At 36.1% G+C, this 72089-nt stretch overlaps 1 pseudogene; it reads right to left on the bottom strand.

Moving 5' to 3' along the window:
- Positions 1-32669: 32669 nt before the first annotated feature.
- Positions 32670-41028, bottom strand: LOC133048009 (heterogeneous nuclear ribonucleoprotein U-like protein 1; annotated as a pseudogene).
- Positions 41029-72089: the final 31061 nt, after the last annotated feature.

Raw genomic sequence — 72089 nt, 5'->3', positions numbered from 1 at the left:
CTGCTTTTTAATATGCTGTCTAGGTTGGTCATGGCTTTTCTTCCAAGGAGCAAGCATCTTTTAATTTCATGGCTGCATCACAATCTGCAATGATTTTGGAGCCCCCCTAAAATAAAGTCTGTCACTGTTTCCATTGTTTCTCCATCTATTTGCCATGAAGTGATGGGACCAGATGCCATGATGTTCGTTTTCTGAATGTTGAGCTTTAAGCCAACTTTTTCACTCTCCTCTTTCACCTTCATCAAGAGGCTCTTTTGTTCCTCTTTGTTTTCTGTCATAAGGGTGGTGTTATTTGCATATCTGAGTTTATTGATATTTCTCCCCACAATCTTGATTTCAAAGCGTGCTTCATCCTGCCCAGCTTTTTGCATTGGTGTACTCTGCATATAAGTTAAATAAGCAGGGAGACAATATACAGCCTTAACATACTCCTTTCCCAATTTGGAACCAGTCTGTTGTTCCATGTCCAGTTCTAATTGTTGCTTCCTGACCTGTATACTGATTTCTCAGGAGGCAGGTCAGGTGGTCTGGTATTCCCATCTCTTTCAGAATTTTCCATAGTTTGTTTTGATCCACACATTCAAAGACTTTAGCATATTCAATGAAACAGAAGTAGATGCTTTTCTGGAATTATCTTGCTTTTTCTATGATCCAATGGATGTCAGCAATATGATCTCTGGTTCTTCTGCCTTTTCTAAATCAAGCTTGAACATCTGGAAGTTCTCAGTTCACATACTGTTGAAGCCTAGATTGGAGAATTTTGAACATTACTTTGCTAGCATATGAGATGAGTGCAATTGTGTGGTGGCTTGAACATTCTTTGGCATTTCCTTTTTTTGGGACTGGAATGAAACCTGTCCTTTTCCAGTCTTCTGACCACTGCTGAGTTTTCCCAATTTACTGGCATATTGAGTGCAGCACTTTAGCAGCAGCATCTTTATAGTGTGAAATAGCTCAGCTGGAGTTCCATCACCTTCCACTAGCTTTGTTCATAGTGATGCTTCCTAAGGCCGACTTGACTTCACACTCCAGGATGTCTGGCTCTAGGTGAGGGATCATATCATCGTGGTTATCTGGGTCGTGAAGATCTTTTTTGTGTCATTCTTCCGTATGTTCTTGCCACCTCTTCTTAATATCTTCTGCTTCTGTTAGGCCCATACCATTTCTATCCTGTATCGTGCCCATCTTTGCGTGAAATGTTCCCTTGATATCTCTGATTTTCTTAAAGAGATCTCTAGTCTTTCCCATTTTATTGTTTTCCTCTATTTCTTTGCACTGATCATTTAAGAAGGCTTTCTTAAAAAATTATTACTAAAAGTAGAATAAGGCATCAATTATATTTATTATCTGTTGGATTATCTTATAATGAATATGGCAAACATGTAAACAAGATTTAGAACTAAAGAATGTTTTGTTTTTAAATCTTCATTTTGAAAGGATAATATATTATAAAGAAGGAAAAATATCTATGTAATTGGAATTTCAGGTGATTATTAATAGCCAGATAACCATTTCCCCACACCACAGAGGATGGTGTGGGTGGTGGTATGCACTGCTCTTGCATGCTCTAAAGCAGTGTTCTTTCTGTCAAAGACACAGAAAAGTTTCATGCCCTCTAGTAGCCTCCCCATTTTTAAGTACAGAGTTCTTTAAAGGATATTTTTCCATATTTTCAAAGTGTGTGCTCTCTACTCAGCACCCCCTCTTTGCTTTTTTAGTTTGTCTAGGAAAAATCATTGCTAGAGGGGAAATAATATATTTTTATTCTAAATATTGTCAACCTAAGAAAATTAAGTGCCTTAACAGAGAAAAATATCTATCACTTATTGAAGTAAGAATCCTATGTAAAAAGAATAGCTATCACTTTCGAGCTTTCCTGATTAAGAATATTTTTCAGAATTCTCAGAATTTTGATAATCAAAAATTGAATGATACTGTAACATAGAATGTAAAAAGATACTTAGTAGGACTTGATGAAAATGTAAAACCACCGAATGACTTTAAATGAGTAATAATTGGCTGCCTACACTGCTCACTGTGTCCTGACAGGGGCTCTGGATGTGTCAAATGAAGAAAGTACAGAGACCCTCCATCAAGATTTGGGAATGTTGCAGATGCTAGGGGCAGGTAAACAACTGCTACCTCAGCTGGTATGAAATGAAAGTCTTAGTAAAAGTAAAGTCAAAATAGTGTGTGAACATGTAATGTGATTAACTTCATTTGTAATATTTTAGTTAATTTGGATGAAATAATGTTTAATCCCAAAAAGAAACAGAACTTCTAACCTGGATAGTAAAGGTTTGTATAATGTTGAGAAATAATACAGGGTGAAGAGCATCTCATTCTGAGGAAAATAATCTTGAATTTCTACATAGTCATGAATTTTAATAGAAAATGGAAAACTAAATGGGGTGTGGGGTGCATGTGAATGTAACATAGAAAATGAGTTTGGATGGTAGTTGGATGGTCCAACTGAAATGTTTTTACATAAATTGTAGGTAATATAGTATAATAAAAACATTTTTCTCCATCAGAAAAGAATCAGCAATTTACACTGTGCTTTAAGAGTTAATTATTGATTTTGATGGAAAAGATGGCTGGAAAAACAAGAACTGTGCACACAGGAAAGCCTATTAACAAACATATTATGGTGGTCAGGCAAGACAATAGGACAGTCTGAACCTGTCTGCATCAGTAAGGTTGCAAAGGATATGTGTTCAAATGACAGTGCACAATTAGAAATTTGAGGAAACAAATGAGCAAAACTTGTTGTTTTGTTCACTTTGCTGAGTGGGGATGCACGATGCCCTCAACACAGCAACAACAGTGAAAATAAATGACAATCACTGAGCAGAAAGGCTATGAAAATGGAATAAATTCTACTTACTTTGCATCTTTTGGACTGTATTACGTATGATGTTAGGTTCTGGATAACATTTGCTTCTAATACATGAAAAAGCTTGATTGAGGTATGCTATATATACTCAGGGAGGGGATTCACATTGCTGCATGGCAGAAACCAATATGACATTGTAAAACAATTATCCTCCAATTAAAATAAATTTAAAAATAAAAAATAATAAAACATAAAATATTGTCTTGTCATACTTACAACATAATTAAAATTTCTTCTGGCTACCCTCTTTCTCAGTGAAAGTGTCAGTCCCTCAGTCATTTCCGACTCTTTGCGACCCCATGGACTGCTGGAGTGGGTTGCCATTCCCTCTGACTGGCTTCACAGAAGATAACTCAGGACTTAGAAAAGAGTGTTATATCAGCTGTTTATAACCTCAGTGAACTGTGGAGATATTTTTCCAGTATATTAAATATATCCCAGAAAATTAAACGTCACATAAAGTCATTGCCCTCCCCGGTCCTATCTGTTTACTATAATGACACGTTTTGTTCTCTGACTTTCTCTGTTGTTCTTTTTACAAGAGTGATATGGTAAAAGCTTCTCCATCACAGTCATGATTCCTGAGGTTGTGAATTGAGCAACTGGTTAAATAGCTGGTTCCATTTACCGAGTTATGATACACTTACACATGAGGTCATATGAGGACAGAAATCAATGCTTCTGTCTTGGAAATGTAAATTTTGAAACACCTTTTATATATTCAAGTGGAGAGGATCAGTAAGCAATTTGACATATCAATCTTGTTCATTTTTAAATGTAACAATTGTGTCCAATATATCCCAGATATCATTCTCATGGCAACATACAGTAGTCCAGACACACTTGATCTAAAGATATTAAAATGTAACAAAAAGCATTAAAATAATTCCATGTCCTCCAAATAATAATGTTTTTAAAAAGTTTATATAACATATAATACACATCTACTATGTGGAAATTTTGTTATATTCTTATTGAAAATTAGTCATGAATATTTCTTTATTAAATATTGGTTTATGGCTTATAGAACTTTTTCATTTCTCTGAAATATATGTAATAACATATAGATTCAATAGTAGTTTTTAATATGTGGTTAAGCCATTTTGAAAAATTTCCATGAAAAAATGTTACTATAACATCTGAAATCAGGATATATTTGGTTGTTCTGTTATACCTCCTTAGTATACCCTCTTTCACTCAACATAAAATATGGATCTGCAATGAAATTTAGTTACCTTATGCATATATTTATTTTCTGACATGGCATTACTTCAGAATGTTTACATTCCATACATGTTAGAAAGTGAATCTATTAAACAAATTCACATGCTTTTATTTTTTATCATGTAGTTACATATACTGGCTTCCCTGGGGCTCAGATGGTAAAAAATCTGCCTGCGATGCAAGAGACCTTGGTTTGATCCCTGGGTTGGGAAGATCCCCGGAGGAGGGAATGGCAACTCACTCCAGTATTCTTGCCTGGAGAATCCCCTTGGGCAGAGGTGCCTGGAGGGCTGCAGTCCATGGGGTGGCAAAGAGTCAGACACTACTGAGTGACTAAGCACACAGCAGAGTTACATATGAGTGAGTGAGTGAGTGAGTGAGTAAGTGAAGACGCTCAGTCGTGTCCGACTCTTTGCCACCCCGTGGACCTACCGGTTCCTCCGTCCATGGGATTCTCCAGGCAAGAATACTGGAGTGGGTTGCCATTTCCTTCTCCAGGGGATCGTCCCGACCCAGGGATCGAACCCAGGTCTCCCGCACTGCAGGCAGACGCTTTAACCTCTGAGCCACCAGGGAAGCCCAACACACTGCACTTTTTCTATGGAGAAGATCAGGGAGATAAAGTAAAAAGGGGAAATCCAAGTATTGCATTCTTATTTGCCCCCATTACCTCCTATAAAAATTCCAACTCTAAGGGACTTACTACTTTCATATGTATATATTTGTGAAAAATTCACCTAAGTTAAAATGTTAACAAATTATCATTTTTTACAAATTTTTAAGTGATATATTAAAGTTTTATAAGGGAAAAAAGACCACATTTAGATAGCTAGGACAAGGTATGACAAGTAGGGAGAATTAGAGTCTGACTGCCATTCTAATAAACATTAAAAGTAATTGAAAGTGGCACATATAATTTATATATAATTTTTATTAAGCCTTACTAGGGTTTTGTTATCCTATTTTCCATTAGTCTTAAATTTTAGGAAATAAATATTTTAAGAAAAATATATATTTTAAATATCTCAAAAACCCATTATCTCTTTTCCATTCACATTTCTAAAATTTCCACCACACTAGTATAATAGCTGCCCATATATATAACGTTTCTCTTCCAGTTGCTTCCTTCTTAACTCATCACTCATTTTATATCAGATATTATGATACAACTATAAGTGGTCATATAAATTAGCTACTTATTATATTATACATTATATATATATATGTGTATTATATGAAGCATGTATATAATTCACACAATAAAATACACATACACAAATTTCTGAGTGCCAGCAAGGCCAATTGAGAGCACCAAAGAGGGATTAAAGTGGCAGCTGTCAGAAGTTAAACTATGTAAGAATCTTCTGAAGAATTTCTTAAATTACAGATTGATGGATGTTACATTTAGTTTTTGATTTAATGCATCTGAAGTGCTTCCCAAGAAATTGTATTTCTAAAAACTTTTCAGGTGATTCTAGTGCTTTTGATCTATGGACTACACTCAAAAAACCAATGCTCTTGAATATGTGTCAAAATATATTTATTTTAAACCTGTCATGCATTCAATTTTCCCTTGGCTAGCTTTTTATTTCAAAGAAGTTAGCAAGAATCTGTTCTTGAATGTTATGCTATAATTTACAATGCTTTATTTGTTCACTTTAAAATAGAAACAACAGAATGATGAGATTACTTAAAAGCTGAAAATATTCAGTTTAATATTTTAACACTCTTCCACATGATGAAATGTGCTATTAATAGATTTTTTTTCTTCTAACTTTACTAGGAGAAGTAAAGATTGAGATAACAATAATGCACACTGAATATGGTGAACAATTTACTTTTCCTTTTTAAAAGAACTTATTTCTGAAACAATTTGAATTTTTGATGAAGTATTTTGTTTCTTTCCCTTTGAAATGTCAAGACAGCATAAACAATTTAAGGTTTGGGGGAGTTTGTTGAATGAAAGACAAATGTGTGTATATAACTTTAGGTTTATCATAAATATATGACCAATTCACCCAATTGGGTTGCCTCTGTATTTATTAGACATTATGGATAGAAAAAAATGCTCAATGTATTTTAACCTTTTTTTATGGATGTGATCCCATACCTACTTCAAAGAGAAAGAGCTAATAATTTTTAAAAAATATAAAGTGTTAAAAAGGCATATCTATTGGCCAATCTTCAGAAAAACTTTTTTATTTATTTACTTATTTTAATTGGAGGTTAATTACTTTACAATATTGTAGTGGTTTTGCTACAAATTCACATGAATCAGCCACAGGTGTACATATGTTCCCCATCCCGAACCCCCCTCCCACCTCCCTCCCCATTCCATCCCTCAGGGTCATCCCAGTGCACCAGCCCCGAGCCCCCTGTCTCATGCATTAAACCTGGACTGGCGATCCATTTCACGTATGATAATACACATGTTTCAATGCCATCCTCCCAAATCATCCCACCCTCTCCTTCTCCCACAGAGTCCAAAAGTCTGTTCTTTACATCTGTGTCTCTTTTCCTGTCTCACATATAGGGTTATCATTACCATCTTTCTAAATTCCATATATATGTGTTAATATACCGTATTGGTGTTTCTCTTTCTGGACTACTTCACTCTATATAATAGGCTCCAGTTTCATCTACCTCATTAGAACTGATTCAAATGTATTCTTTTTAATGGCTGAGTAATATTCCATGGTGTATATGTACCACAGCTTTCTTATCCATTCATCTGCTGATGGACGTCTAGGTTGCTTCCATGTCCTGGCTATTATAAACAGTGCTGCGATGAACACTGGGGTGCACGTGTCTCTTTCAGTTCTGGTTTCCTCGGTGTGTATGCCCAGGAGTGGGATTGCTGGGTCATATGGCAGCTCTATTTCCAGTTTTTTAAGGAATCTCCACACTGTTCTCCACAGTGGCTGTACTAGTTTGCATTCCCACCAACAGTGTAAGAGGGTTCCCTTTTCTCCACACCCTCTCCAGCATTTATTGTTTGTAGACTTTTGGATAGAAAAACTTTAATATCACTAGGATGACATATCATCATTACAAAAAGATAACACAATGAATACAAGAATATAAAGAAAAAAAATGAGTAAAAATGAGTAAAATTTATGGACATGGTAAGCAAAAGAAGGAATACACATAAATGGTCAATAAACATGTGAATATATATATTCCCACACATATTATTTGTGAAAGAGAAATAAAACAACTGACTTTCAATGTATAAAGTACAATGGGAGAACATTTTCCTGTCTTCAAGTGGTCAATAATTAGAAACAGACAAAAATCTTAATTATTTCAAGCTCTGATTATGATAGGAGAAATAATAGATTTTAAAAGAATAATCTGGCAAGATTGATTCAAATTACATTTCAAATGCCTCTGTGTCATTTTATTCCCAGTTTAAACTTTTACAGATCTTCTAACAGCAATGCAGACACCAGAAAAATCAATATCTTTGCAAGGACATTCAATAATAGGTTAATCTATAAAGGCATAAACAAAACAAAAACAACTGGAAACAACCAGAATGCCCATCAAATTGGAAAGATTGAATGCATTAAGCTATAGACACTATGCACCCACAGAAAATAACTCTGTATCCAATATATCTAATATATATATATATATATATATATATGTGTGTGTGTGTGTGTGTGTGTGTGTGTATATATATTACACATAGACACATATATGCATATGTGCACAAACATACGTAAATCATGCTAGAGGGTTGGAGACAGAAAGACTGAAAGACTATTAGTTCTAATATTTCAAACTCCAATATTCTATTATTGGTCAGAATATTATTGTATCTACTGTGTATGTCCTCTAAGACTCTACAAACTGAGAGCTGTTCTAGAGCTTGTGTTCAGGACATCATTTTTTTTTTTTTTTTGCAAGGATTATGTTCTTTCCCATGTTTATCTTATTCTGTCAGCTCATTTCTGGATGATTTATCTTATCATGTTATTAGTTTACATAAGATGAATTTCTCCTTATATTATAGATATCAAACCTGGATCTTCCTTTACATTTTTCAGCTTCTTAAAAGATCTAGTATTTTTGGTTGCTCTTTCATAATACAAATAAAACATATCCCAATGGACTTAAACAGCTGTAGAAGATTTTTTCCTCCATAGCATATGCCATGAGTGGGCCATGCCTCAGTGAGATGTGGATAAAGAGGACCAGGCTTGCCAATGAGCCACTTCAACAGAGTGTAGATGGAACACTGGAAAGTCTGTATTGTCAACAGAAATGTTCTCCAGAAATCATGAAATACAATGTATTTGCTGCTGAACACAGTTGTATTATTTTGTCTTATTTTTTTAACTCCATTTTTTTTTTTTTTTTGGAGAATCATGTTTTCATCAAATGAAATCCAGTTCCATGATGAGTTAATGTGATGATTCCTTAATGTCCAATCTTGTCTTTCTTTATAGTAAATTATCCTTCATTTAGTACATCTTTGGTGCTCCCTTTAAAAAAAAAAATCTTACTTATCTCTGGAAAACTTTCCCCTTACCTATTTTTCTTTATCGATGTGATCTCTCAAGATGTTGATATATGAAATTTCTTAAAACAGTACGTACACTTATGGCTGTCCTTCCAGTTTTTAGCATTTTGACTGGATATTCTGCGTGTTTGTCTGAAGCTGCCAGCGACACCCCAGGCCCACTTATCAGGCACTGCAGTTTGCTCTACAAGTCATGACCTTCATTCTGAAGAGCTCTTCTTTACCTGTTTATCATATAGTACTTAGGCTATTTCTCATATTCTAGCTCTGACTTTGCTCCTCTGCCTTGCCTCTATACTCCGATTTTATATTTTTATCACATTAACCTTAATTCAGTCTCTTTCTACAGTCTCCCTATGTCAAACATATTGATTGCTACTGACCACAGAATCTTAGTGCCAACCTTTTATGGCTGATGTTTTATTCAAGTTAATCGCTGCCCTGCAAGTTGGAATTGTTCAGTGGTGTTGACTGTACACTCTGGGGAGATCTGTCCTGTGTCAATACAATTAGTCTTTGTTTAGTAATGTCCTCAGATATGATATTTGCTAAAACAATTTTATCCAAGAGAACATTTTAGTGACAAGGTTGAGAAACATATTTTTCACACTATTTTCATAAGTGCTCATTTAACTTTGTAGACATTTAACTTTCAAGACATGATTTGATGTTTATTGGATTTTAGTTACCAGTACACAATTATAAACTTTGGTGGCAAGGTTGAAAGCCATTCCTGATCTTACATGGAAGTCAAAAGTCGTTGAGCACTTCAATTTCACTGGAGAAGGTAAAGATTTAGAAGAGCTTGCTGGTGGAGAAATGGTATCAGAGAAAACTCACAAAACAGTTCAGTTATTGACAGTTTCTGGAGCTCCTAAAGGAGAGCAGTATTTTAAAATGGGAAAGTTTGCTAGGGGAATTGACAAGACAAATGTTTGATTTATGAAATGAAGATAAATATCCCTACCAAAAGAAAATGTAGATAAGTGGGAATAAAGAACTGAACAGACTCAAGAACTACCAAGTTACTCAATATATAATGAATACAATTGACCTTATTGTATCCATGTACATTCAAAGACAGACTTAACCTAATTTTTCTATGATTTATATCTTGCAGTTTGAAATTTGTGCTACTTTTGAGGCATTTTTTTTAAATAATCAAATTAGATAGTAATTGTCTATGAGTCCAGTCAACTGGACTTCAGTATGTACTGCACTTACGGATAATTAACCTTCACCTCATAATTTCATTTCTTAACCTTTGCCAGTTAGTTCCCACACACGTACTAGAAACCAAGCCTATCTGATTCTAAATCCTTGTGCTTTAAATTTTTGCCTCCTTTTTGTGGTGTGCTTTCAGACACAAAGAGACAGGGGGTTATGTTCTGCAAGAATTTGCAAATATCTTACAGGTGGCCCTGAATCACAATGATCTACCCATGCAGGGAGTGATAGAATTATCTTTTTGGTGGTGATAAAAGTGCAGTGACTGTATATTCAACTATATGCATAACGGTTGGATCAATTCATAATGTATCTGAATTATCTTCCAAGATGAATGACTTTTTTTTTTTTCTTTCTGCAGAAAATGATGGCTTCAGGTAAAAAGCTTTAGCTTGGCAAAAAGTCACTTTGAAATACTTTGGACTGCTTCCCAGATCTGCTGTGCTTCTTCTTCTTTTTTTTTTTTTTCCCAATATAGTGACATCAGCACTTCACATTTCAATATTTATTCTAAGGAAAAAAGTAATTTTCCAATTTAAACAATGATATCATTAAATTGGCAACATTGAGGAAATAACAAAATTTCTGTATATACTTTATATTCTTTTTAAATTGTGGGCTGTAGAAACAAAAGAAGATGGCTTTGTTAATCAAAACTAGGTTATACAACTGATAACATAAGCAGCTTTTCTTAAGCTGGAAAATATGCACATTCTTGCCTCTCATGTTTCAAAAGTGACTTATCATGGAATATAACAAAATAAGTCTACTTCATATTTAAGGAAAAATGCTTCACACTTAGTATTTGAAGAAATGTCTTCTGTTGAGGGTTTATATAATAAATGTTGCTCAAGGGGACAGGAAATATCACACTGTTTAGTTCAAACATGTTGACATAGAAAATTACCAAGCTTTTTCATATGAGATGTTAGATTCATTACAAGTGACAGGACTTTTAAGTTACTTATTTATATGACTTAACTATGTAAATAAAGCTCAGAAATGTGAATGCATTTTTAAACTTTATATATTTTAAGCCCATTTCTCGGTGGTAAATCAAGCAAGCGAGAAAAATATTTATTGTATTCAATGTTGCTGTGGGCTCTAATAAGATACATAGAATTGATTCCTTAATAAGGAGTCAGTGATATTGATAGAAGAGAAAGAAATGTAAAAGTAAATTACAGTTTATGTGAATAATTCATGGGGATTTTTGTTACATGAGACGTACATATAGAGGCCTTATAGAGGAAAGTATGTATTTTAAAGACTCTGATCAGAACCTGAGTTTCATTCATCACATTGACTCAAAGCCAACCACTTCTAATTAATAAGATTTCAGCTTGAATCAGATCCCTTCAAATAGGTCTTCCCTGACCACAAATTATTGATGGTGGTGATTTTTTCACTTCTGATTTCCTGAAACACTTAATTATCTAATTATGTGTGTATAGATATATTGGTTTGGCCAAAAATTTGTTTGGCTTTTTGCATAATATCTTGCAGAAAAATCCAAGCAAACTCTTTGGCCAATCGAATACACACACACACACAAACATGAATATGAAATTTAAATTTAATATTTTATGCTGTTATCTATGACTTTATGAGTACAGTCAATTGATCTTCCCAATTTTACTATAATCTCACAGTAGAGATTTTTTTATATTATACCCCTTGTTAACCCATCTCTCAGCAGAGTGCTATATGTAATAGGCACTTAGTACATGCTTTCTGATCAAACAAAATGAAATTGTAAGAGATGTAGTTTTTGGCATGCACTCTGCCCAAAAAATCTTTAAGAGGAAGTCCTAATGTAACACGGGAACGCTCCAGACATAGATTATTAGATCTATGCATCTGGTAAACAGTCTTTAGATAGCCAAATAATTGATGACACATAAGATGGTAATCATCAGATTTTGTCTATTGATTATCTAAAACAAGAGACACAGAGAGACTTGCCTTCAATAGTAAGCTGTGCATGGGCTAACTCAGTCATAATGAAGAATCAGGGATGGGCTGTAACTGGGCCCAGAAGGAACTGGTGAAGAAAACCTTGCTTTTTAAAGAAAAGACAGATTTGAAAGAGCAAGAAGTCCCAGAGAAATGCTGTGTTAGGCCCTGAAGGATTTCTAGAGAACAGTTTTACTTTGCAAAGATTAACCTCTGTTTCATTTTCTACCTAAGGGAGAAGATAGGGCAGAATATTCTATGTATAATCTGAAGAAAAAAAAATTTTCTCAAGTTATTTTGATGAGTGCATCTCAGATAAGTCCTCCTATTATTTGATAATCACTGCTGAAATAGACAAAAACCAATGTGATTTCCTAGATCTCATTGCTTAATTCACCAGAGCAGATAAATAAGGTAAAATAGCTTCTTTCCTTATTGCAAGCATAGTACAAAAATTAAGGATAAATATCCAAATACTGTCTTTGCTTATCTGTTTAGGTTGATAAATGCTATTTTAAACCTAATTTATATACACCAAATCAAATTCTAAATATATATATATATATATGAATAAAATAAATCAAAATGTACAGAATCACATATTATGATGTTATTGCCATTGGCTAGCTTCTATCTGAATAAGCAAATCATCCCATATGCTTTATGTATCTCTTGAAGAGCAGTTTGAATTCTAAATATTTCATATTAAGAGCATAACATCCATTAACTTTCTAAATGTTGGGAATATGTTTGTTTGTTTGTTTTTTAAAGAAAGTGTTCATTTTATCTAGCTTGATAGCATTCTAGCAACTGCTCAATTATTCTGTGACAGAGTCTAATGCCAAACCAGGGTATGCCTGATTCAACAGCATTTAGAAAACGGATGTTAAAAGTCATTAAATGAATTGCTTATAAAAAGTTTAAATTCTAAAAAGAGTATCTGAATATGTTAAACTCTGTTTGTTTGAAATGTCATTTCCAACATTTATGTTGAAAGTAATGTTCAGTTTATTAAACTTACTCCTGGCCAGAATGTGTCAAAAGAGCTATTTAAAGTGATAAAATTTTCAATTTAATTCTGCAAATATTTATTGGGCAATTACAATGTGCAAACCATGGCACTAGACTCAGTGTAGAAGACAAGATGAAAAAGATAAGGTCTCTGCCTTACATTCTGTCAAGAAAATGTAAGCAACTATACAAGCATGTAGTTATTATCTGTGGAATTAGCTATATACATCTTTCCTGAATTGCTATTACAGTTTTCAAAGTGTAAGCCACATTTTCCCAAGCTGTGATTATCTATTGCTCCTTCAAAAAGCATATCATCGGAACTGATTCAATAAGCTCATTATATATTTTTTTGTTAAAGGAAACAAATCTGTGAGAGAGTTGTAATAAAGAACACCAACTCTTGAAGCCAGGGATTGTCATTAGAGTTTTTACATTGTCAACATCATAGTTTCCTTTTCTCTAAATCACTGGTTTGAGGAATGAAAAGTTATTGTCTTGGCAGAATGGAGACAATGTAAAGAATGACTGCCTGAAAAGAGGGTTCAAATTAGGGTGTAGGAAAACCCTATGGTCATCCCCTCCCTCAGACACAGCGAATAGAGAGCAGCATATAGGACAAATCACTCTAAAAGGACCCCAAGGACTAGCTAAACACTTGCTCTACAAAAAAAAAAAAAAAAAAAAAAAAAAGGATAAAAGAAACACATCTAAATAGTAGAACAGAAACATACTCTTGGCAAAAATCTCATCCCTGATGCGGCAGCCCACAAGCAGAAAGAATCTCAGAATTAACTAAATATATAACGTGAAAATAATTAGAGTTTCTCCCTGAGAAGCAAGGGGTTTGTGCCCCACACTAGGCACCACAGCCATTAGGTCTTGTACCATACAGGCAATATCCGAATTGTCTAGCTTTGAAAATCAATGATGTTTGTGTTCAAGGAAAACACTGGCATGTAAGGAAAAAAGATTTTGCTCCTAAAGGACTACTGAAGACCCACTTGGCCCAGGACTCAGTACAAAAAGCAACAATTTGTAAACAGCCTACACCATATATGAAGGAGATTTTGTGGCTAATCTTAAAGCATCTGCCAGAGGGGCAGAAGTCTGCTGGGGCTCTCTTCAGGACTGGAACCCTGCTAATTTTTACAGGTTTCCTCTATTTTGCTGGTGCTGGTGGGCAGCATGAGTGGAATCTTACTCTAACCTGCTAACAGTGGTGGTTTAGCAGACAGAGATTGAGTGCCCCTACAAACCTGCACTATTGGCAGAGCTAGTCATCCCACTAGAGTTAATTATATACAGTCCACAAAGGGAAGTGCTAGGTTCAGATCAGGGGAAGAAAGCAAAAATCTGATGCTTTTAGAAAATGTCAAATGTAAGTGATTATCTACTTAAATTAGATTGATGTAAATTGGTAACCAAAAGCCTATAATAGATACACCCAAAAAAGGATAAAGGAACAGAAATATACAACTGAAGTAGGCCATCAGACCATAAGGGAAGTGAATAAGTAAGTAGAGAGGAAGGAAAAAGCAGGGAAAAACAAACAAATAAAAATATGGAAAAGCAACCAAAGCAATCAGAAAATAATTAGCAAATGGTGATAAGTCCATAACTATCAATAATTACTTTATATATAAATATACTAAAATCTCCAATCAAAAGATAGGGTGAGTAGAGGACTATAAAAAAAGACCCATGTATATGCTGCCTGAAGTAAAGTGAAGTGAAAGTCGCTCAGTCATTTCCTACTCTTTGCAACCCCATGGACCATACAGTTCACGGAATTCTCCAGGCCAGAACACTGGAGTGAGTAACCTATCCCTTCTCCAGGGGATCTTCCCAACTCAGGAATCAAACTGGGGTCTCCTGCATTGCTGGCAAACATTTTACTAGCTGAGCTATCAGGGAAGTTACATATGCTACCTAGAAGAGACTGATTTCAGATCACACACAGGCTGAGAGTTAAAGAAAGGAAAAACGTTATTCCATGCCCACCCACCAAAAAATGTTGGGTAGCGAAACTTATATTAAACAAAGTAGACGTTAAAAGAAAAACTGTAACAAAAACAAAAAAAGGCATTACGTAATAACAAGGGGTCATTCCAACAAGAAAGTATAACATTGGTAAATATTTATGCACCCAAAAGAGAAGCGTCTTAAGCATAAAGCAAATATTAACTTTCATAAAACAAGAAATTTTATAGTAATACAATAATAGTAGGGACTCTTACACCCCTATTATATCAATAGAAAGATTATCCAAACGGAAAATCAGAGAACATCACCCTTAAATAACACACTAAATCGGATGGATTGCAGAATCTTTTATTCAAAAATAGCAGAATATACATTTTTTCTGAAGTGTAAATGGAGCATTCTCCAGGAGATATCATATATTGAGCAATAAAACAACTCCAATAAACTTAAGAAAATGGAAATTATATCAATAGTTTCTGACTTCAATGGTACAAAAGAATAAATCAGTAATAAAAGAAATGGAAAAAAATAAACATACACAGAGACTAAAAAATATGCTACTAAAAAACAATGGGTCAATAAATAAATCAAAAGTGCTTTTAAACAATGAAGATGGAAACACAATACATAATCTATGAGATAAAGCAAGAGCACTTCTAAGAGAGGATTTCATAGAGACACAAGCCATTCTCAGAAAAGAAGAAAAATCTCAAATAAAAAACCTAAACTTACATCTAAAGAAAGTAGAAAAGAAGAATTAAAAAAAAAAAAAATAGCAAAAGCTTTAAGGAAGGAACTAATAAATGTCAGAAGAGGTATAAATAAAATAAATACTAAAAAGTTGATAGAAAAGATCAATGAAACTAAAAACTGGTTCATTGATGTAATAGAGTAAATTAAGAAGTCTTTAGCAAGGCACATTAAGAAAAAAAAAAAAAAATAGTGGCCACAATAAAGAAAATTAATTATGGAGGAGGATAATGTTAAAAGTGAAACCACAGAAATACTAGTAATCATAGGAGACTACAAACAATTCAGTTCAGTTCAGTTCAGTCACTCAGTCATGTCTGACTCTTTGAGACCTCATGAATTGCAGCATGCCAGGCCTCCCTGTCCATCAACAACTACCAGAGTCCACCCAAACTCATGTCCATTGAGTCAGGGATGCCATCCAACCATCTCATCCTCTGTCGTCCCCTTCTCCTCCTTACCTCAATCTTTCCAGAATCAGGATCTTTTCAAATGAGTCAGCTCTTCACATCAGGTGGCCAAAGTGTTGGAGTTTCAGCTTCAACATCAGTCCATCTAATGAAAACTCAGGACTGATCTCCTTTACGATGGACTGGTTGGATGTCCTTGCAGTCCAAGGGATTCTCAAGAGTCTTCTCCAGCACCACAGTTCAAAGCATAAATTCTTCAGCACTCAGCTTTCTTTATAGTCCAACTCTCACATCCATATATGACTACTGGAAAAACCATAGCCTTGACTAGACAGACCTTTGTTGGCAAAGTAATGTCTGCTTTTTAATATGCTGTCTAGGTTGGTCATAAGTTTTCTTCCAAGGAGTAAGGGTCTTTTAATTTCATGCTGCAGTCACTGTCTTCAGTGATTTTGGAGCCCAAAAAAATAAAGTCAGCCACTGTTTCCATCATTTCCCCATCAATTTGCCATGAAGTGATGGGACCGGATGCCATGATCTTAGATTTCTGAATGTTGAGCTTTAAGCCAATTGTTTCACTCTCCTCTTTTACTTTCATCAAGAGACTCTTTAGTTCTTCCTCACTTTCTGCCACAAGTTTGGTGTTATCTGCATATCTGAGGTTATTGATATTAATGCCAGCAATCTTGATTACAGCATTTCACATGATGTACTGGAAAAGGTCAGTTTTCACTCCAATCCCAAAGAAAGGCAATGCCAAAGAATGCTCAAACTACTGCACAATTGCCCTCATCTCACACACTAGTAAAGTAATGCTCAAAATTCTCCAAGCCGGGCTTCAGCAATACATGAACTGTGAACTTCCAGATGTTCAAGCTGGTTCTAGAAGAGGCAGAGGAACCAGAGATCAAATTGCCAACATCCACTGGATCATTGAAAAAGCAAGAGAGTTCCAGAAAAACATCTATTTCTGCTTTATTGACTATGCCAAAGCCCTTGACTGTGTGGATCACAATAACTATGAAAAATTCTGAAATAGATGGGAATACCAGACCACATGACCCACCTCTTGAGAAATCTGTATGCAGGTCAGGAAGCAACAGTCAGAACTGGACATGGAACAATGGACTCGTTACAAATAGGAAAAGGAGTACGTCAAGGCTGTATATTGTCACCCTGCTTATTTAACTTATATGCAGAGGTACATCATGAGAAACGTTGGACTGGAAGAAGTACAAGCTGGAATCAAGATTGCCAGGAGAAATATCAATAACCTCAGATATGCAGATGACACCACCCTTATGGCAGAAAGTGAAGAGGAATCTCTTGAAGAATTTTCCATAGTTTGTTGTGATCTACAGTCAAAGGCTTTGGTGTGGTCAATAAAGCCGAAGTAGATGTTTTTCTGGAATTCTCTTGCTTTTTCTATGATCCAGTGGATGTTGGCAATTTGATCTCCAGTTCCTCTACCTTTTCCAAAGGGTTATATTGCTTCTGTAAGTAACTCTAAAGTGCCTAATATGAAGTGAAAAGTCAGTGTCATGAATCTCTGTCCATAGTTCTACAGGCTCTTTGTCTAACAGATCTAATCCCTTGAATCTCTTTGTCACTTCCAATGTATTATCATAAGATCATAAGGGATTCGATTCAGGTCATAACTGAATGATCCGGTGGTTTTCTCTACTTTCTTCAATTTAAGTCTGAATTTTGCAGTTAAGGAGTTAATGATCTGGGACACATTCACCTCCCAGTTTTGTGTTTGCTGACTGCATAGAGCTTTTCCATCTTTGACTACAAAGAATATACGCAATCTGATTCCGGTATTGACCATCTTGTGATCATATGTAGGGTTGTCTCTTGGGTTGCTGGAAGAGGGAGTTTGCTATGAAAAGTGTTTTCTCTTGGAAAAACTCTGTTAACTTTTGTGTTGCTTCATTTTGTAATTTCAGGCCAAATTTGCCTGTTACTCTAGGTATCTCTTGGCTTCTTACTTTTGCATTCCAGTCCCCTATAATGAAAAGGACATGTTTTTTGGGTGTTGGTTCTAGAAGTTCCTGTAGGTCTTCATATAACCATTCAACACCAGCTTCTTCAGCATTGCTGTTTGAGACATAGACTTGGATTACTGTGATAGTGAATGGTTTGCCTTTGAAACAAACAGAGATTATTCTGTTGTTTTTGAGACTGCATCCAAGTACTGCATTTCAGACTCTTCTGTTGAGTATGATGGCTACTCCATTTCTTCCAAGGGATTCTTGCCCACAATAGTGTTATTTCTCTACTGATCTCCAGTAGCATATTGGGTCCCCACTGACCTGGGGAATTCATCTTTCAGTGTCATATCTTTTCTCCTTTTCATACTGTTCATGTATGAATGAAGTGGTTTGCCATTCCCTTCTCCAGTGGACCACATTTTATCAGAACCCTCCACCATGACCCATCCGTCTTGGGTGGCCCTTTGGAGCATGGCTCGTAGTTTCATTGAGTTATACAGGTCTGTGGTCCACGTGATCAATTTGATTAGTTTTCTCTGATTGTGGTTTTCATTCCATCTGGCCTCTGAATGATAAAGATAAGAGGCTTGTGGAAGCTTCCTGATGGGAGAGACTGACTGTGGGGGAAGCCGGGTGTTGTTCTGATGGGAGGGCAGGCATGCTCAGTAAATCTTTAATCCAATTTTCTGTTGATGAGTGAGACTGTGTTCCCTCCCTGTTATTTGACCTGAGGCCAAACTATGGTGGAAGTAATGAAGATAGCGGTGAGGTCCTTCAAAAGGTGTCATGCAAGCACTGCCATACTCAGTGCCTCTGATCCTGTATCAGGCTACTGCTGACCCCCGCCTCCACTGGAGACTCCTGAACACTCACAGGCAAATCTGGATTAGTCTCTTGTGGGGTCACTGCTCCTTTCTCCTGGGTCCTGGTGTGCACACAAGGTTTTGTTTGTGCCCTCCAAGGGTCTGTTTTCCCAGTCCTGTGCAAGTTCTATAATCAAATCCCACTAGCCTCCAAAGTCAAATTCCCTGGGGGTCCTCAGTCTCTTTATCAGATTCTCAGGTTGGGAAATCTGTTGTGGGTCCTAGAATTTTTCTTTAACAATGTGAGAATTTCTTTGGTATAATTATTCTGCAGTTTGTGGGTCGTCTGCTTGGTGGCGCTACAATTGGGTTAATAGTGACCTCCACCAAGAAGGCTTATGCCACATGCTCTGTGACCCAGGTCTGCTGCACCCAGAGCCCCTATCCTTGCAGCAGACCACTGCTGACCTGTACCTCCACAGGAGATGCTCAAACACTCAAAGGCAGGTCTGGCTCAGTCTCAGTGGTGTCTCTGGGTCCTGGTGTGACAAGGTTTTGTTTGAGTCCTCCAATCATCTCTGGTGGGTATGGGATATGATTCTAAATACGATTTTGCTCCTCCTACCATCTTGTTGTGGCTTCTCCTTTACCCTTGGACACTGAGTATCTTATTTTGGTGAGATCCAATATTCTGTCAATTGGTGTTCAGCAGCAAGTTGTAATTTTGGAGTTCTCATAGGAGAAGATGAGCACACATCCTTCTACTCCACCATCTTGATACAGAATACTGATAAATCTATAGCCAACGTCATACCCAAGGGTGAAAATCTAAAAACATCATTTCCTCTAAGATAAAGAAAAAGACAAGATTGCTTATTGTCACCATAGTTATTCAGCCTAGTATTGGAAGTGTTACCCTTAGCAATCAGACAAGAAAAATAAATAAAAGTTATCCCAACTGGAAAAGGAAAAAAAAGAAAAGAAGATAGTCACCATTTTGCAGTTGAAATGATACTATACATAGAAAACCCTAAAATTTCAATCATAAAGACTGTAAGAACTAATAAATAAATATTTCAGGATACAAATTTAATATGTTTCAGGATACAAAATTAATACGGAGAAATCTGTTATGTTTTTATAGAATAATTAACTATCAGAAAACAAGTAAGAAAAGAATCTCATTAATAATTGAATTGAAAAGAAAAGAAAAAAAACTAGGGAAAAATTTAAAATGAAGCAACTGAAAAATCTGTTATCTGAAAACTATAAGATAACAATAAAAAAAATAAAGACTACACAAATAACTAAAAGGAGATAATGTGCTCATGGATTGGCATAATTAGTATTGTTAAAATGTCCATAATAACTAAAACAATACAGATTCAGGTCAATTCATCTCAATATACCTTTGGAAATTTCCATGGAATCAGAACAAATAGTCCACAATTTCTATGGAAGCACAGAAGACCTTGAATAGCCAAAACAAGCTTGAGAAAGAAGAATGAAGTTGAAGCTTTCACACGCTTTGGTTTAAAACTACACTACAAAGCTATAGTGATCAAAATGGCATAATACTGGCACAAAAACAGATACACAGATCAGTGGGACAGAATAGAGACCCCAGACATACATGGGCAATTAATCTACAGTAAAGGATTAAAGAATAAAGTATAAATGAATCTATTTACATAACAGACTCACAGACATAGACAATAAATAGACAACAAACTTATGGCTACCAGATGGGAGAAAGAGGGAAGGAAGAAAAGATTAGAGTATGGAAATAAGAGATAGAAAGCACTGTACATAAAATAGATAAACAGTAAATGTTTACTGTGTAACACAGAGAACAATATTAAATATCTTGTAGCAACCTATAATGAAAATAATCTGAGATATATATATATATATATTTATACATTGTTTTATTTTTATATTTACTTTATAAAATCAATGACATAAGAGAAAAGCAAATTGTTGTACACTTTAAACTATAAAAATCCTGTAATAAAACACAGACAGTGATCTCCTTGACATCATTCTTAGTGGTATTTTTTTTTTTAATGAATTTGACTCCACAAGCAAGGAAAATAAAAGCAAAAATAAGAAGCATGATTATAAAACACTAAAAATTTCTGCACACTGAGGAAACCATCATCTGTTTTGATTCAGCCTACTGAATGGGAGAAAATATTTGCAAAGCATATATCCAGTAAGAGTATAATACTACAAAATACATACCATATAGCTCAATATTTTTAAAAATCCAATTAAAATAGACATGAATATACATCCCACCTAAGAAGACATAAAGATGACAAATAGGCATATCACTATGAGCACTGAAAATAAGCTCATCATTAATCATTAAGTAGTTACAAATCAAAACCTCTGAGATATCACCTTACACATATCAGAATGGCTATTATCAAAAAGTTAAATACCAAATCTGGCAAGGCTATAGCAAAAAGATAACCTTCATTCACTATTGAAGCACTTGTATATTGGTGCAGTCACTATGGAAAATAGTGTGGATGTTTCCCAAAAAATCAAAAATGGAACCATATAACCCAGCATCACTTTGTTTTTATCCAAGGAAAGCACTTATTAAAATATATGCCCCTCTGTGTTCATTTCAGCAAGGTTTTAATAGCCCAGGAAAAAAGCAACCTATATGTCTATCATTACATGAGTGTATAAAGAAGTTGTGTATGTGTATACAATGGGATACTCCTCAGCCATTAGAAAAAGAATGAAATCTTGCCATTTGTGATAACATGAGTGGAACTTGAGGTCATTTTGCTAAGTGAAATAAGTCTGAAATAGAAAGAAAAATATTTTGTTAATTCATTTATATGTGAAATCTAAAATATGAAACAAATAAATAAAGCAACACCGGACTAATAGATAGGAAACAGACTGGTGTTTGACAGGGGAGTGGATTGGGGCAGTGGACAAAATTCATGGGGTAATTGAGAGATATAATTTACCATCAATACAGTGAACAAGTCTTGGGATAAAATGTACACCACAGGGATCAAATCAATAATATTGTCATAATTTTGTATCGTGATGGATGATAACTAGACTTACTGTGGTGGTCATTTGGGAATGTATGTAGACATTGAATCATTATGCTATATGCCTGAAGCTAATATGATATTATATTTCAATTATACTCCAGTAAAAAGATATGAAAAATGGCTACTTAAGGGGTAATTGAAAAGTATCAGTTCAGCATGTAAAGTCCTTTCTGAGAGTAAAAAGGGTTGTTGTCACTTTAAATGAAAAAGAGAAAAAGTGGTAGATGGTAGGATAAATCCCCTAAAGAACAGAGACACCCTTTTGCTTTTTTGATTTTAAAATTGTGAGATAAAGACATGGAATTTATTTAGTGTATCTTCAGTCAGTTCAGTCTCTCAGTCCTGTCTGACTCTTTGCGACCCCATGGACTGTAGCACACCAGGCTTCCTGTCCATCAACAACTTCTGGAGTTTACTCACACTCATGTCCATAGAGTCAGTGCTGCCATCCAACCATCTCATCCTCTGTCGTCCCCTTCTCCTCCCGCCTTCAATCTTTCCCAACATCAGGGTATTTTCTAAGACTCAATTCCTATGCATCAAGTGGCCAAAGTATTGGAGTTTCAGGTTCAGCATCAGTCCTTCCAATGAATATTCAGGACCGATCTCCTTTACGATGGATTGGTTGGATCTCCTTGTTGTAAAACGGACTCTCAAGAGTTTTCTCCAACATCAAGTTTCAAAAGCATCAATTCTTCAGCACACAGTTTTCTTTACAGTTCAACTCTCACATCCATACATAACTACTGGAAAAATCATAGCTTTGATAAGACAGACCTTTGCTGGCAAAGTAATGTCTCTGCTTTTTAATATGTTGTCTAGGTTGGCCATAACTTTTCTTCCAAGAGCAAGCGTCTTTTAATTTCATGGCTGCAGTCAGCATTTGCAGTGATTTTGAAGCCCAAGTAAATACCGTCTGTCACTGTTTCCACTGTTTCCCCATCAATTCATCATGAAGTGATGGGACCAGATGCCATGATCTTAGTTTTTTGAAAGTTGAGTTTTAAGCCAAGTTTTTCATGCTCCTCTTTCACCTTCATCAAGAGGCCCTTTAGTTCTTCTTCACTTTCTACCATAAGGGTGGTGTCATCTGCATATCTGAGGTTACTGATTTTTTTTTTTTAATTGAAGGATAATTGCTTTACAGAATTATCTTCTTTTCTGTCAAAGCTTAACATGAATCAGCCATAGGTATACATATATCCCCTCCCTTTTGAAGCCCCCTCCCATCTCCCTCTCCATCTGACCCCTCTAGGTTGACAGAGAGTCCCTGTTTGGGTTTCCTGAGCCGTAGAGCAAGTTCCTGTTGGCTGCCTATTTTACATATGATAATGTAAGCTTCCACGTTACTTTTTCCATACATCTCACCCTCCCCTCCCCTTCCCCCATGTCCATAAGTCTATTCTCTATGTCTGTTTCTCCACTGTTGACCTGTAAATAAATTATTCAATACCATTTTTCTAGATTCCATATGTATAGAATATGGTATTTATCTTTCTCTTTCTGACTTACTTCACCCCAATAGGTTTTAGGTTCATCAACCTCATTAGAATTGACTCAAATGTGTTCTTTTTTATGACTGAGTAATATTCCATTGTGTATATGTACCACAATTTCTTTATCCATTCATCTGTCGGTGAACATCTAGGTTGCTTCCGTGTTCTACCTATTGTAAACAGTCCTGCAATTAAATAGTGCTGTGATGAACAATTGGATACATGTGTCTTTTTCAATTTTGGTTTCGTCAGAGTATATGCCTAGGAGTGGGATTGCTGGGTCATATGGTGGTCAAACCACCATATTCCTAGTTTTTTAAGGAATCTCCATATCATCTTCCATAGTGACTGTATCAATTTACATTCCCACCAACAGTGCAAGAGGATTCCATTTTCTCTACATCCTGGAGATAAAAGTATTCACTGTCAAAATTTGTGTTCATTTCTCTAATATTGAGTGATGTAGAGCATCTTTTCATGCTTTTGTTAGGCATCTGTGTTTTTTCTTTGGATAAATGTATGTTTAGGGTTTTTTTTTTTTTCCCATTTTTTGATTGGGTTGCTTGTTTTTCTGGTGTTGAGTTGTATGCGGTGCTTGAATATTTTGGAAATTAATCCTTTGTCACTCATTTTATTTGCTATTATTTTCTCCCATTCTGAGGGTTGTTTTTTCACCTTGCTTATAGTTTCCTTTGCTGTGCAAAAGCTTTTTAATTTAATCAGGCCCCACTTGTTTACTTTTGGTTTTGTTTCCATTACTCTAGGAGGTGAGTCATGGAGGATCTTGCTTTGATTTATGTCATCGAGTGTTCTGCTTACATTTTCCTCTAAGAGTTTTATAGTTTCTGGTCTTACATTTAGGTCTTTAATCCATTTTGAGTTTATCTTTGTGTATGGTGTTAGGAAGTGTTCTAAATTTATTCTTTTACATGCAGCTGTCCAGTTTTCCCAGCATTTATTAAACAGGCTGTCTTTGCCCTATTGTATACTCTTGCCTCCTTTTTTAAAAAATTAGGTACCCATAGGTTCATGGGTTTCTTTCTGGGCTTTCTATCTCATTCCATTTGTTTATATTTCTGTTTTTTGTGCCAGCACCACACTGTCTTGATGATTGTAGCTTTGTAGTATAATCTGAAGTCAGGAAGGTTGATTCCTCCAGCTTCATTCTTCTTTCTCAAGACTGTTTTGGCTATTCAGGTTCTTTTGTGTTTCCATATGAATTGGGAAATTTTTTGTTCTAGTTCTGTGTAAAATGGTAATTTGATAGGGATCACATTAAATCTGTAGATTGCATTTGGTAGTATAATCATTTTCACAGTATTATTTCTTCCTACCCAAGAACATGTAATATCTCTCCATCTGTTTATGTTGTCTTTGATTTCTTTCATTAGTGTCTTATAATTTCCTGTGTACAGTTATTTTATCTTCTTCACTAAGTTTATTCCTAGATATTTAGTTATTTTTGTTGCAATGGTGAATGGGATTGATTCCTTAATTTATGTTTCTGATTTTTAATTGTTATTATATAGAAAGTGATTTCTGTTCATTGATTTTGTATCCTGAAGCTTTGCTAAATTCACTGATTAGCTCTAGTAATTTTCTGATACTATCTTTAGGGTTTTCTATGTACAGTATCTTGTCATCTGAAAACAATGAGAGGTTTACTTCATCTTTTCTGATCTGGATTCTTTTTATTTCTTTTTCTTCTCTGATTTCTATAGCTAGGACTTCTAGAACTATGTTGAAAAATAGTGGTGAAAGGATGCCTTTGTCTTGTTCCTGATCTTAGGGGAATTCTTTCAGTTTTTCACAAATAAGAATAATTTTTGCTGTAGGCTTACCATATATGGCCTTTACTATGTTGAGGTAGGTTCCTTCTATGCCCACTTTTTGAAGAGTTTTAATCATAAATCAGTGTGGAGTTTTGTCAAAGGCTTTTTCTGCTTCTATTGAGATGTCATATGGTTTTCATCTTTCAATTTGTCAATATGGTGTATCATGTTGATTGTTTTCCATATATTGAAGAATCTTTGCACCCCTAGAATAAACCCAACTTATCATGGTGTAAGAGCTTTTTGATGTGTTGTTGAATTCTGTTTGTTAAAATTTAGTTGAGGATTTCTGAATCAATGTTCATCAGTGATATTGGCTTGTAGTTTTCTTTTTGAGTGTTGTCTTTGTCTGGTTTTGGTATCAGAGTAATGGTGGCCTTGTAGAATGAATTTGGAAGTGTTGCTTCCTCTGCAATTTTTTGAAAGAGTTTTAGAAGGATATACCTTATCTCTTCTCTAAATGTTTGATAGAATTCTCCTGTGAAGCCATCTGGTCCTGGGCTTCTGTTTTTTGGGAGATTTTTGATCACAGCTTCAATTTCAGTTTGTAATTCAATTTGTAATTAGGTTGTTCACAGTTTTTATTTCTTCCTGGTTCAGTCTTGGAAGATTAAACTTTTCTAAGAACGTGTTTGTTTCTTCCAGGTTATCTATTTTGTTGCCATATAGTTCTTCATCATAGTCTCTTATAATCCTTTGTATTTCTGCATTGTCTGGTTTAACCTCTCCTTTTTCATTTCTAATTTTGTTCACTTGATCCTTCTCTTTTTTTCTTGATGAGTCCAGCTAAAGGTTTGTTAATTTTTTTTTTTTTATCTTCTCAGAGAATCAGCTTTTAGTATTACTAATCTTTACTATTTTTTCCTTTCATTTCTTTTTCATTATTTCTGTTCAAATCTTTATGATTTATTTCCTTCTACTAATTTTGTGGGGTTTTTGTTGTTGTTGTTGTTCTTTTTCCAACTGTTTTAGATGTTAAGTTGGGTTGTCTATTCGATGTTTTTCTTGTTTCTTGAGGTAGGATTGTATTGCTATAAACTTCCCTCTTAAAGATGCTTTTGCTGAATCCCATAGGTTTTGATTGTTGTATTTTCATTGTCATTTGTTTCTAGAAGTTTTTAGTATTTCCTTTTTGATTTCTTCAGTAACCTGTTGGTTATTTAGAAATGAGTTGTTTGATCTCTACTTGTTTGTATCTTACACCTTTTTCTTGTAATTGATATCTAGTCTCATAGCATTGATGTAGGAGAAGTTTCTTGATATGATTTCAATTTTCTTAAATTTACTTACATTTTATTTGTGACCCAACATGTGGTCTATCCTGGAGAATGTTCCAAGTGCACTTGAGAAGAAGGTGTATTCTGCATTTGGATGGAATGTTATGAATACATCAATGAGATCCATCTCATCTAATGTATCATTTAAGACTTGTGCTTCCTTATTAATTTTCTGTTTTGATGATTTGTCCATTGGTGTAAGTGGGGTGTTAAAGTCTCCTACTATTATTGTATTACTGCCAATTTCTCCTTTTCTATCTGTTAGTGTTGTTTTATGTACTGAGGTGCTTATATGTTGGATGCCTAGATAATTATAATTGTTGTCTTTTCCTCTTGGATTGATCCCTTGATAATTATGTAGTGTCTTTCCTTATCTCTTGCAATCTTTATTTTTAAGGTCTATTTTATCTGATATGAGGATTGCTACTCCAGCTTTGTTTTGCTTCCCATTTGCATGGAATGTATCTTTCCACCCTCTCATTTTTAGTCTGTGTTCTTGAGGTCTGAAGTGGGTTCCTTGTAGACAGCATATATATGGGTCTTGTTTTTCTATCCATTCAGCCTATCTTTTAGTTGTGTCTTTTGGTTGGAGCATTTAATCCATTTATTTTTAAAGCAATTATTGATAAATATGTGCCTATTGCCATTTTCTTAATTGTTTGGAGTTGATTTTGTAGATCTTTTTTCTTCTGTTGTATTTCTTGACTGTATAAGTCCCTTTAACATTTGTTGTAAAGCTGGTTTGGTGGTACTGAATTCTTTTGACTTTTGCTTGTCTGAAAATCTTTTTATTACTCCATCAATTTTGAATGAGATCTTTGCCTAAAGTAATCTTGGTTGTAGAATTTTCCCTTTCAGTACTTTAAATATATCTTGCCATTTCCTTCTAGCCTGCAAAGCTTCTGCTGAAAAATCAGCTGTTAAGTATATGGGGTTTCCCATCTATGTTACTTGTTTCTTCTCCCATGCTGCTTTTAATATTCTTTCTTTGTGTTTAGTCTTTATTAGCTTGATTAGTATTTGTCCTGGCGTGTTTCTCTGTGGTTTACAGTATGGTACTCTTTGTCCTTCTTGGACTTGATTGACTATTTCCTTTTCCATGTTGGGGAAATTTTCAACCATAATCTCATCAAAAATTTTCTCATATACTTTCTTTTACTCTTCTTCTTCTGGGACCCCTATTATTCGAATGTTGGTGCATTTGATATTGTCCCAGAGGTCTCTGAGACTGTTTTCAGCTCTTTTCATTCTTTTTACTTTATTCTGCTCTTCAGCAGTTATTTTCACCATTTTATCTTCCAGCACACTGATTTGTTCTTCTGCTTCAGATATTCAGCTATTGATTCTTTCTAGAGTATTTTTAATTTCAGTAATTGTGTTGTTTTTTTCTTTAGGTTTATTCTTTAATTTTTCTAGGTCTTTGCTAGTTGATTCTTGCATTTTCTCCATTTCGTTTTCAAGGTTTTTAATCATCTTTACTATCATTATTCTGAATTACTTTTCAGGTAGTTTTCCTATTTCTTCTTCATTTATTTGGACATCTTTGTTTCTAGTTTGTCCTTTCATTTCTGCAGTATTTCTCTTCCTTTTCATTATTAAACCACTAGTTTGTTGGGTGATGTCAGGTTTTATATTCAGGTGGTTTCCTTTTTGCGAGTTCTCACTATTTGATAGTCCCTAGGGTTAGTTCTCTGGTAATCTAGGGTCTTAGAGTCAGTGCTCCCACTCCAAAGGCTCAGGGCTTGACCTCTGGTCAGGAACTAAGATTCCACAAGTGGTTTGTTATGGCATTAAGTGAGATTAAAACAAATATCCAAAAATGGGAAACCAAAGATGAAACCAGACAAATGGAGTCACAAAATCAGGCCATAAATACATAAAATAATGGAATATGCACATATATGTATGCCCCCAGAGCAAAGTGAAAACAATGTAACAAAAATAAAGTACAGTCTACTGACCTGGCAAACAAGAAATCAAAAATTATATTTACAAGTTAAGAACAAAACTAACTTAAGCACAAAGTGGAAAACAAAACTAAAGCAAGATGCCAAGTGGGGAATAGAGTAATGAAAATAAAATTATCAAATATGTTGAGAGAAAAGGGAAGAAAGCAAAGAAAGAATAGATATGCAAGGTTAAATAGAGGTTGATGAAAAAAATAAATCAATAAATAGAGGTTGATGAAGATTTATATACATTAAATATTAACTGTTAGGGGAAAAGTACAGTAGGACAGGCAAACAAAGGAATAAATGTAGAAAAAATATAGGTTAAAAAATTAAAACTTAAAATTATATAAAAGAGTAAAGAAAAAAAAAGGAAGAAGAAAAAGGGGGGGCGGGGAGGAAAACCACAGAACTGCAAAAGCCCATATTGATGCAGAGGTTTATAACAACAATAGAAAGTGTGAGGGAATATCAGTTCTATTCAGTTCAGTTCAGTCACTAGGTCGTGTCCAACTTTTTGCGACCTCATGAATCGCAGCACGCCAGGCCTCTCTGTTTATCACCAACTCCCGGAGTTTACTCAAACTCATGCCCATCGAGTCAGTGATGCCATCCAGCCATCTCATCCTCTGTCGTCCCCTTCTCCGCCTGCCCCCAATCCCTCCCAGCATCAGGGTCTTTTCCAATGAGTCAACTCTTCACATGAGGTGGCCAAATTATTGGAGTTTCAGCTTCAGCATCAGTCCTTCCCAATGAACACCCAGGACTTATCTCCTTTAGGATGGACTGGTTGGATCTCCTTGCAGTCCAAGGGACTCTCAAGAGTCTCCTCCAACACCACAGTTCAAAAGCATCAATTTTTCGGCGCTTAGCTTTCTTCACAGTCCTACTCTCAAATCCATACATGACCACTGGAAAAACCATAGCCTCGATTAGACAGACCTTTGTTGGCCAAGCAATGTCTCTGCTTTTTAATATGCTATCTAGGTTGGTCATAACTTTCCTTCAAAGCAGTAAGCATCTTTTAATTTCATGTCTGCGATCACAATCTGCAGTGATTTTGGAGCCCAAAAAAAGAAAGTCTGACACTGCTTCTACTGTCTCCCCATCTATTTCCCATGAGGTGATGGGACCAGATGCCATGATCTTAGTTTTCTGAATGTTGAGCTTTAAGCCAACTTTTCCACTCTCCTCTTTCACTTTCATCAAGAGGCTTTTCAGTTCCTCTTCACTTTCTGCCATAAGGTTGGTGTCATCTGCATATCTGAGGTTATTGATATTTCTCCTGGTAATCTTAATTCCAGCTTGTGCTTCTTCAAGCCCAGCGTTTCTCATGATGTACTCTGCATAGAAGTTAAATAGGCAGGGTGGCAATATATAGCCTTGATGTACTCCTTTTCCTAATTGTAATGAGTCCATTGTTTCATGTCCAGCTCTAACTGTTGCTTCCTGACCTGCATACAGGTTTCTCAAGAGGCAGGTCAGGTGGTCTTGTATTCCCATCTCCTTCAGTATTTTCCACAGTTTATTGTGATCCACACAGTCAAAGGCTTTGGCATGGTCAATAAAGCAGAAATAGATGTTTTTCTGGAACTCTCTTGCTTTTTTGATGATCCAGTGGATATTGCCAATTTGATCTCTGGTTCCTCTGCCTTTTTTATAACCAGTTTCAACATCTGGAAGTTCTCGGTTCACGTATTGCTGAAGCCTGGCTTGGAGAATTTTGAGCATTAATTTACTAGTGTGTGAGATGAGTGCAATTGTGCGGTAGTTTGTGCAGTCTTTGGGATTGCCTTTCTTGGGATTGGAATGAAAACTGACCTTTTCCAGTTCTGTGGCCACTGCTGAGTTTGCCAAATTTGTTGGCATATTGAGGTCATCACTTTCACAGCATCATCTTTCAGGATTTGAAATAGCTCAACTGGAATTCCATCACCTCCACTTGCTTTCTAAGGCCCACTTGACTTCACATTCCAGGATGTCTGGCTCTAGGTGAGTGATCACACCATTGTGATTATCTGGGTCATGAAGATCTTTTTTGTACAGTTCTTCTGTGTATTCTTGCCACCTCTTCTTAATATCTTCTGTTTCTGTTAAGGAATATACACATATACATATACACCCAAAAGCTAAATCAAAACTGTCCAACAAAAATAAATAAAATAGATTGATCTGGTGAACAGAGGAAACCAAAAATTATATTTTCCAGAACAAAACTAATTAAAGCACAAACTGGAAAACAAAACTAAAGCAAGGTGCCAATTGTGGATTAAAGCAGTGAAAATGAAACTAACAAATATGTTGAGAGGAAAAGAGAGAAAGTAAAGAAAGAAAGTATTGACACACAAAGGCAAATAGAATTAGATAAAGAAGATTCATATACATTAAAGGTTAACTGAAAGGGGAAAAGAACAACAGGAAACGTAAATTAAGGAATAAATGTAGAAAAAATAGTAATAGGTTTTTTTTAAATAAAAGAAAATTCCACAGAGCTGCAAAAGCCCAATGTAGAGGCAGACATTTATGACAAAAATAAAAAATGTGACTGAGAAAGAAAAAAAAACAAAAAGCTCAAAACTTAATTGGATTTCTTTGTGTCAATGAAATCAACAAGTACAACATAGCGGGTGTGGGGGGGTTGCGGGGGTGAGAAAACATCCAAAAGAATCTACAGAACAAGTCAAAAAATAAGACAATAAATGTTTTTTGTTATTGTTTTTTTTTGTGTGTTTTTGTTGTTGTTGTTGTTGTTATTGTTTTGTTTTGTTTTGTTTGAGTCACTGCTGTCAGAGTCCTTTCCCTTGCTGGAAGTCACAGTCCAACTTACATCCCTAGGATGCCCTCCAATGTTGTGCCGATCTCTGGACCTGCTGTTGGGGCAGCTCAGATTCTAATCTGGTCCTACTCCTGGGTGTTCTTGCCTTCAATGTCCACAGCTATCAGAGCGAGTGTGTTTTCTTTTGTGGGAGCTCTCAATGACCTTTTATATATCCCAGAGACACAGAGCCTGCTTAGTTTAATCTGCAGCTTGTACTGCTAGTGGGAAGGTTTTGGGTCTTCTTCCTTAGCCACACTGCCCCTGGGTTGCAATTGTGGTTTCATTGCCATCTTTGTATGTCGGCCATCCACTGGGGCTTCCTCCTGAGGCTGCCCTGGAGGGCTTGGGTCTGCTTCTGTGAGGGCTAGGTGTAGAGGTGGTGTAGCTGCTTGAGTCACGGGGGTTCTGGCAGCACCAGGTACTCAGTGAGGTTGGCTGCTAAGGCAGCAGGAAATATAGTGCTCTAGAAGGGTAAGGCAAGCAGTATAGGCCAATACACTCCACTATTCTTGCCTGGAGATCCCCCCGACAGAGAAGCTTGGTAGGCCACTGTCCACGGAGTCACAAAGAGTCAGACACGACCAAAGCGACCCTTCACACATAGATGCAAGACTTTTTTCCCCCCTGTGGCAGCACTGCTCCAGTGAGAGTTAAGTGTGAAGGTGGCACAGCTGCTTGGCTTGCAGGGACCCTCGTGGCACCAAGTGTCCAGGGACACTGACTTCCTCCGAAGCAGGAGTTACGGCCCTATCAGTCTTTATTGGAGTCTCTTGTAGCTGGCAATCAAAAGGCCTCCTTGGCCAGTCTTTCTCTGAAGCTCTGCCCATTCAGGCACTTAAAAGGCTCCCTTGCCTAGGCTCTCTGTTGTTAGGCATAGCAGGCACATAAAGGGGCACCCTGGGTGGGGTCCTACTCTGTAGTTCAGTGCATCAGGCATTTGATGGGCCAGTCTCTCTATTAGCTGCCGATGCTGGCCCAGTTTTGTGTGATTCTATACATTCTTTTCTACTGGGCAGGTCCTCCTGTCCACTCTCAGCTGGTGTTCTGCATGCACTTCTGTGTCTGAAGGTGTATTCCTGATGTATCCTTGGAGAGATACATACTCCACGTCCACCTACTCCTCCGCCATCTTGTTCTCCTTGTCTATTTCTTAAAGAGAGTAGTAAACTTTCTGTACTAATTGACTCTTCTTTTCATGAGTGACTTCCATGTATCATGCAATTCTGTTTGATAACATTTTACTCACATCAGAACTTCCGTCAAAATTGAAGTTAATCTTCTCAATTTTTTCAGCTATGTTTTATGTTGTATCTTAAATCCTTTGTTGTCTTTTCAACAGTTTTCAAATCATTTTTATCAGGTGTAGATTCCATCTCAAGAAACCATTTTTTTATGTTCATTCATAAAAAAACAATTCTTCATTTGCTTAAGCTTTACCATGAGATTGCAACAGTGCAGTTGTATCTTCATGCTCCATTCCTAATTCTGATTCTCCTCCTATTTGCACCATATCTGAAGTTACTCCTTCCACTGAAACATGAATTCCTTAAAGTCATCATGAGAGTTGGAATCAAGTTTTTCCAAATTCCTGCAGATGTTGATAATGTGACCTCAACCCATGAATTATGAATGTTTTTAATAGACTTAGAATGATGAGTCCTTTCCAGAAGTTTTCCAATTCACTTTGCCCATATCCATGGAAGAAATCATGTTTACAGTAGCTATATCCTTACAAAAATATATTTATTAAATCATAAGACTTGGAAATCAAACTTACTACTTGATCCATGGGATGCAGAATGGTTGTTGTGTTAGACAGCATGAAACTAAAATTAATTTCACTGTACATCTCCATCAGAATTCTTAGGTGACCAGGTGTATTGTCTATGAATAGAAATATTTTAGAAGGTATCTTTTTTTTTTTTTGTTTTTTTCCCCTGAGAAGTATTATCAAGAGCAGGCTTAAAATATTCAGTAAACTGTATTGTAAATAGGTGTGCTGTGCTGTCGTCTAGACTTTGTTTTTCCATATATAGAGCACAGTCAGAATAGAATTAGCAGAATCTTTAAAGACCTGGTGAAAAATAATTGGCTTCAACTTAAAGTTCTCAGCTGCATTAGTCCCTTATTTTTTGAAGCTTATTTTTTGAAGCTCTACAGCCAGGCATTGACTTCTCCTTGCTAATTATGAAAGCTCTAGATGGCATCATTTTCTAATAGAAGGCTGTTTCTTCTACGTGAAATTCTGTTATTCAGTGTAGCCATCTTCACTAATTATCTTGGCTCAATCTTCTGGATAACTTGCTGAAGCTTCTCTGTTGGCACTTACTGCTTCAATTTGCACTTTTATGTTATATGGAAGACTTCTTTCCTTATACATCATAAGCCAAGCTCTGCTGGCTTCAAGCCTTTCTTTTGTAGCTTCCTCACCTCTCTCAGACTTCAAAGAATTAGAAAGCATTAGGACTCTGCTCTCGATTCACTTAAGGGAATGTAGTGTTTGATTTGATCTTCTATCCAGACAACTAAGGGTTTCCCTGGTGACTCAACAGTAAAGAACTGGCCTGAAATGCAGGAGATATGAGTTCAATCACTAGGTTGGGAAAATCTTCTGGAGGAGGAAATGAAAACCCACTCAAGTATTCTTGCTAGAAACATCTCATGGACAGAGGGGCCAGGAAGGAGGGGTATAGCCAGTGCAATCGCAAAGAATAGGGCATGACTGAGCATGCATACATGCAACAGAACACTAAAAATTTCTATTTGTAATAAAGTTCCTTTACTCTTATTGTTTGTATGCTCCCTGGAGTAGCACTTTTAATTTTCTCTAAGAATGGTTCCTTTGCACTAACAACTTGGGCGACTGGTGAAGAAGCCTCACTTTTGGCTTTTCTCAGTTTTGGACATGTCTTCTTTGCTAAGCTTAATCATTTATATAGTTTGATTTAAAATGAGAGATGTGTAACTCTTCTTTCACTTGACACTTACAGGCTATTCTAGGGTTATTAATTGGCCTGATGTTAGTACTGTTGTGTTTCAGGGAATAAAGGGGCCCAAGGAGAGTGAAGCAGAGGGGGAACAGTCAGTTGGTATATCAGTCAGGACACACACAATAATTACCTATTAATTTCCATCATCTTATATGGACATAGTTCTTGACACCACCACACCCCAAGCAATTACAATAACAAGGTCAAGGTCAAGTTCATTAATCACAGACCACTATAATAAATGTAAGAATAATGAAAAATATCAAATATTTTAAGAATTAACAAATAGTGTTGCAGAAACATGAAGTGAGCAAATGCTGCTGCCCCTACTAGTTGCTTGATTCATGGTTGCCACAAATCTTCAATTTGTAAGTAGCACAATATATGTGCAGTATAGTAAAGTGAAACACAATAAAATGAGGTTTGCCTGCATATCTCATTGAAAAAATATCATAGTGGTATCAGTAAACTGATTCTAATATTTACAGAGAAAGACATAATAGCCAACACAGTATTAAAGAAGAAAAACAAAGTTGTAGGCCTGACACTACCCAATCGCAAGACTTCCTATAAAGTTATAGTAATTGAGACACTGTGGTACTGATGAAAGAATAGACAAATAGATCACTACAGAGAAAGATCTACATAAATATAGTCAACTGAGTTTTGATGAAGAGGTAAACACAATAAATGGAGCTTTTTCAACAGGTGGTACTGTAACAACTAGATATCCACATGTAAAATTATATGTGTATATATATATATATATACACACACACACACACACACACACACACATATATATATATATACCCTTCTAAAATATTTGCTGAAACTAGGTCATAGACCTAGGAGTAAAACACAAAACTATAAAACTCCTGGAATATAACAGGAGAAAACTCAGATGACCCTTCGTTTTGTGGTGACATTTTTTTCATGTAACATGAAAGGAATGATACATAAAAAAAAACACTGATAAGCTAAACTTCATCAAAATAAAAAATTCTGCTCTGGGAAAAACAATGTCAAGAGAATTAAGAAGATAAGCCACAGAATGGGAGAAAATATTTGCAAAAGATAAGTCTGCTAAAAGTCTGTTATCTAAAATATAAAAAGAACTCTTAAAGCTAAACAACAAAAAGAAAGGCAACACAATTAAAAAATAGGCCAAAGACCTTGACAGATACTTTACCAAAGCAATAAATACAGATGGCAAATAAGGTAATAAAAATGTACTGTGTCATATGTCATCATGAAATGCAAATTAAAGCAATAAAAAGACATCACTACACACATCAGAATGGCCAATATCTAGAACATTAACAACACCAAATGCTGGCAAGGATGAATTCTCTTTCAGAAACTCTCAACAGTAGAAACTCTGATTCATTGCTGGTGGGAATACAAAATGGTATGGCCACTGTGGGAGATAGTTTGATGATTTCTTACAAAACTGAACGTACTACTAACATATAATCCAGCTATCATGCTTTTCCCTAATTACTCAAAGGAGTTGGAGACTTGTGTTTACACACAAACCTGCACATGGATATTTATAATAGGGCTTCCCTGGTGACTCAGATGGCAAAGAATCCACCTGCAATGTGGGGGACCTGGGTTCAATCCCTGGGTTGGGAAGATGCCCTGGAGGAGGGCATGGCAAACCATTCCAGTATCCTTTCCTGAAGAAACCCCATGGACAGAGAAGCCTGGCGAGCTACAGTCCATGGAGTCACAAAGAGCTGGACACAACTGAGTGACTAAGCACGCAGTACACACAGGAAAAGCAGATGAATGGGTAAACAAACATTCTTACATCCAGATGATGAAATAGCATTCAGAGCTAAAAGCAAATGAGCCATCAGGGTGTGAAAAGTTAAATCCATTTACTAAGTGAAAAGAAGTCAAACAGAAAAATATAAAACATTCTATAAAAGGTGAACTATGGAGTCAGTGAAAAGACCAGTGGTTGTCAGGAGTTGGGGTTGAAGAGAATGATAAATAGGCAGAACACAGAAGATTTTTTACATGATGAATATGCTCTGAATGATACATAGTAATATACATCTTATTTCACATTTGTCCAGACCCATAGAATGTAGAAAATGACATTAATGTAAACATTGGGTGACTCTGATGTGCCAACCTAGTTTATCAATGGTAACAAATGTACCATTCTGAGGGAAATGTTGATTATATATACACACACACACACACACACACACACACACACACACACACACACTAGTTTGCTAGGGCTGCTGCAAAAATATACCACTGACTGGGTGGTTTGAACAAACTATTTTCTCATGATACTGGAGACTCAAAATCAGAGATAAAGTTATTATCAGGGATGCTTCCTCCTGATGTCTCATCTCTAGGTTTACATATTGTCTTTTGTTTCCCTCAAGGTCCTTCCTATATAAGGGTTTCTGGGTCCTAATCTCCTTGTTTTATAAGAGGATCATTCATATTGGATTGAGACCCACTCTAACAAACTCTGGGGCTTCCCAGGTGGTGCCTGTGGTAAAAAGCAAAACAAAACAAACAAACAAGCAAACAAAGAAAACCACCTGCCAATGCCTGAGACATAAGACACATAAGAGATGCAAGTTTAACCCCTGGGTTGGAAAGATGCCCTGGAGGAAGGCATGGAAAGACACTCCAGTATTCTTGCCTAGAGAATCTCATGGACTGAGGAGCCTAGCAAGTTACAGTCCATAGGGTCTCAAACAGGTAGACATGACTGAAGAAAATTAGTATGCATGCACTAAGAAATTCATTCTAACTTAACTACCATAATAAAGACTCTACCTTCACATAGAGTTACATTCTGATACTAAGAGTTATTACTTCAATGTGAGAATTTAGCAAGGGGAATACAAATAAGCCCATAATGCATGCATGTGTCTGTATATGTGTGTGTATATATATATACACACACACACACACTCATATAAAGTATATACACATATACATATGGTCACATATAGTAACAAGCATCATTCTGGGAGATGGTGTATATATACATATACATATATGTGTGTATATACCAGTCAGTTCAGTCGCTCAGTAGTGGCTGACTCTTTGCAACCCCATAGACTGCAGAACGCCAGACTTCCCTGTCCATCACCAACTCCCAGAACCTGATCAAATTCATGTTCTTTGAGCCAGTGATGCCATCCAACCATCTCATCCTCTGCCATCCCCTTCTCCTCCCTCCTTCAGCCTTTCCCAACATCAGGGACTTCTCAAGTGAGTCAGCTCTTGTCATCAGGTAGCCAAAGCATTGGAGTTTCAGCTTAAGCATCAGTCTTTCCAATGAATATTAAGGACTGGTTTCCTTTAGGATGGACTGATTGGAACTCCTTGCAGTCCAAGGGACTCTAAAGAGTCTTCTCCAATACCATAGATCAAAAGCATCACTTCTTTGGTGCTGAGCTTTCCTTATAGTCCAACTCTCACATCCACACATGACTATTGGAAAAATCATAGTTTTGAACTGATGGACCTTTGTTGGTAAAGTAATGTCTCTGTTTTTTAATATGCTGTCTAGGTTGATCATAGTTCTTCCAAGGAGTAAGCATCTTTTAATTTCACCATAGCTTTGACTAGATGGACCTTTGTTGGCAAAGTACTGTCTCTCCTTTGTTTTTAAAGGTTTCAAGTTGAATAGCCACACTCTCTTCAAATGCAAAAAGCAGGTACAATTTAACTCAACACAGAAGCTTGTGTGCAAGGTTAGGAGAATCTGAGGCATTGTATAGAACGTTAGGTTAAAGATGATACTGTGGTTTTCTTTTGTGTGTGTTTTGAGGGTGTGGCTCTTCCTCTGTCACCTGAACTTAGCAAAGAAATGGTTATCTTAATGAAATATCAACAGCTGACCCACAGAAAAATGGGCAAATTCTAAAAATTGAAAAAAAAAAAAAAAAAGAAAGAAAAGCATAATTTAAAAAAAAAATTGTCACTGCTTCCTCCCTCTACATTTTGCTTTCTAAAATTTGCCTGTGTGTTTTTTAAAGTTTTTGATCCTTTCTTTTTTTTTTTTTTAATTCTGAAAAGTAGACAGTAAAACAGCTCCTGGAAGAATTTACAACCAATTGCATGAGAGTCTGGAGTCTGGGAAGCTGAAGTGCCCTTGAAGGGCTGGGAGGAGAAGACAGGAAGCACCCCCACCCCCCACCCCCAGCCCTGTAGCCTCACTGGAGGACCAAGGAGGGGGGTACAGATCTTTGGTCCAGAAGGAGGAAGCTGGGAGGAGGAAGAGGAGAAGGGGAGGGGGACAAACAGAAAATAAAAGGTCACTGCTGCCTGTTTGAATCCAGAGGAAATGCACAGCCCTGTGTGGGGTAAGAGCCCCACAGAGCAGAGGCAGCCCTGGGGTACCCTGCCCCCAGCACCTCGGGACCCGGTGGGAGTGGACGAGGAGGGTCCGGGCGGGCACTGGTAGAGGAAGCTGGCAGGGGCCTTCAGGACTCGCCAGCCGCTGTGTGCCTGTGCCCCTCGTGTGTTCCCGGAGTAGCTCCATAGTCACAGTTCCCCGGTACGGTGGCCACCGGCCCTGGTTCTGATAGCCCTGGTCCCACTGCTGGTTGTACTGTTGACCCCGGTTGCAGTCACGCTGAGGGTAGGTCTGTGCCGCGGGGGGTGGTAGGGGGTGCAAGGGGCTCGCATAGTTGTAGGCAGGTGGTGGCGGAGGTGAGGTGTGGGGCTGTGTAGCTCTGGCTGCACCCTCCCTGGTTGTAGGGAGGTGGTTGGCTGTGACTGGCAGTGGAGGGCTGTAGCTGCTGACCAGAGGGATGCTGGTATTGGAGCAGGGGGTGATGCAGCTGGAGGGTTCGGAGCAGGGCGGTAGGTGGGTGGCGGCTGAGGCTGGGAGCCCGGCTGTAGCTGCCTCCGTTGTTGGAGTTGCGGTTGCCCCCCGGTTGTTACCCCGGCGGCTCAGGTTGTAGCCACCACCTCCACTACGGTTGAAATCTCCTGGGTAGTTGCCTCCTGCACCGCTGCCTCCTCCTCAGCTCTGGAAGCCTCCGCGGTTGCCCCCCGCCCGGCCCTCGGGACCTCGGTTGTCACAGCGCTGGGAACCGCCGCCGCCCCGCCTCGGTGGCCAGCGCTCCCCTCGGCGGCGGTCCCGCCCCACGGCCTTCCTCACTCGGCTGCCTCGCCAGCCTGTCTTCGGCCTCTCTCCGCATCTCTGAACAGCACCTCCTCCAGGAGGTCCCCGGCATCAGGCAAGGAGAACCCGGCTTTCATTTCTAAGACCGTGTGATCCCGGACATCCGTCCCTTCTTCTTCGCTCTGCTTTATTGTTCGGTCTTTCAGGTCTTGCTCAGTAGGACAAATTCCAATAGCTTTCCGCTGGAAGCCTCCACATGGTCTCATTTTTCATCTCTGGGCTGACCCATAAGCATTCGTCTGATTTAGGCTATAGCTGAGCTTCTTGCGGGCGGTGATCTGGACCGGGCCGTCGGGCGCTGGGTGGTGGCCGGGGGCATCAGGATGGCGCGATGGCCCGTGTGGTTCCGCTGAGGCCTAGGCCCATTACCTGCGTCTCATCCACGATGGCGCTGCCATCCAGAAGGTTGAGCTTCTCGAAGGGGCTGCAGGCTGCGCGTTTGATGGCCCATGTGGTTTTGCCGGAGGCCGGCAGGCCCGCCAGCATCAGAATCTCACACTCCACCTTGCTCTTTGGCCTGACGGTGCCCGCGTTGTGCTCACTTGGGGAAAGGTGCCGGATGAAGGTGAAGCCTGGCAGGACGGAACAGTAGGGCTTGGCCCGCTGCCCGAAGTTGAACGCCACCGCACAGTTCTTCACCAGCACGTGAGGGTGGAGGGCCTGACCCCCTAAGGCTTCCTTCTGGATTCGGAAGGCGGTGCCCATCCACTTCCCAGTTTTGGTGAAGGAAAGTTCCACGTCGTTTCCACATTCAAAGTCCACAAAGCAGCCGGTTACATCCTTCTCTGCAAACTTGTCTCCAGAGTTCTCAAAGAGGCTGTCGGTGAACTTCTTCTGAGTGACTACGTGGCCACAGGAGAAAGGTGCTCGGCCTAGCTGAGTGCTGCGGCAGTCCAGAGACCAGCCAATGTGGAACACGTGTGGGTCAGGCTCCAGAGACGGAAGGTGCGTCACAGAACTTTCTTCATGGATCTTCATCTCAAAGCACACACGGCCCCTCTGACCCCATAGCTGGTATGGGCTCCTGACCGCATGTATGCAAAACTTCAGCTGGGGGTGAATAGCCGCTACTCTGGCCTTGGGCCACCTTGAAATGGAGGTTGCAGTTATAGGTGTCAAGCCACCAGGGTGTCGTCTCAATGGATGAAAGACATCTTCACCGTCTTCAGCCGGAAACTGAGGAGATCGCCCACTCCTATCCTCTCAGTGCTCAAAGTACCCCCGTCCCCACTTTTCCTCATAAGGCCTCTTGCGATGCTGGAGTTGTCTGTCTAGTTTGTGTGGAGATGATGCTTCAGGTGGGAGGAAGCCGGTTGGTGCTTCTTGCTTCATCTCTGTCTTTACTTTTGGGCGACAGACCATTTCCAGCAGTCTCTTCTCATTGCCAGACTTGTTCTCTGGCTTTATGGCCTGCATCTCATAGAAGTGGCTCTGTATGGTAATATTGTCCATGACATCTAGTTGCTTTGCCGGGTCGCCCCGGTTCGTCAACGGACTCGAGCTCCCACCCGTCGTCAGGGTCCTCGGCCTTCAGTGCTGCCTGTAGCCGCTCAGCAAGCTCGGCCTTGATGCAGCTCCTTGTTAAGTTCGTTCATCTTCAGACGCCGCACATCCATGACCTGGGCTCCCAGCGCTCTGTCCTCCTTGAACGTTTCTTGCCAGCAGATGAAGGGTAAGCAGGGGCAGGTGGGGGGGTGGGGGGGGGTGGGTGGGTAGTGCACTTCAATGGCGGCAGCTTCTCTGCTTTTTAATATGCTTTTTCATAGCTTTTCTTCCAAGGAGCAAGCGTCTTTTAATTTCAAGGCTTCAGTCACCATGTGCATTGATTTTGGAGTCTGATAAAGTCTCTCACTGTTTCCATTGTTTCCCCATCTATTTGGCATGAAGTGATGGGACCAGATGCCATGATCTTAGTTTTCTGAATGTTCAGTATTAAGCCAGCTTTTTCTGTCTCCTCTTTCACTCTCATCAAGAGGATCTTTAGTTCTTCTTAGCTTTCTGCCATAAGGGTAGTGTCATCTGCATATCTGAGATTATTGATATTTCTGCTGGCAATCTTGATTCCAGCTTGGGCTTCATCCAGCCCCACATTTTACATGATGTACTCTGCACATAGTTACTAAGTCCTGCCTGGCCCTTGCGACCCCATGGACTGTAGCCTGCCAGGCTCCTCTGTCCATGAGATTCTCCAGGCAAGAATACTGGAGTGGGTGGCCCTTTCCTTCTCCAGGGGATCTTCCTGATCCAGGGATTGAAACTGGGTCTCCTGCATTGCAGGCAATTTTCCCCTGTAGCTCAGTTGGAAAAGATTCTCCCTCCAATGCAGAAGAAACTTGGGTTCAACCCCTGGGTCAGGAAGATTCCTTGGAGGAGAAAATGGCAACTCACTCCAGTATTCTTGCCTAGGAAATCCCATGAACAGTGGAGTCTGGTGAGCTACAGTCCATGAAGTCACAAAGAGCCAGACAAGACTGAGTGACTGAACATACATATATATGTGTGTATATATATATATAAATATGCACACACACACACACACACACAGATGGGCTTCCCTTGTGCCTCAGTTGGTAAAGAATCTGTCTGCAATGGAGGGACCTAGGCTTGATCTCTGCATTGGGAAGATCCATTGGAGAAGGGAATGGCCACCCACTCCAGTATTCTGGCCTAGAAATGCCACGGACTGTATGGATTCTCAAAGAGTTGGACATGAATGAGTGACTTTCACTTATTTAAATACACACTTATATTATGAATGCACATATACTATGTTTATATATATATATATATATATATGTACATTATCCCTTTTAGCTTATAGATTAGCTTAATGCTTTTACCTTAAGACATTGTTATACCTAACACAAAAATTACATCTAATATTTAAAATATTCCTTCATTCTCCATTGAGGTGGAAAAGACAGTTCCTTTTAGTTGGTGTCAAAAATCAGAGGCAAATGTTTTTGCTTATGGGAAACACCTAAATATTATATAGTTATCAAGATTTCCTTAGGTGTAATCATTTTATGAAATCATGATCCAATTAAATTTAAATTCTAGCACATATTCTTAGAGTATGCATTGTGATTTATTGAACTAATATTTATTACAACAGAGCAAGGATAGCTCAATTTAGGAAAAATATCAATATGTGTTTTTTAAATAAATTAATGTTTATAAAATGGTATGATTGTTAGGATGCTAACAAGTCATACAAAAATTCTGGTAGTCATACATAATTTCAATTTCAATTTTAACTGGGTAAGAAACAAATGAAAACTAAATATAATCAAACTAATCAGCCCACCCAAAATCCATCTAGTAACTGATCAAATAAAAATGAATAAAGGCACAATGATTAAAACAAGAAAAGCTAAATGCATGCCTATTATTTTGGCCAATATTTAGCTATGTTCTGGAAGTATGCTGATGTTTAGAGAAACAATGATGATTCAGTTACTTTTAATAAAACTTACAGAAGGTGGCCCCCACATGAATGGACAAACTTCAGATGTCAGGTAATCACTGTGCATTTGACCTCAGTTTTGTGTCATAGTAGCAAATTTTGTAACACAGGGAAATCACACATTACAAAATATAAATGTTTTACTGTATGATAGTACCAACCAATAAAAATAGTTTTTAAAATCCCATTATAGTAGTGCCAATAATATAAAATAAGAAAACTTATGCAGAATATGTAGAAAGCCTCTGCATAAAAAGAAAAAAAATATTAAAGTAACTAAGGATCCTTGAATTATATGGAAAAAGATGCAGTTTTCCTGACTTTGATGATGTAATACAAAAATGTAAATCACTTTTACTAATACTGAATTTTACTAAAATTATAATCATAATTCACAAATGGTTTCTTGGAATTCATAAAAAAATGGATTCATAAATTTAAAAGGAATATATTTCTGAGAATTTCCTATTGATTTTTGAAATATAAACAATATCTAAAATAATGCCAGCATAATGAAATAAATTGCCATTATAAAGTCATGTATTCTTAAACACATTTTATGTACGTAATTATGCATATCTTTGGATTTCCCCCCAGAACTTCATCAATTATGAATAAATCAATTAGTCATCATTCCCAACTTTTTTTACAGTTGTGATTGGAATCAAGTATATAGATTCTTCTTATTTTTTGTTTAACCTTTTATTGTTTTAAAAATGAAATAGAAAAATTAAGAAGAATTTATATGACTGTTTTCAGTGAAGGCCCAATAAAGGAAGGCAAGAAATATAAAAGCCGTAAAAGAAAATATTAATCAATATTTTCAGTGTGAAAGAAGACCAAGCCAAAATCAGTAGATAAATTATAGTACAAGTTAAATTCCATGATATATACTTGATTTTTTTTTCCATTTATTCTTATTAGTTGGAGGCTAATTATTTTACAATATTGTAGTGATTTTTGCCATACATTGACATTAATCAGCCATGTATTTACATGTATTCCCCATCCCGATCCCCCCTCCCACCTCCCTCCCCACCGCATCCCTCTGGATCTTCCCAGTGCACCAGCCCTGAGCACTTGTCTCATGCATCCAACCTGGGCTGGTGATCTGTTTCACCCTTGATAATATACATGTTTCGATGCTATTCTCTCAAAACATCCCAGGGTATATATACTTGAACAAAAGTAAATATCCTTGTACACAAAGATCTCCATGGATCTCCATAGAAAAAATTATTGACTGAAAATATAGGAAAAAGTTAGGGCAAATGTTAGAAACAATGAAAAATGGTAAAAAGCAAAAATGTAAATATTGTCTCATTTATACATTGAAAAGCATTTTGTTTTAAAATTATTTCATTTTAACCATACTTTATCTTTTATAAAATGATGCAATAATGGAAAAGCTACAAATGAGTTTTTGTTACTGTAAAAATATCTATACAATTTGGATATTGGTAGGATTAATTTTTTAAAAATCAGTCATTGTTAGTAGGTTAATATACAAGTTTAATGAATAATTCAATTTTCTCTGACTAGTTCAATGCAAATATACATAAGCCTATTGTAGTAACCATAATTTTTGATGGAAGAATTTCTTTGCATATTAGATTATAGTAACCCATTGCAATTAAGTCCAAGGAGAATATTTGCTAGTGATCTCAATTCTTGATGAAATATGAAATGTACATAGATAAAATTAAAATGGAACTTTTACTCCATTTGGTTCATCTGATAGAGTGCCTGAAGAGCTACAGATGGAGGTTCGTAACATTGTGCAAGAGGTGGTGATCAAAACCATCCCTAAGAAAATGAACATTACTTTACTAGCATGTGAGATGAGTGCAACTGGAACAACAGACTGGTTTCAAATAGGAAAAGAAGTACGTCAAGGCTGTATATTGCAACCCTGCTTATTTAACTTATATGCAGAATACATCATGTGAAATGTTGCACAGGATGAATCACAAGTTGGAATATCAAGAACCTCAGATATGCAGATGACACCACCCTAATGACAGAAAGTGAAGAGGAACTAAAGAGCCTCTTGAAGAAGGTGAAAGAGAAGATTGCAAAAGCTGGCTTAAAACTCAACTTTCAGAAAACTAAGATCATGGCATCCAGTCCCATCACTTCATGGCAAATAAATGGGGAAATAATGGAAACAGTGACAGACTTTATTTTCTTGGGCTCCAAGATCATTGTAGACAGTGACTGAAGCCATGGAATTAAAAGACACTTGCTCCTTGGAAAAAAAGTTGTGACAAACCTAGACAGCATATTAAAAAGCAGAGACATCGCTTTGCTGACAAAGAGCCCTATAATAAAAGTTATGGTTTTCCCAGTACTCATGTTTGGATATATGAGAATTGGACTATAAAGAAGGCCAATCAATGAAGAATTGATGCTTTTGAATTGTGGTGTTGGAGAAGACTCTTGAGAATCCTTTGGACAAGAAGGAGGTCAAACCTGTCAATCAATCCTAAAGGAAATCAACTGTGAATATTCACTGGAAGTACTGATGCTGAAGCTAAAGCTCCAATAATTTGGCCATCTGATATGAAGAGCCAACTCATTGGAAAAGACACTGACACTGGGAAAGATTGAGGGCAGGAGGAGAAAGGGGTAACAGAGGCTGAGATGGTTGGATGGCATCATCAACTCAACGGACATGAGTTTGGCAGACTCTGGTTGATAGTGTCAGACAGAGAAGCTTGGCATGCTTCAGGCAATGGGGTTTCAGAGAGTCAGACACCACTGAGTGACTGAATGAGGACAGCAACCCCATTTGGCTACTGTGACTATGCTGTTAGTGCAGTGAATCTGCTTAAAATTTATCCAATGTAAGTTTTGGTAAAGTCTTTACATTAAAATTTTCTCAGTAAAGTTTGATTATTACTCAAAGCTGCATATATTTTCAATCATACTTTCAGTCAAGGATGAATTAAACTTTTTGGCACATATGTTTATATTCTCATGTAATAAATTTTTCTATAATTAACTATTCAAATATCTTAAAGTGAGTTAATATCTAATGTTGTGAAAACTTATATATACAGTCACACTCATATTTTGGGGGGAGCTTGGTATTTACTATAACATTTTGGGACTACTATTTACAACATTAATTATATTTTAAAAGTTATTATCTATGATTGAAAATTTTCAATTTTGGTATTCTCTTATATAAACAAATGCATCAAGACAGAAGATATATTTAATAACACTTATTTTATCAGTGTCTGCATTGTTTAAACAAACCTAGGGAAATGTCTATTTTAGGAAACAGTTCCATCAATTATGAACTCTGCATGCTATGAAATACCTCCAGCTACAATATTTTTAAAAGACAACTACTGGTTAATTGACTTTATAGTCATTAAAAATACTTACTTTGAGATAAATATATATTGAAGAAACATAGTAGTGCAAATACTCCGATGTAATGTTGTTATATTTTTGGAAAAATATACAAATAAAGTAAGAACAAGAATAAATATAATAAGCTTAGAATTTTCATGTTGTAAGATCACAGAGAATACTAGAAATATTTACACATTTATTTTAATAAAAATCAGCTCCCATGATTCTAATAGAGTGAATGAGTGGTAATTAACTTTGTCAATATACTTTTTTATTGATTAATTTATTAAAAAATTATATTATTTATGTGAAAATTCATTTAAGGTCAAATATGTAAAGAATTACTTTTTATAATTGTATCTCAATTATGAGGGGAAAATTATAGATTCAAGTTTCAACAAACTATAAATACACAAAAATTTATACACAAACTATTGTCTCTTCTTTTATAATTAATTGGATTTTCCATTAGCATTTGATCTTTCAGTGTTGGCTCCTGTATGCTAATTTCAAGAGTTGGAATGTAGAACAAAAACTCATTTTTGCTTGATATTTGCAATGCAATTATCTCATTCAGGCATCTTTTTTTGTATAATTTTCTATAGCATAAGACTATGTTGACAGTTATTTTTGAATCACTTATGATTTTCAAAGAATGTTGAACTGTTATTTCAATTTTCACCCAAGCTGCAAGTGAAAGTTACACAAACATAAACTACAACTTGCTGAATTGTCTGGTCAAAACCATACAGTATTTCGATGTATGCAATTATTTTAGCTTGGTAAATTTCTGAATGTCTCCATACATGTGTCTCTAGGCCTTTAATCAAGAATGAATGCTATTTTTCAAGCAGTTTATAAAATTGTTTTCTGATTAAATACTCTACATATAATTTATTACTGTTTCATGTTTGTTTTCTATAAAATTCATCAAGACAGAAACCATCTTTACAAAACTCATACCTCACATAAAGACTGTTTGAAAAAAAACAAAATCAAGTTTTGTGTATATAGTATATGTATACATACATATACTTATGTGTGTATACACACATATATATGTGTATATATGTATTAATTGCATAAGATCTTTTATATGATACTATTATTTCTTATACTTCAATGCTATGCTCCCTTCTCTTCTCAGAGGGATATTTTTACCAGTTATGTGATATGATCTTAATAGGCACTGTGTCCTAACTTTGCCCTAAGATCTGTCTTCCTTCGGATATTTCTATAGTGTGCATAGGACATGACCATGAGGCTGTCACTTGGGTGTTTTTCCTTGGGGGTCCCACAGGCATTTCAACCTCAATATATTTAAAATCAAAACAATATCTTTTTTTTAACAACAGGGTTTCAGTTGCCAACTACATGTGACTTTTCCCAAATACACAAGTCCAAAAGAACTATGTCCCTTATGTAGAACAATATTATAAATAATTTTAGATATTTGCTTTATGTAAAAATGTGCATAATTTTTAATTCAATACTAAAAGATTATATACTTCACTCAGTGTTATATCATACTTCTGTTCCATACTACCTCATGTAGTTGCCTGTTCATTCAAGTACTTGCATGGTCGTTGTTGTTGTCAGTCACTCAGTCATGTCCAACTCTTTGTGACCCCATGGACTGCAGCACACCAGGCTTTCCTGTCCATCACCAACTCCTGGAGTTTACTCAAGCTCATGTCCATTGATTGATGCCATCGAACCATCTCATCCTCTGTCATCCCCTTCTCCTCCTGCCTTTAATCTTTTCCAGCATCAGGGTCTTTTCCAATGAGTTGGTTCTTCACATCAGGTGAATAAAGTTTCAGAACTTTAGCTTCAGCATCATTTCTTCCAGTGAATATTCAGGGCTTGATAATGAAGGGTTAAAAGTCATTTTTGTTTTAGACTAGGAATCAGCAATGACCTTCTTGGTAAATATTGCTAGCAGATCATTTTGTATAGTATATGAACTACGAATTATTTTTACAAATTTGTACCATTGTAAAGACAAAAATGCTGAAGCTGAAACTCCAGTATTTTGGCCATCTCATGTGAAGAGTTGACTCATTGGAAAAGACCCTGATGCTGGCAGGGATTGGGGGCAGGGGGAGAAGGGGACTGCAGAAGATGAGATGGCTGGGTGGCATCACCAACTCGATGGGCATGAGTTTGAGTAAACTCCGGGAGTTGGTGATGGACAGGGAGGCCTGGCATGCTGCGATTCATGGGGTCACAAAGAGTTGGACACGACTGAGCGACTGAACTGAACTGAACTGAAAGACAAAAATAAAAGCAAAGTGAAACAATTGATAAACAGGCAACAGAAATATATGGCATGCGCAGCCTAAAATATTTATTATAAATGGAACCTTTAAAAAAATTCCTAACTTGATTCTGCAACTGATTGTAAATCTACCACATCCCATGCTCAATTACTTTTCAAAAGTTTAACCCTACACAAAAAATCATTCCCATGCAATAAACATGAGATTTATTAAAGTTTCATATTATTATTTTTTGAATGATAACTATGTTGCAACTTTGAAAAAGCAAAAATCTGACATCTGAAGCAGTATGATGCCAGCTTATGACCATGGGTAAGTAACTAATCTGGTCTGAACTTAATTTTTCTCATCTGTAATGTGCGATAAAAGTGCTAGGTTATAGTTTAAAGTTCAATGAAATAATGTAGGCTGTTGATCCAGTATAGTGACTTAGCAGTAATAAGTATCCTATTGATGCCAGTTTTGCATTCCTATTTCCATTGATTCAATTATATGTTCATTTGAATTACAGAGATATAATACAAGTGTAAAAATTAGAGCTCTAGCAACAGGAGTGAACATAGGAACATCTATGTTAAAATGCAAAAAATAAAAAAAAGATATAAAAATTTTCCTAATGACAACATATATTTATGTTTAGTATAGCAAACTCTAAAAGCTAATTGCATAACTAATGTTCAGTGATTAATTTATATGGATAAACCACAGTACATTGAAATAATTCTGGCTAATAAATCCAGATACAGGAGGGACATAAAGTTGCCTATAGACTTAGTTATACTTAGAATGGAGGAAATTTCTATATGAAATAGAAAGCAAGAAATTTAAAGTGTTTTTATTTTCCCAAAATAGAGAAATCATGGCTTACAAGTGAAGGAAAAATTATAATAATAACTTGGTTATGTTTTTAGCTAATATTTGTTATGAGCTAACATATTTCAAGGAACTCTGCTAAGTATTTTAAAACATTTTTCTTTTAGTTAGTGCCAACTGAATATTGGATAATAATTAAAGACAATAATTGCTCATAATTGTTAAATACTTATGTCTTAGTCTCATGCCATACAGAATACTTTTCATGCATTGCTGCATTTAATCATCAGAAATCCTTTGTATTAAGTATTATTACCATCATTTCAAAGATGAGAGAACTGAAGCTTAGCAAATATAAGTGATTTGCCCCAAATCTCACAGCTGTTTAACTGACTGAATCAGACCTCAAACCAAAGCAATCTGACCACAATGAATGTCAAAGCACTGTTGAACTGGGCACAACATACCACCAGTAAATTTGAATTTGCTATTAAAGCTCATCACTAATTTTAGAAGCTCAACTGATTTTAATGGTTTAGACATGGGATATGAGGAAATTTAGGGGAGACAAAATAAAAGACATGCAACATTTAAAATCATTCTAGGCCTGCTGAGAGGACTAAAGCAATTCAGAATACAAAAATCATAAAAGAGACTTTTGCTGTTTGCTCTTTCTTTCTTTTTTTTTTTAATTGAGGTAATTAATATATAACATCATGCAAGTTTAAGGTGTATAACATGTTAAACTGATGCATTTATTTTTGCAATATGATAACCACTATAACTCACTTAATACTTCTCATCATTTCACATAATTATCACTTCTCTTCTGCAGTGGGAACACTTAAGATCTAGGTTTTTGTTTGCTTTTTTGTTTGTTTTATTTGCCACACGCTGCATGGCATGTGGGATTGTAGTTCCCTGACTAGGGAGCAAACCCAGGACATCTGCAGTGGAAATGAGGAATCCTAATCACAGGAATTTCAAGATCTGCTTTCTTAGCAGCTTTGAAGTTTATATTGCAGTATTGCTGACTATAATCTCTATGCCTTGCATTGATCTCCATTAATTATATGCCTACTAGTTACAAATTTGTAACCTTTAACACTATCTCCAGGATTCCCCCAACCCACAGTCCCTGAAAACTCCATTTTATTCTGTTTTTATAACTATGATTTTTTCAGATTCCATATATGAGTGATGTCATACAGTTTTTACCTTTCTCTAATTTATCTCACTAAGCACAATGTCCTCAAGGTTCATTTATGGTGTAAAAAATGGTCAGATACCCTTCTTTTATCTGAATAATATTCCATTGGTATGTATCTGTGTGTGTCTGTGTATGGCAAATATGTATATGTGTACAGCTTTATCCATGTATCCCTTAAACCACACATTGTTTTTAAAATCTGGATAGGTTTTAGGCTTTTAGGCATAACCATGACAAACTCAGTATCTAGTTTTAATTTCTTATTTTATGTGGAAGATTGGATTTTCATATACCATTCCATTTGTATTAAACCATTCATATTCTTCTGTAAAAGTACTTATTTCACAGATTCCTTCCAGCAGTTTTTACAAGAAAACAACAACAAGATTTGTCACCCAGTCACCCAGAAGAGTGGAAATTATTTTTTATTTCAACAGTGAACAAGATAACTTTTTAGAGAGGAGACAATAGACTGCTCTACTAATAGGATTATTTGTGGATTATATAAAAAATGCTGAAAATATTGAACATATCTGCTGTTTTAATTTCCTGCCTCAGAGAAAAGCCAAGGTCAATAGTTGAACCCGGTATGTGTGTAAATGAATGCTTATAAGCTCTAGAGAACAGTGTCCAGACTCCTGAGGAGGTTCGGCACAATCTCATTTTTGGTGCTAAGAAATGGGGAAATGGAGACATTCCAGATTTAAGGAGTTTCCCAGTCTGAAGCAATTTCAGTGCATTTGAAGTATGAATTCTATTCAGCAGATCACTGATTTACTCTTGCTTCAGTGCATACAGAGCTATTGCCATTAAAAAATAAAAAAGAAGAAAGAAAAGAAAGGTAATCCCACAGACTATTTCAGTAGGAAGTTAATTTCATGCAGAACAAAATAAATCACTTAAAGATCCTCCCATTTTATTTAAAAATACAGCAACAACAATAACAAAATGATCAATATCCTCCACACTGCCTAGCTGTAACTTTTGTCATTATTTGCCACAAAGGACCAGTAATGCTTTATTTTCTAATTAAGGGCAATTAAATATATTATGAAGCACTTAGTGTAATTGTGATATTCAAGAATAACTTTAACATTACAACAAATGTAATCCTTCTCAGAACCAATTCAAAAGTCTATCAGAAAGAAGTAAAGGAATTTAGAAACATGTGAAATGAGAGTTAAAAGATTTAGAATTAAGTACTTTGGAAGGCAGCCACTGACATTTAAATCAAATGGACTGCACAGATGTAACATCTGCCCAGCAGGGAACTACACTAATAAACGTATGTGTAGTTCTTAAAGTTATGAGTAAACAGCTAAGCTATGCATTTTTTTCCTATTGCTATTTTGGTAGATCAAACAGGTTTGGTGTAAAAATGTTCTAATTGTTATGATTAAAAAGCTATTTTTCTTTAACCTATTATTAGGTGACAACCAAAAATAGAGCTAGCTTAATGTAATATTTTGATTATATAAAAGTTTAAGTCAATGTATGGCAAAACCAATACAATATTGTAAAGTAAAATAAATAAATTAAAAAAAAAAGAATATGAAAGTGAAAACATAAAAAAAGAGTTGAAATAATGTTCTATTAGATCTAGAATTTATTTAAAATAAGGAAATGAAATTTAAAATTCCTACCTCATTCATAAATTAAACTTTCAGAAATGTTTGAATGTAATTTTGACAGTTTTTACTATATTTCTAATTGCTGGAACTCAAAAAGAAGAGGTTAATATTTCCATAACACTCATTTTGCTTTTTTTTTTTTTTTTTTCATTTTTCTTTTATTATCGCTCTCTTTCATTCTTTTTGATTGGAGAAGTTATTGTGTCATATTACATTTAATTAGATATTTCATTTTAGTCACTTACTGAAGTCTTTCTTTTACTCTTGAATATAAGATGTATCTGGAAGAAAGGCCATATCTCTTAATTCACTAGCATTTTCTAGAATAGTGTCTGAGACAGGTTTTTTAAATAGAGAATGAAGAAATAAAATGTTGGATAATGGTGGTGGTGGTGGAGTCGCTCAGTTGTGTCCGACTCTTTGCGACCCCATGGACTGTAGCCTACCAGGCTCTTCCATCCATGGGATTTTCCAGGCAAGAGTACTGGAGTGGGCTGCCATTTCCTTCTCCAATGATGGATAATATCAGGTAGGAAAAATCAAAGATTCTCTTAAGAAAATTTCTGAGGGTAATTGTACCAAGGTTTTAGGAGGAAATAGAAATAAGAAAAATACACAACATGTATAAATGTAATACAATCAGATAGATTGAAATTTTCATTTTTTGTTAAGATTTGTGAAGTTTACAGTATTTGAAGAATTAAGTAATTAAAAAAATAAAATCAGTATTGAAAATCAAAATCCATCATGAAGGAATATGTTAAAAAGTTGTATTGCTTAGTCTAGACAGAGACTTTTCAGTCTAAGCATTTGAAGCCAGGAAATTTTCATAAATCATCTAGAGATCCACTTAAACACACTATTATATTAAGTGACAGAAGAACACAGAAAATACCTTGTCATACTGTACATCTCCTGAAATACTTCTATAAAGTATATATCAGTTATTTAGAGAAGGATATTAGGCTGCAGTCCATGGGGTGGCTAAGAGTCGGACACAACTGAGTGACTTCCCTTTCACTTTTCACTTTCATGCATTGGAGAAGGAAATGGCAACCCACTCCAACGTTCTTTCCTGGAGAATCCCAGGGACGGGGGAGCCTGGTGGGCTGCCGTCTATGGGGTCGCACAGAGTCAGATACGACTGAAACAACTTGGCAGCAGCATTAGCATCGTAAGTATTCATTAGTAAGCAGGAGAGGTCCAGCAGGAGTTCATTTCTGACTCAGTTCAAATGGACATCAGCTAAATGGCCTGAAGTTTGCTTTTACTTTAATAATGTCTCGTGTTTGAAAAAAGAAAAAGAAAGAAGCGTCAAGGTCACCGAGCTGACAAGTTCTGCGTGTGTGCTTGCTAGGTAGTTTCAGTGCTTCCGGCTCTGTGTGCCCTATGGGCTGCCGCCCACCAGGCGCCTCTGCCCGTGGATTCTCCAGGAAAAGATACTGGGATGCGTTACCATGCGCTCCTCCAGGTGATTTTCTTGATCCAGGGATGGAACCCGCATCTCTTGCATCTCCTGCATTGGCAGGCAGGTTCTTCTTACCATTAGTGCCACATGGGAACCCAATAAGTTTTGAAGCTGGCTTAAATGACCTGCTGAAATTATTAATGTTAATTGAACTTGCATAGAGTCTTTTGGAATACAATGGGAAGGTAACTCTGTAAAGATACTAAATAATGGTTAAATTTTTCCTCTTCTGCTCTGGGTATTAGTTCTACAATAATGATTAATAGAAATCTTTGCTCTCATGGGACTCATATTCTCATCAGAAACATACTTAAACCTCCAAATTAATATTGCATAATATAGGGAAAGCACACAATGCTCTCATAACACCTAAGCTATGTGTTTCCAAGAATTTTTATAGGAGTTTTAATTAGTTTGTAAGAAAATTTCCTGTCAAAGTATTTCAAGTATACAGTATATCATGTAAGAAGAATCCCAAGCAAATATGATAATGGTGCACTAGAAAAACGAAGTGAAAGTAAGTTGCTCAGTTGTGTCCGACTCTTTGCGACCCCATAGACTGTGACCTAGTATAGACTGTAGCCTACAGGCTTCTCCATGCCTGGGATTTTCCAGGCAAGAGTACCGGAGTGGGTTGCCATTTCCTTCTCCAGGGATCTTCCCGACCCAGGAATCGAACCCGAGCCTCCCACATTGCAGGCAGATGCTTTACACTCTGGACCAAGGAGATTATATATGCTTAAAGGTGAGTTGTCACAAATACACAGAAATCTGCTCATTAATTGCCTCAAAAGCTCAGCAAAGGAGAAAATGGAGAGATCACAACAGACAACACTGAAATACAAAGGATCATAAGAGACTACTACCAGCAGCTCTATGCCAACAAAATGGACAACTTGGATGAAATGGACAAATTCTTAGAAAAGTATAACTTTCCAAAACTGAACCAGGAAGAAATAGAAGATCTTAACAGAGCCATCACAAGCAAGGAAATCGAAACTGTCATCAAAAATCTTCCAGCAAACAAAAGCCCAGGACCAGATGGCTTCACAGCTGAATTCTACCAAAAATTTAGAGAAGAGCTATAACACCCATCTTACTCAAACTCTTCCAGAAAATTGCAGATGAAGGTAAGCTTCCAAACTCATTCTATGAGGCCACCACCACCCTAATTCCAAAACCAGACAAAGATGCCACAAAAAAAGAAAACTATAGGCCAATATCACTGATGAACATAGATGCAAAAATCCTTAACAAAATTCTAGCAAACAGAATCCAACAACATATTAAAAAAATCATACACCATGACCAAGTGGGCTTTATCCCAGGAATGCAAGGATTCTTTAATATCCGCAAATCAATCAATGTAATACACCACATTAACAAATTGAAAGATAAAAACCATATGATTATCTCAATAGATGCAGAGAAAGCCTTTGACAAAATTCAACACTCATTTATGATTAAAACTCTCCAAAAAGCAGGAATAGAAGGAACATACCTCAACATAATAAAAGCTATATATGACAAACCCACAGCAAGCATCACCCTCAATGGTGAAAAATTGAAAGCATTTCCCCTGAAATCAGGAACAAGACAAGGATGCCCACTCTCACCACTACTATTCAACATAGTGTTGGAAGTTCTGGCCACAGCAATCAGAGCAGAAAAAGAAGTAAAAATCAGGAAGTCATTAAATAACTTATCTTTAAGCAGGTGAGTAAAGTGATTTGAATGTTAATACATTTTTATACTGTCTGCCAAATAGTTTGAAGGAGACAAAATAAAGGCATGAAGATTAGGCTTTCAAATATCCTGTGGAGGTTGGTGACTTGAATAAGAGTACTACCAGTCACAATAAAGAAACTCAAGTATATTATGAACATAAAAATTTATAAGATGCAGGAAAAATAATGCTTAAATGGACATTTATCCTATTTAAGGCATGCATTAACTAAAAAAACAAACAAACAAAAAAAAAACTAAAGTTAATAATCTAAAATTTCATTTTAGGAAACTAGGGAAGAAAAACAAGCAAAGCCTAAAGCAAGCAGAAGGAAAAAATAATAAAAATAGAGCAGAAATCAATATAATTAAAAATAGGAAAAATGTGTTACTGTGAGTTTCTCAGTCATGTCTGACTCTTTACTACCCCATGGACTGTAGCCCACCAGGCTCCTCTCTTGATGGAATTCTCCAGGTAAGTATACTGAAGTAGGTAGCCATTTGACAGGGAAAATCAGCATAATCAAAAGCTGGTGCTTGAACAGATCAAGAAGTTGGTAAATCTCTAGCTAAACTAACCAAGAGAAAAAGAAAGAAGATGACAATTGCCAATATTAAAAGTGAAAGAATATGAGCACCACAGATTACATAAAAATTAAAAATAAAATAAATTTTATAAGCAACTCTAAAATTTAACAGCTTTTATAAAAATACAGCAGTTGCTTCAAAGACACATGCTACCACAAGTCACACAATGAAAAATAACTAATCTGAATAAGCCATAGGCAATAAAGACTTTGAATCAACCATCATGAATCTTCCAAAAGTGAAATAACCTGTAACTGATGGTTTCATTGATGAGTTTTGCCAAACATTTAAGGAGAAAAGGATACCAGTTCTTCACAATCTCTTGGAAAACAGAAAAATGATCCATATTCTATTTTATTCAAAGTGGCCATAATAGCTATAAAAGGAAAACCATAAAGATATTACTAGGTAGGAAAACTGTAGTCTCTCTTGTATAGAGAGGTCAAACTCTTAGCAAAATATTATTAAATCAATTCCAGTATGTACACAAAGAACTATATAACATGATCAAGGACGATTTATTTCAGATATTTAAGGCAGTTTTAACAATTGAAATCAATCAATCTAAACCATCATATCAACAGACTACAGAAAGTAATTCATATGATTCTGTCACTTGTTGCAGAAACAACATCTGATAAAATCTAAAGTAAAGAAAGCAAGAAATAGAGGGGAATTTCTTCAAATTGATAAATCCACATAACATCATTTATAACAGGAAGTTAGACACATTTCCTTTAAGAACTAGGAAAAGGCAAAAATATCCCTGTTAGCAACACTGTTCAATATTATACTGAAAGGCCCATCTAGCACATAAAGAAAATAAAGGTATAGAGACAAAATAAGAAAAATTAAAACTCTCATTCTTCATAGATGATATTATTGTCTGTGTAGAAAATCCTAAAGATTGAAAAATAAATTCCCATAATGAAAGAACCACTACTCTAGTGTAATAGGATACAAGTTTAGTATTCAAAATTAATTTCTTTCCAAAATACTAGGAATGAACAATTAGAAATAAAGATTTTAACACAGAACAATTTATTTTAGCACCAAAAATGAGAAAATTGCTTGTATATAACTCTAACCATATATTCACAAGAATGGAACAAAGAAAACTATAAAACACCAATGAACAAAAAATTGATGAAGGTACAAATAAATGGAGATATATTCTATGTTTATGGATAGGAAGATTCACTGTTAAGATATTAATTCTTTCCAACCTGACTGATGCAATCCCATTCAAAATCCCAATGAACTATTGTGCATATTAGCAAAGTCATTCTAAATCTTAGGTAGAAATGCAAAAGACCAAGAATAGCCAAAACAAAAACAAAGAAGGAGAACAAAGTGAGAGAACTCATGCTTCTTGTCTTGCTGACCCTACCAACTACATCAATTGTCTTGCTGTATCTCACAACAAACTTTAAGACTAACTTTCTTCAAGCCTAGAGCTAATGGGTACACAACAAAACATCTCATCTTGCTCAAGCAAGATGTATTTCCTTAAGCTCTGTACTAATGATTACATAATAACAATGTATCTTGCTTGAGGACATGTTTCTGCTTCTTAACAAGAACCTCTGACTCATCTTGTTATCTTGTGGGAGTGGGTCTGGTAAAACCTTTCTATTGTTAGTTCTAATCTTGTTAATTTAAGATGTTAATTTAAGATGTTGTGGGAGTGGGTCTGGTAAAAGTATACATGGTCTTAATAAAATTAGCAAGTGGGGGCTTCTCTGTCTCCCTTCTGACATCTACGTCAGAAGCTTTCTCTGTCTTTTTTACTGTAAAAAAATGTCTGCCACACAAAAGCTCTGAGTGATCAAGCCTGGTTCCTTGGTCCAAAGTTAAATCTTCTTCTTCAGAGATCAAGGTTCAGACATTATTCACCATAAGCTATCAAGAGGAACCTGATGTTAATTTTTAAAAAGAAAAAGAAAAAAAGAATTTAAACATAAAGTTTACACCTTTCACAAAAATTAACTTAAAATGAAACAGACTTATTTGTATAAATCACAAAACATAGTCTACAAAAAAAATTAAAAGAATGTCTAGTTGATCTTTTATTCAGTGCTGAGCTTTTAGATACAATACCATAAGTGTAATCCATAAAAAAAGAGAAGTTGAAGTGATGGGACCAGATGTCCCAATCTTAGTTTTCTGAAAACTGAGTTTTAAGCCAGGTTTTTAACTCTCCTCTTTCACCCTTTTCAAGAGACTCTTTAGTTTCTCTTCACTGTCTGCCATAAGGATGGTGGCATCTGTATATCTAATGTATTGATATTTCTCCTGGAAATTTCGATGTCAACTTGTGCTTCATCCAGCCAGCATTTCACATGATGTACTCTGCGTATAAGCTAAATAAGAAGGGTGACAATATACAGCCTGGAGACACTCCTTTTCCAAATTTGAAACAGTCCATTGCCCCATGTCTGGTCCTAACTGTTGCTTCTTCTTCTTCTTCTTTTTTTTTTTTTTTAATTTATCATTTTTATTGAAGGATAATTGCTTTACATAATTTTGCTCTTCAGAATGAATTAGCCAAAGGTATACATATATCTCCGCCCTTTTGAACCTCCTTCCCATCTCTCTCTAGCTGTTGCTTCTTAATCTGCATTCAGATTTATCAGGAGGCAGGCAAGGTGGTCTGGAATTCCCATCTCTTTAAGAATTTTCCACAATTTGTTTGAACCACACAGCCAAAGGCTTTAGCAAAATCAATGAAGCAGAAGTAGTTGCTTTTCCTGGAATTATCTTGCTTTTTCTATGATTTGACAGATGTTAGCAATTTGCTCTCTGGTTCCTCTGCTTTTTCCAAATCAAGCTTGAGCATCTGCAAGTTCTCAGTTCACATACTATTGAAGCCTAGCTTGGAGAATTTTGAGCATTACTTTGTTAGCATGTATGATTATTGCAATTATGTGGCAGTTTGCACATTCTTTGGCATTGCCTTTCTTTGGGATTGGAATGAAAACTAACCTTTTCCATCCTTGTGGCCACTGTTGAGTTGTCCAAATTTGCTGGCATATTGAGTGCAGCACTTTCACAGCATCATCTTTTAGGGTTTGAAATAGCTAAGCTGAAATTCCATCACCTCCACTAGTTTTGTTCATGGTGATGCTTCCTAAGCCCCCCTTGACTTTGCATTTCAGGAGGTCTGGCTCTAGGTGAGTGATCACATCCATCATGATTATTTATCTGGGTCATGAAGATCTTTTTTGTATAGCTCTTCTGTGTATTCTTGCCACCTCTACTTAATATCTTCTGCTTCTTTTAGGCCCATATCATTTCTGTCCTTTATTGTGCCCATCTTTGCATGAAAGGGCTTCCCTTGTGGCTCAGCTGGTAAAGAATCTGCTTGCTATGCGGGAGAGCTGGCTTCTATCCCTGGGTTGGGAAGATCCCTTGGAGAAGGGAAAGGCTACCCACTCCAGTATTCTGCCCTGGAGAATTCCAATGACTGTACAGTCCATGGGGTTACAAAGAGTCAGACACAACTAAGTGACTTTCATTTTCACTTTCACTTGCATAAAATGTTCCCTTGGTATCTCTAATTTTCTTGAAGAGATTGCTAGTCTTTCCTATTCTATTATTTTCCTCGATTTTTTTGCACTGATTTCACTGAGGAAGGCTTTCTTATCTCTCTTTGCTATTTTTTGAAACTTTGCATTCTAATGGGAATATCTTTCCTTTTCTCCTTTGCCTTTCACTTCTCTTCTTTTCTCAGCTATTTGTAAGGCCTCCTCAGACAGCCATTTGCACTTTGCATTTCTTATTTGGGGGAGGGGGTGCTTTTGATCACCGCATCCTGTACAGTGTTATGAACCTCTGTCCATAGCTCTTTAGGCATGCTTTCTATCAGAGCCAATTCCTTGAATCTATTTGTCATTTGCACTGTATAAACACAGTAAATTTGATGTAGGTCATCCCTGAACCCCTCAAGCCAGAAAGTGAAGAAGAACCCATTCAGGTATGACCTAAATCAAATGGTCTTTTGGGGGCTTTTCCTTTGCCCTTGGACATGGGGTATCTTTTTTTTTTGGTGGTATCCAACATTCTCCTGGTGGTGTTTATTTAGTAGCTGGTTGTGATTTTGGTGTTCTTGCAGGAGAAGATGAGTGCATGTCCTTCTACTCTTCCATCTTAGGAGTCATGTGCGGTAATCAATAAAGAATTCTTAAAATTCAGCGATATAATAATGGAGCCAAATTTTAAAAAATGATTAAAGATAACTAACAAAGTATATACACAGATGACAAATAAGCATCCGGTAAGATTCTGTATATCATTTGTCATTAGTAAAAACAATAATGAAGTACCACAACACACCTATTAGTTCAGTTCAATTCAGTTCAGTCACTCAATCTTGTCCAACTCTCTGTGACCCCATGGACTGCAGCACGCCAGGCATCCCTGCCCATTGCCAACTCCCGTAGTTTATTCAAACTCTTATTCATTGAGCCACTGGTGCCATCCAACCATCTCTCTCTGTCATCCCCTTCTCCTCCTGCCTTCTTTTTTTTTTTTCTCCTCCTGCCTTCAATCTTTCCCAGCATCAGGGTCTTTTCCAATGAGTCAGTTCTTCACATCAGGTGGCCAAAGTATTGGAGTTTCAGCTTCAGCATCAGTACTTCAAATGAACACCCAGGACTGATCTCCTTTAGAATGGACTGGTTTGATCTCCTTGCAGTCCAAAAGACTCCCAAGAGTTTTCTCCAACATCACAGTTCAAAAGCATCAATTCTTTAGCACTCAGCTTTCTTTATAGTCCAACTCTCACATCCACACATGACCACTGGAAAAACCATAGCCTTCACTAGATGGACCTTTGTTTGCAATGCAGTGTCTCTGCTTTTTAATATGCTGTCTAGGTTAATCACAACTTTTCTTCCAAGGAGTTAGTGTCTTTTCATTTCATGGCTGTAGTCATCATCTGCAGTGATTTTGGAGCCCCCAAAAATAAAATCTCTCACTGTTTCCACTGTTTTCCCATCTATTTGCCATGAAGTGATGGGACTGAATGCCATAATCTTAGTTTTCTGAAAGTTGAGCTTTAAGCCAACATTTTCATTCTCCTCTTTCACTTTCATCAAGAGGCTCTTTAGTTCTTCTTCACTTTCTGCTATAAGGGTGGTGTCATCTGCATATCTGAGATTAGTGATATTTCTCCCAGCAGTCTTGATTCCATTTGTGTTTCCTCCAGCCCAGGGTTTCACATGATGTACTCTGCATGTAAGTTAAATAAACAGGATGACAATATACAGCCTTGACATACTCCTTTCCCAGCTTGGAACCAGCCTGTTGTTCCATGTCCAATTCTAACTGTTGCTTCCCGACCTGCATACAGATTTATCAAGAAGCAGATCAGGTGGTCTGGTATTCCCATCTCTTTTAAAATTTTCCACAGTTTGTGATGATACACAGAGTCAATGTCTTTGGTGTAGTCAATAATGCAGAAATAGACACCTTTTAGAATGAGAAGGCAATGACACCCCACTCCAGTATTCTTGCCTGGAAAATCCCATGGATAGAGGAGCCTGGTAGGCTGCAGTCCATGGGGTCACTAAGAGTGGGACACGACTAAGCGACTTCACTTTCACTTTTCACTTTCACTCGTTTGAGAAGGAAATGGCAGCCCACTCCAGTGTTCTTGCCTGGAGAATCCCAGAGACAGGGGAGCCTGGTGGGCTGCCGTCTATGCGGTCACACAGAGTCGGACATGACTGAAGTGACAGCAGCAATAGCAGTAGTAGAAAGACTAAAATACAAAGAAATTATCACTCCAAGTGTTGGTACAGTTTTAGAAAATGTCATTCATATACAGAGGGAATGAAAAAATGGTAGAACTTTTTTAGAAGTCAAAAATGAAAATTCGTATAAAGCTACACACAGTTGTATCATATGATCCAGTAATCATACTCTAAATCTTAATTGACTTGAAAAATGCATTACACAAAACTCTACATGTGAATGTTTATCGAAACTTTATTCATAATCAAAATATCTGGAAGTAACCAAGGCATCCTTCAACAGATAATTTGATGAACAAATTGGGGTAAATCCATAAAAGAAATTTTATTCTGCAATTTTACTACTTGAGAGCTCAAACCAAAGAAAAAAAGATGTGTATAAATCTCACAGGAATACTGCTGATGGAAGACAGTATGCTGATGGAAGAAGCTGCATATAATAATTCAAATTATATGATATTTTTGAGAAAGAAAACCATAGAGAAAACAAAAAAACATAAAGATAATGTAAAGATGAATGATTCTTAAAGATTCATGGAATGGTGAGCAAGTAGAATAGATGAATATAAAGCTCTGAGCTATTTTCATATGATTCTGTAATGGATACCAGCATCATGCATTTATCAAAACCCATAAAACCTACATGCATGAAGAGTGAACCATAATATATGCAAGTTACTATAAAATCACTTAGGAGGTAGGAGAATGCAAGCTAGAATGCAGACTATGACAAAAAATCTAATTATATTTATGCTCATGTTTGTTCACGTATGAAGAACAGTTGCTAACCAAGTAGTTTTGAAATTGCATGGAGCTGTTTTACTCAGGGCTTGGGTTAAAGTTTTCAATATCATTATTTATGAATAATGGCATTGACTAAGTAAGTAAATGGAAAGGAGGTATTTGGGTCTTGATTTCTCACTGTTGGAGTCTGAATTTACATGGGCAAGGATAAAATCTAGAATGATCTATGGTAATGGATTGGAGTTGGAGTGGCCAGCATGAACTCATGGTTACCATAAAACAGATACATATAGAAATGTTTATTTATATTCAAAAGAATATAGATGTAATTATTTCTCTGCTCCCTGAGAGGGACCTGCAATACATGATACCCCAGTTGAAACTAGTATGGTCAATCCCCAAATCTTGGTTTCTGATGCCATTCTGTAATAAAAGGAACCAAGGGTCTTCAGAAAAAGTTTCATTTAAGGTCTGTGGCAGAAAATAGATGCAGCATTAAGCCTGGAGTATCTTGTAATTACAGAAAGTAGGGAAGACAAAGTAAAGAATGGAGGAGGGATGGAGAGAGACAAAGAGAAAGAGAGAAAGAAAGAAAGAGAAAGCCCATATTGATGCAAGTATATAAAAAATAGCAATAAAAAAGAACAGAGACAGGAGCCAACTGAAAGATTTCCTAATGGCCAAACTGAAACAATTTGAGCTACAAAATTTAAAGAAAAGGGGAAGATTGGATTATAATCTAAATTATAAAATTAATATCTATTAATCTACACTATTTTAAATGAGTAAATAAATAACAAAGAGAGGAGAGAACAGCAAATGAATTCCAAATAATTTTTCTAGGCACTCTGCCCTCAAGGTAAGGGAAGGCAACTCCCCACTCCTTAAGTGTGTGTAGCACTTTTAAATTTCTTTTCAAAAATTACACTATGGAAAGGGGTCAAAGTGAAACTTGAAAGTGGAGAAACCTGACAAATACTTCTCAGGTAGGTCAAGGTCAACACGAAGCACGTTGACAGTATATACCCTTGATAAGATGTGATGAAAATAACACTTTACATCTATAGTATTTCTTCCAATGATCTATAGGCTTAGTCTAATCATAAGAAAAAGGCTCATACTAATCCCCAGTTGAGGAGCAGTCTATAACTTACCTAACCAATACTTCTCAAAATTCCAAAAGCTACCAGAAATAAATAAAACATCTGAGAAACTGTCATATAAAAGCAGAGCCCAGCAAATGACTAATCATAATGTGGAATCTTGGATGGAATCTTGGAATTTTAGAAGACATTGGATTAAAGCTGAAAATTAAATAAATATTGGATTTCATTGATAATAAAGTGTTAATTTTCATTTATGGATTTATTATGACTAACACACCATACTGATGTATGGCATAAACATATAAGATGTTTATAATAGAAGAAACTAAGTGTAGAGTATATGAGAACTCAACATGCTCCTTTCTAAATTTTTCCATAAAATTAAAAAAATAAAGTCTAAGAAGAAAGAGAGAAAGAATTCCCTGTGTATATATAGAATCTGAATTGCAAGGTCTGTTACCAGTTGTGCTGCTTGCAACAGCCAGACTATGAACCTCTAAAACTTATTTATGAATTCTTAATTTTTTCGAAAGTAAAATTATGGCAATTAAACTTACCTCTGTTGAAAAATATAATTTTTATATCTTTTCTGGGATGAAAATTTAAGATATCTTTAAAAATTTAATTTCATAAAACTTTAAATATACATCCAAGAGAAATGAACTATTGCAAAAGAAGACATGCATCAGGCTGTTTGTTGAAAACTTGTATATTATGGTATAAAATTGGAATTAATGTATCAAAAAAGTTTATGAAAGACACATATATTTCTTATTAAGAAATATACAGTAATTTAAAAAGTGAATTAGTATGTTTGAATATAAAAATTAAGAAATATTGAAAGAGAAAAAAGATAATGTGGAAAATCTAAAGGGTTAATTTTAAAAAGAACAAAGAATATAAGATAATTTTATATATGTCTGCTTATATTTTTTTAAAAAATTATTACATTATAGGCAATTTACAATGCTGTCTTAATTCAGGTGTATGGGAAATTATCAACTGTACATATATATATATATATATATCTACTCTTTTTTTAGCTTCTTTCCCAATATATGTCATTATGGATTATTGAGTAAAATTCTCTGTGTGATACAGTAGGTTGTTATTATCTATTTTATATATAGTAGTGTGTATATGTCAATCCCAACCTCCCAATTTATCCCTACTGCAGAGTTTTGCCACAGTAATCATAAGTTTCTTTTCTGTATCATTTCAGTTCAGTTCAGTCAGTTGTGTCCCACTGTTTGTGACCCCATGGACAGCAGCACGCCAGGCCTCCCTGTCCATCACCAACTCCCTGAGCTTCCTCAAACTCATGTCCATTGAGTCGGTGATGCCATCCAACCATCTCATCCTCTGTCATCTCCTTCTCCTCTCTCCTTCGATCTTTTCCAGCATCCGGGTCTTTTCCAGTGAGTCAGTTGTTCGCATCAGGTGGCCAAAGTATTGGAGTTTCAGCTTCAGCATCAGTCTTTCCAATGAACACTCAGGACTGGTCTCCTTTAGGATGGACTAGTTTGATCTCCCTGCAGTCCAGGGACTCTCAAAGTCTTCTCCAACACCACAGTTCAAAAGCATCAATTCTTTGGTGCTCAGCTTTCTTTATATCCCAACTCTCAAATCCATACATGACTACTGGAAAAACCATAGCCTTGACTAGATGGACCTCTCTTGACAAAATAATATCTCTGCTTTTTAATCTTGATTTCAGCTTGTGCTTCATCCACCTCTGCATTTCACATGATGTACTCTACATACAAGTTAAATAAGAAAGTTGATAATATACAGCCTTGACATACTTCTTTCCCAAGTTGGAACCAGTCTGTTATTCCATGTTAGGTTCTAACTGTTGCTTCTTGACCTGCATACAGATTTCTTAGGAGGCAGGTAAGGTGGTCTGATATTCCCATCTCTTGAAGAATTTTCCTGTTTGTTGTAATCTACACAGTCAAAGGCTTTGGTATAATCAATAAAGGAGAAATAGATGTTTTTTTTTTTCTGAAATTCTCTTGTTTTTTCTATGATCCAATTTCTTTTTGGTAAATAAGCTTATTTGTATAGTTATTTTTTTTTAGTTTCCACATATAGGTAATGTCTTATGATATTTGTTTATCTCTGTCAGACTTACTTCATTCAGTATGACAATCTCTAGGTCCATCCATGCTGCTGCAAATGGCATTATTTCATTCTTTTTATGGCTAAGCAGTATTCCATTGTGTATATGTACCACATCTTCCATATTGACTCCTCTGTCAATGAAGGTTGATAGGTTGCTTCTGTGCCTTGGCTATTGTAAATAGTGCTGCAGTGAACATGTATCTTTTTGAACTACAGATTTCTCAGGGTATATGCCCAGGAATGGGATTGCTGGGTCATATAGGAACTCCATTTTTAGTTTGTTAAGTAACTTCCATACGGTTCTCCACAGTGGCTGTACCAATTTACATTCCCATCAGCAGTGTAAGAGGAATCCCTTTTCTCCATATTCTTGTCAATATTTATTGTGTGTACACTTTTTGATGATGGCCAATCTGACTGGTATGAAGTGATACTTCATTGTAGTTTTGATTTGCATTTCTCATCATAAAAGCAAGAGAGTTCCAGAAAAAAACATCTTCTTCTGCTTTGCTGACTATGCCAAAGCCTTTGACTGTGTGGATCACAACAAACTGTGGAAAATTCTTAAAGAGATGAAAATATCAGATTACTTGACCTGCTTCTTGAGAAATCTGTATGCAGGTCAAGAAGCAACAGTTAGAACTGGACATTGAACAACAGACTGTGTTCCAAATCAGGAAAGGAGTACATCAGGCTGTATATGCTTATTTAACTTATATGCAGAGTACATCATGAGAAATGCTGAACTGGATGAATCACAAGCTGGAATCAAGATTGCTGAGAGAAATACTAATAATCTCAGATATGCATATTGCACCACACTTATGGCAGAAAGTGAAGAAGAACTAGAGAGCCATTCATGAAAGTGGAAGAGGAGAATGAAAAAGTTGGCTTAAAACTATCAAAATTTAGAAAACTAAGATCATGGCATCTGGTCCCATCACCTCATGGCAAATAGATAGGGAAACAATGGAAACAGTGACAGATTTTATTTTGGGAGGCTCCAGAATCACTGCAGATGATGACTGCAGCCATGAAAGTAAAAGACACTTGTTCATTGGAAGAAAAGCCACGACCAACCTAGACAGCATATTAAAAAGCAGAGACATTACTTTGCTGACAAATGTCCATCTAGTCAGAGCTATGGTTTTTCCAGTAGTCATGTATGGATGTGAGATTTGGACTATAAAACTGCTGAGCACTGAAAAATTGATGCTTTTGAACTGTGGTGTTGGAGACGACTCTTGAGAGTCCCTTGGACTGCAAGGAGATCCAAGTAGTCCATCCTAAAGAAAATCAGTCCTGAATATTCATTGGAAAGGCTGATGCTGAAGCTGAAACTCCAATGCTTTTGTCATCTGATGTGAAGAACTGACTCACTGGAAAAGACCCTGATGCTGGAAAAGATTGAAGGAGGGAGGAGAAGGGGATGACAGAGAATGCAATGGTTGGATCGCATCACCAACTCTATGGACATGGGTTATAGTAAGCTCAGGGAGTTGGTGATGGATATGGATGCCTGGTGTTCAATGGTGTTGCAAAGAGTCAAACATGACTGAGCGACTGAACGGAACTGAACTGAATAATTAATGATGATGAGCACTTTTCATGTGTATTCAATTTTTTTTGGAGAAATATATTTAGATTTGCCCATTTCTTGATTTTTTTTCCTTCTGACATTGAACTGCATGGGCTTTTTTTATATTTTAGATGTTTATGTCTTGTTAGTCCCATCATTGTCAAATATTTTCTCCTTTTTTTTTTTTCTTTTTTTGGGTTGTCTTAAGAAATATAGATCAATGGAATAACATAGAAAGTCCAGAGAGAAACCCACACATCTATGGTCAACTATTCTCTGACAAGGGAGGCAAAATTATACAGTGGAGAAAAATCAATCTCTTCAATAAATGTTGCTGGGAAATCTGGACTGTTACATGTAAAAGAATGAAATTAGAACACAACCTAATACCATACACAAAGGTAAACTCAAAATAGAGTTTTGAATTTAAATGTAAGGCCAGATATCATTAAAATTCTTAGAGGAAAACGTTGGCAGGGCATTCTCTGATGTAAATTGAAGCAAGATCTTTTACAATTCACTTCCTAGAGTAATGAAAACAAAGACAGAAAAAGGAGGGAACCTAACTAAAGTCTACAAAACAAAGGAATCCTTAAAATGAAAAGAGAGCCCACGGAATGTCCATGTATATTTTATATTTTCTCTGTGGAACCAAACACTACTGTTATTTGTATTTATCTCTGAAGAGGGAATTTCTTTGAGTGATGGTTATCAGGGAGAATTTATTTATTTTTAAAATATATGCTTTCAATTATTTACATAATTTTAAAAACTAATTATGCTTTCCTATTAGCCTTTCTTTTTCATTTATTGTCTTATAATTATTAAAGCATTATGTCCAGATGTTCTAAAATGTATTAACATATTTATTGGGATTAATCTAAATGTGTAAATAATATATTGCAATAATAGATTATTATAGTCAAATGTATAGTTTATCTGTCTACTTTAAAATTTTATTTTAATTTTCCCAATTGTGTAGATTTGTTTCAGTGCATCTAATTAATTCCTTTTAAACTTAATTCTTATGTAAACTTGTTGCAATAGATAAAATATAAATTTTCCTAAGTTTACTTTTTGACCATGCCCTTACTGAAAATCAGAAATTCTCTGTTGGCTCAGATGGTAAAGAATCTACCTACAATACTGGAGACCTGGGTTTGATCCATGGGTTGGGAAGATCCTCTGGAGAAGGGAATGGCAACCCACTCCAGTATTCTTGTCTGGAGAATTCCATGGACAGAAGAGTCTGGAGGGCTACAGTCCATGGGATCACAAAGAGACAGACACAACTGAGTGACTGACACCTTCACTTTCCACTTTACTGAAAATATCCTTGTGCTTTCTTTTAGTGATTTCTTGCTGACTTCTTTAGTTATCCATAACAGAAAAATATACTACATTTAAAAACAATAATTTTATATTTCATTATAACTTTTGCAAAAAAAATTTTTTTTAATCTGACCAGTTTTAAAATTGAAATATAGATAATTTACAATGTTGAGTTAGTTTTAGGTACAGAGCAAAATTATATATATATATATATATATATATAGTGTATATATATATATATATTTAAGATATTGAATATAATTCCCTGTGCAATAGGATCTTGTTGCTTATTTTACACATAGTAGCCAATATATGTTAATCCCCAAATCCTAATTCATTTCTCCCCCTGTCCTCTCTGATAAGTATGTTTGTTTTAAATATCTGAAAAAGTACAAGTGTTAGTTGCTCAGCCATGTCTGACTTTGTGACACCAAGAGCAGGGGCCCACCAGGCTCATCTGTCCATGGAATTCTCCAGGCAAGAATTCTGGAGTAAGTAGCCATTCCTTTTCGACGTCTGTGAAACTATTGACATCTCTATTTGAGAAATAAGTTAATTTAAATTATTCTTTTAGAGTCCATATATAAATTATATCATATGATTTTTTTTCCTTTGTTTGACTTCATTTAGCATGGTAATTTATAGGTCCATCCATGTTGCTACAAATGACATTATTTTATTCTAATTTTATATGGTTGAGCAATATTCCATTGCACACATATACCACATTTCCTTATTCATTCATTTGTAAAAGGACACTTAGGTAGTTTTTTCCATGTCTTTGCTATTGTAAATAGTGCAGCAATGAACATTGAGGTGCATGTTTCTTTTCAAATTAGAGTTTTCTCTAGGTATATGCTTAGGACTGGTATTTCTGTATCATATAATAACTCCCTCGTGGCTCAGATATAAAGAATCTGCCTGTAATGTAGGAGACTTAGGTTCGATCCCTGGGTGGGGAAGATCCTCTGGAGAAGGAAATGGCTACCCACTGCACTATTCTTGCCTGGAGATTTCCATGGACAGAAGAGCCTAGTGGACTACCATCCATGGGGTTGCAAATAGTTGTTGACATTTCATAATGATTCTGTTTTTAGTTTTTTTAGGAACCTCCATACTATTCTTCACAGTGGCTGTACCGACTTACATTTCCACCAACAGTGTAAGAGGGTTACTTTTTCAGCACACTCTCTCTTGGATTTACTATTTGTAGATTTTTTTTAATGATGACAATTCTCACTGGAGTGAGGTAAAACTTCACTATAGTTTTGATTTGTATTAATATTTCTCTATTAGTGATGTTGAGCATTTTTGTTTGCTTGCTGGCCATCTGTATGACTTCTATGGAGAAATGTCTGTTTAGAAATTGTGCCCATTTTTTTGATTGGGTTAATGTGTATGTATATATGTGTGTGTGTGTGTATATATATATGAGTTGTTTGCATAGTTTGGAAATTAATCCCTTTTTGGTCACATCATTTGCAAATATTTTCTTCCAGTCTGTTTGTGGTGTCTGTATTTTGTTTATGGTTTCATTCACTGTGTACAAACTTTGATGGTCAATTGGGTCCCAACCCTAGAAAGAGAATAGTCTGGATCCTGTGCATTATTACTCTTTCTTTCTTGTCTTATTGGTAGGAAAAGTAAATGGACCTGTAAAATGGCTGTGTCTAGTGAGCACAACCATTAGTTACTCCAGTTACAAAGTAATATCTGTCTTTTAGTTCATTCTTTTATAGTTTTGTTTTTTGACTAAAATAGGTGGAGTAACATCACAGACATTTGTTTGAATAAAATAAATTAATCAATAGTGTTCTTTCCAGTGCTCATATTGAGGCAATTACTCTGATTTAAAAGCAATGCACACAATACAATTTGTCTTTAGAAATATTGAGAGAATATGGGAGAACAGGGAAGTACATTATATAGTAACTGTTTGATGTTATTTTGTGAATTATGTTTTTATGATCTGTTATCCTTTTATGGATGGAAAGTCAATCAGTTTGATTAGGATGGAACCAAAAGAGAAAACTGTAATTCGTCAGCTGCTTATTATGGTGAACTATTATAATAACTTATTATTATGAACTAAGATGCAAAGCAGATTTCTATTTGAGTCCCTGTCCATCTCTTGTCAGCTACTTCACTGTAAATCAAGTATTTACATTATTAAGCTTTTCTAATATGTAAAATGAAAATAATTTTACCTTTATCACAGGGATTTTATTAAAAATTTAAAAATAAATTACAGGTAAAAAGGCATACATTTAATTTTATTATGATCAAGATGATGATTATACTAACTCCAATGTTCACAAAGGCAAACAAATGTTAAAGATTTTACATTTGTCATTTAAAGCAAATTTTTATTTCTTTTAAGTTGAAGGAATTGTGAAAGAGAAAAAAAACAATGTATATACAACCTCAACATTAAGTTTACAATATAAATAAGTGGAAATTCAATCTTGTTATTGAATTAACACTGAAGAAAGATAATGTTTATGAACAGATAAAATAATTATCATGAATATAAAAAAATTATAATTATAAAACATATCAAAAGTATATGATTTTTAAAGTTAATCATACAAATTTACAGCAATTATATTTGAGCTGATAGCAACTTTGAAAATTAAATAATATTTTCCTTTTGTATTTACCAAAGAGGTTAAGGACAGATGCTCAGAACCTACTTATAACTCTGAGAGTAGAAGAACTGAAGGTTCAGAAAAAACAGATGGTCAAATAATTTAAATAGTTGAATCTCAAAATTCTTTAGAGTCTAATAAAGTCTCTGTGAGAATTCAGAAATCAAAGCACATTGCACTGGAGCAGTATTTTCCTTAAGACTAAGGAATATCTTAAATGTTGATAAATGTAAATAAAGTATACAAATTTTCTTTTAGAAAAAACAAAGCAAATGAGAAACATGGTAGATATGTAAAGTTTTAGTATTATATTTGTAACAATAGATATGCTAGCTAACAAGATAAATATTTTGAAAGATTATTGTAACATTACCTTGGTTTACATTTGTGCTTTAAACAGCAATTGCTTCAGTTTCAGAATATGTTGTTGCTTTTTGAACTGCCATGCATTATCTGAACACTTCACACATTAAAGCATATAAACCTGATTTATTTGGTATCACCTCTGTTAGCTCTGGTAAACTTTCAAAGTGAGTAAATCAAGGCTCAAGTGACTTAAAAAATGAACTTGAATCAAAAAGAACAAAAGAGCAGTGTTGATTAATAGTTACAAAAAAAGGAAAGCACATTTATAATTTACAAAGCTCAACTCAAAAGCTTTACTGAAAGATTAAGCATGCATTCTAGGACTAGAGAAGCAAATGGAATTGACCTCTATGCTGTTCAAATGTATTTGATAATGGGCTGGACAAAATACCATGTTGTTTCTAATATAGCAAGTAATGTCTTGTAGTACTTTCACTGTGTGAACTAAATATGTAAATGAAACAGAAACTATA

The sequence above is a fragment of the Dama dama genome, chromosome 28 (genome assembly GCF_033118175.1).
Source record: "Dama dama isolate Ldn47 chromosome 28, ASM3311817v1, whole genome shotgun sequence".
In the NCBI taxonomy this organism is placed as follows: Eukaryota; Metazoa; Chordata; class Mammalia; order Artiodactyla; family Cervidae; genus Dama; species Dama dama.
This window is presented reverse-complemented; position numbering and strand designations above follow the sequence as displayed.